The sequence below is a fragment of the Cnephaeus nilssonii genome (assembly GCF_951640355.1).
Source record: "Cnephaeus nilssonii genome assembly, chromosome: 9".
Lineage (NCBI taxonomy): Eukaryota > Metazoa > Chordata > Mammalia > Chiroptera > Vespertilionidae > Cnephaeus > Cnephaeus nilssonii.
This window is the reverse complement of record NC_137080.1, coordinates 58839781-58911869: the sequence shown is the minus strand read 5'-3', so window position 1 is coordinate 58911869 and position 72089 is coordinate 58839781. Positions and strand designations below refer to the sequence as shown.

Here is a 72089-nt window from a genome sequence, read left to right as displayed (position 1 = left end):
CAGCACAGTGGAATACTATGCTGCTGAAAATGAATGAGGACACCTTCTCTGTGGTGGCCTGGGAAGGTCTCCAGGACAGATGGTTCTGTAGAAAAGGAAGTTCAGCCTAGTGAAGACAATGTGATGCCTCTTGTGTCAGGAAGGGGAGGAGGAGAACACCGATTTGCTTTGCTTGTGATTGCGTCAAGCACTGGAAGTGTATACACTGCTAGGGGAGGGGCAGGTGTGGGGACAGGACGTCCATAGTGGAAGCAAATGGTTCTCGTTGTAAACCATTTTTACTTTTAAAACCTCTGACTTACTACTTATTCCAGAAATTAAATTAAAAATTTAAAACTCTGCATCTTGCCCATACTTTTAGAGCCAGATTGCACATCTTTGTGTCTCTGCCTCCCCTCTTGCAACATCAGTGAATTTGGGCAAGTTTCCTAACCTCTCAGAAGAAGAATTTGATGAGTTGATAAATGCAAAGAAGTCAGGCCTGAACCAGAGTAAAGTCTGTGTACGGTTGGGCTGTTATTTACACTGCACTTAATAGTGACGATTTTAAAGAACTCTTGGGCACCCTCCAGTGATGACAGTTTTGGAATCTTTCCAATATTCCTGTGATAGTACACTGTTTGTTTTCGAAGATAGTAAAATGAATGCCAAGAGAAATAGGTAGATTATTCCAAGACAGCACTGAGTCGGGGCCAAGTATAAAGGCAGAAGTCGTCAGTTGGACATTGCCAGATCCTCCCATGTCACACATATGGGAACCATAGGAGACAAGAGCATTGATTTTCATTCCGTTTTAGCAAATAAAAAAAAAAAAGGAATACAATAAATCTGAGGTAGAGGTATTATGAATGCACAGACTGTTTCAAGATGTGCAGGACAGCTACAAGACACAGCCCCTGTAAATAACTGCCACAATTCTTGATGAAATCAATAGATGAAATCTTCCTACTAATTTTCTAGCTGCCCAGAAAATGGGGGTCACCGTCAGGCTGGGAGTTTCTAGGGAGAAACTTTAAATAAATACGGGCAATAGGTTCTACTTTGTGTTTGCATTTATGGTCCTGGACATAGCCACCCTATGATCATTTGTTTTTTAAAATAAAGAATTACTGATGCAGAAATTATATCATTAGCAGGGCACTGTGAGTAAATGCATCAACCCCTTTTGCCTTTAAAAAAATTTTTTAATAAATCTTTATTGTTGAAAGTATTACATATGCCCCCTTTTTTCCCTCATTGACCCCCTCCTGCCCGTCCCCGCCTCCCACCCCAGGCCTTCACCACCCTGTTGTCTGTGCCCATGCTTTTGCCTTTTTCTGTGGAAAATGAATATGTGCATGACATTTTGATATTTGGATTATCGGATAACGCTGATTGAAAACAGCACAAAGAAACAGCTTAGGCAGCTTTCTTTCTAATCTAAAAGTGAAGGCTACCACATTGCGAAGAAATTGTGCCCCCTGCTGATTTAATTTGATATTACCGTCTTCAACAAGCCGAAAAGCTTGGAGCGACAGCTGAGTGGTGGTGAGCACAAGCCCCTGTGATTACTTTAGAATTTTTAGGACACAAAGGACTCTGTTCCTGCTACCCAGAGAAATAAAAATGCTCCTTGAGCTTGATTGAGTTTATTCAGTCTGAGAACATTATTTTCACCAATGAATAGCAATCATGCTCCTGCATTTTAGGTGCTCAGAAGTCACTTTGTTAACTTGATAAGAGCCGCATATTCAGATTCTACATGCACCCTCCACAAGGGTTCCTGCCCTGGACGAGACTGCTAGCTAGAAACACAACGATTCTATCCCCAGTTCCCTCTGCTGGGGTCCTCTTTTTTGTCTTGGCGTCTCATTTCCTCCTTTGCCTATTGCCTGGCACTCTGGGCTTTTAATCTATTTCTTTTTCCCACAAGCTGCCATTTCCTTTCGGGAAATGTTCACTGACAAAGCTTATGTTCTCCTCTGCTGCAGGCTGAATTCCTGAGTCTCCTCAAATCCATGTGTTGAAGCCTAACCCCAATGTAATGTATTTGGAGGTAGAGCTTGGGGGAGGGGAGGAGAATTCGATTTAGATGAGATCATAGAGTGGAGCACCCTTGGTGGGATTGGGGCCTTTGTCAGGAGATGGAGAGAACAGAGCACTTTCCTCCTCCATGTGAGGGCACAGTGCGAGGGTGCCGTCTGCAAACCAGGAAGAGGGTCCTCACCAAGACCCCAAACATGCTGGCATCTGACCTCTGACTTCCAGCCTCCAGAACTGTGAGAAATAAATGGCTGCTGGTTCAGTCCCCAGTCTGGGGTATTTTGGCAGAGCAGCCTGAGCTAAGACATTCTCTTAAAAATATCTTTACATCTTTAGGAGAAATTCCTGAACAGAGGAAGGACTTTAATGGTGTATTTGGCCTTGGAGAAGGTAAAGCAGGAGGGGGGTTAAGGTAGAGGACCACTCCTCATGCCTCTCCCAGCAAGGCCACAGGCTGTATGGCTGCTTTCTACCAAATAACCTCTTCCAGGGTAAAGGACAGAAAACTTGGTCCTCGGTTCAAGTCACGGGTAGGCAGTAAAAACTTTCCCCCACCCCCTACAAGAGCTTCCCAGTCTTTCCAGGGTCCCTCTGGTCTTGGGTCAGAGTTGCTAGATTTAGCGAAGAAAAGTACAAGGCACTCAGTTAAATCTGAATTTCAGATAAATAATGACTGATTTAATATTTGTATTTGTTGTTTATCTGAAATTCAAATTGAACTGGGGTCTTATATTTTACCTGGAAACCCTATCTCTGATTTAACTCTGTTTTCACGTTTTCTAATTCCAGGGCCTTTTAAATCCACTCGAGTGGCCGCTGAGCCAGGCCTGGCAGGGAGCCCTGCGGTCCAGATGGCCACAGGGGCCTCTCACACTCCGCCGCTGTCCCAGGCGCTCGACTCCCTCTAGCGGCCTCCAGGGACATCACACCCGCCTCGTGGGCAGCTGGGAAGGAACTGGCCTGAGTCTGGGGAAGGACACGCAGAAACCACACCCTTAGGGGCGTTTTCTGGGAGCTGGGGAGGGGGCCTGCTGCGTTCAAAATCTTCTAAACCTAATTCTGTTTCCCCCAGGGTCCTTGCACAAGAGTTCCTGTTCCCAGTAGGGAAATGGAGTTGCCCTTGTTTCCGTTAAAAATACAATGGAACAATCTAAGCTGACATTTAAGGTCTAACCTCGGGCTGTACTCCACTACTACTGACTGACTGATACTGGTAGATGTTCTCATTTCATGCTGAAGGGAAATCCAAGCCCTTCTCCCTACTGACCCCAAATGATTTATCAAGGAGTATTCATTTACACGGCAAGCTCAGGAAGGTGGAGACCTTGTCTGTCTTCTGTACTGTGTTTAAGTGAATTGACATTAAAATACACTAGTGACTTTGAATTAAAGAAGAAACCCATTCTTACCTTCAGAGAACGACTGCTTCATCGGGACAGGAGAAGGTGGCTGAAGTGCTTACCTCAGCAGTGACTGTGGAATTAGGTCTTAGAATCTCACTTCCACTCTTAATTGATGGCTCAAATTGAGCCAGCACTGAAGGATTGATGAATATGAGATTGCTTTACAGTACACAGCTCCTAGTATTTCATGAAACAAGAGTGATGTCTAGGATAGTGAATGGAGCCAAGTGCAGGTTCTAGAATCCAGAGGTGACTCCTGGATTACAGCCTTAGTTCCTTGAAGAACAGCTTCTTCAATATAAGTGTTCCATGATTGCTTATGGAAGGAAGGAAGGAAGGAAGGAAGGAAGGAAGGAAGGAAGGAAGGAAGGAAGGAAGAGAGGGAGGGAGGGAGGGAGGGAGGGAGGGAGGGAGGGAGGGAGGGAAGAAAGAAAGAAAGAAAGAAAGAAAGAAAGAAAGAAAGAAAGAAAGAAAGAAAGAAAGAAAGAAAGAAAGGAGGGAGGAAGGAGGGAAGGAAAAGGTATCTATCATGACCATCTCCACACCAAAGATAACCTGTCATGGAACACACTCATTGGCTTACATGGGGTTAAGGCAAGGCAGGCAGAGACTTTAATAACAGAACTCTGATGTCAGGGGCCCCTACCATCAGGGGCAGTACTAATGGCAAGACCTTTACTCTCCATCAGTGTCCTTTAAGTCACCCAAAAAGCACAGAATTAAGCAAAAGCAAGCATCTTGCTTTGCATTTTCAAGACAAATCCCCCAGACATTGCCCCCTTTTAACCAGATTGTCTCTTGAAGCCCTGCCACACACATATGCTGGACCTGCACCCCTGTACTGTTATATTGTAAATCAGAAGACACCTTAATCAATAAGCCAAATTTATTTGGAGTCCTGTTCATTTCGCTAGCGCTAGCGGGCCCAGAGGAAATCTTGCTTCTCAATTTCTGGGGCCCAATATGGTGGAAGTCTGCCTTATTTATGTTTTTCAGCTCTTTGTTTTCCAAATTTGGGATGAGACTTCCAGACATTCTGAGAAAAAGTCCTGTGAGACCATATCTCAAGGCCTGGCCTGGCGCCAGCACTGACAACTCTGTCTGGAGCATAGTTTATGGCTTCTCTGGAATGGGAATAGTCTTATTTTCCCCTATTATTTAAGCAAGCAAATGTTTACAGAAGCCAGAATAGCAGGGTTAAAATTTTAAACAGCAGTTTTTACCCAAGATGGAGGTTACTGTGCTTCAGTACCTGTCTGAGTCCTGATCCGTCATCTTGTAGAGAAGGGTGGTAGGTATTTGCACAGGAAATTGAGACATCAAATACTCACCCTTTTTAGAATAAGTCATAAGGAAAGAAGTAATAATTACTGAGCATCTAATATATGCCAGGTACTATCTCTTGTTACCTCATGTGCTCTTCATGGTATATTAGTCAGCACAGGCTGCTACAGTAAAAATGCCATACACTGGGTGGTTTAAACAACAGATGTTTTATTCTTCACAGTTCTGGAGGCTGGAAGTCAGAGAGCAGGGTCTCAGCATGGTTGGGTTCTTGGTGAGAGTCCTCCTCCTGGCTTGTAGATGACGGCCTTATGGCTGTATTCTCACACGGAGGAGAGAAAGAGCTCTTGGTCTTCATTTCCTTATAAGGGCACTAATCCCATCACCGGGGCTCCTTGCTCCTAAGCTTATCCAAACCTAATTACCTCCCAAAGGCCCCATTTCCAAATACCATCATATTGGAAGTTAGAACTTCAACATGTGTTTTTTGGAGTGACACCGATATTCGGTTCATAGTACACAGTAACACAGGGAGGTTGTCATTATTGTCCAGACTTTTACAGATACAGAAAGGCCAGGTTAAAGAAGTGAAGTAACTTGGCCAAGGACATACAGAGAGTGCCAGAATGCCAACCCACATCTGCCTTATCCATCTCTTCCTGACCTATGGCACTGGGACTTGAGTACCCGAGGAAGCCATTTGTGTGCCTAGAAGCAGGACCAAATAATTAGAGAATGTATGCTAGAAATTAAAAAAAAAAACAAGCATCAAGGGAAAATGTGGATGGGTCGAAGGAGCAGTGGGAAGCAGATGAATGTCCCTCCTTCCTCTGCTGGACCTCCGAGCTCGGAGGCCTGGGTCTCATCAGCTGCTCCCTCTCTGAACCTAAGGTTCTATATATAACAAAGGGCACGAAGGTGGGTTCAAAAATCTTTCTCCGTTTTTAAAATGCATACATTTCCGGGCCCCACCTCCTGAGCATTTAGATCCAATAGATCTGAAGAAGGGCCCTGGAATCTGCATTTTAGCAAGCATGGCAAATTTGAAGCTCAGGGAATTTGATTTTCTCTAACGTTCATTACTCTTTCCAATTCTGACAATTAACCACTTAGGCTACATTCTCAAGATAATTTTCTAGTAAATACTTTTATAATTATGTTAGGAAAGGAAAAGTTAAGGCCCTTTATGATTGAACTGCTGTGTTTTTTAGTTAGCAATATTGATATGTGGAAGTTCTGATGGTGTTTTCTATGCCATTCACTGGCATTTGACAGCTTGCAGCATAGCCCCAATGGAGATGTAAGCTCCATAAATCCAATAATTACACTTGATATTAGATTATAAAAAGTGGAGTAGAACCTGTAAACCTTCCAAGAAATAATTAATCGCCTGAAAGGAGTGATTTTTTTAACCAAAATATAGTAATGGTTCTTTCAACCAGATTTTCTTTTAGTCATTTAGATCCTGTATTCATTCCTCAAACATGCATTTTTTTTAAGTGCTCACCATGCTTAGGGCTGTGTTAGGAGCTGAGACCAGCATGGATAAGTCACTTGGTTTCATTGAGCTTAGTGTGTAATCATATCTTCTCAAATCCTGGTAAGAAAGAGTCTGGGTAAAATAAAGTCAGTAAGTACACATGAAACATTTTACAGATGTTCCCACTATGAAAAGGATCACCACACTGTTTATCTTAATGGACACATGAATGGGAATGGCGTTAGCTGCACACTCTTCGGACATTATCAGTCATGAGAAATCCAAAATGCTTCCAAAGAAAATAAAAGAGGCTGCGCTGCACCTTCAACTATCCCTGGGAACCCCATTTTGTTGAATCCCATGGTCACCTGACTAGGCTTACTATTAAAATCCAAAAAGGATATATCACCTCCAGCTTTTCCTAATTATTTAATCCTTGGGTCACTCCATTCTATCCCTCCTTAGCAATGTGCACCATTCATACTCTTAGGTAATCACTATTTCCTTCTTTAGTCATTACCCACAGTACATATATTTCATTATCTTTATCTTATCTTCCTCTAAGAAACTCATCTAAATACACCTATGCACTTCCCTTTGAAGTTGGTATCATAACATTGGTAATTTGTCACTCTTGTAATTGAATAAGTTACCTAGAAACGTGATTTTTTTTTCCTTCTTCTTTTTATAACTTTACTTATAAAACTTCCGTCTGTATTGCTGACATGTCACCTGCTCAAATATCTAAGATTAAATCTCGTCGCTGGGCAGGCGAGTAGTTGATATATGACTAACAGGCAATTCTCCTTCAGGACACTCAAGGTTGTGTAAGTGTGCCTGACTCATACCTGCTGCAACGGCGCTGTGCAACAATGGAGCTGCAACAGAGAGGCGAGATGATGACAGCCTCGCCGTGGCAACTGGTTCTCTAACTCAGCAGGGAAGGGATGGCCTGGTGAAACAAACAGCTCTCAAAATCATTCCAGAAATTCTGAGGAGTGATGTGATTTTTCTTCACGTGCTTGCAGAGAAGAGACTATGCTGTTTAATTGATGTTTTCCTTGAAATTAGCGCCAGTGTTTCTATTCTTCCCTTATGAGGCTCTCCACTGTCATTCACTTCCATTTCTGTGCAACAAGGATCTCCTAAGCCCTTTTTACATGCTAGAGCAGCTAGACACTGTGCTAAGAGCTGGGTGTGGGGCCATAAATATTAAGTGGACACAGACACTCATGACTTCTGTTCTATTCTTCTAATCATTTCACAGATTCATCTATTTTTAAATATTTTGATAATGAGTCAGAACACAAGAGTATGGGGCTGAAAGTATGGGCTCTGGTCAGACAGACTTGAGTATGAAACTCAAGCTCATTGCTGCAGCCATGGTGTGTTCATGGGATGTGCATGTATGACTGAGCTTTTATTTTCCCATTTGTAAAACAGAGGTGACATTAGTACCTTCTCCCCAGAGTATGTGAAGACTAAAGGAGATAATACTTATAAAAAGTACCTGCCCAACTGTCTTGAATTTAGCAAGTGCTTACAAAGCGGAAGCTCTTATTAATTGATAATATGATTTTCCCAGGCGTATATACACAGATCCAACTGGTTATCTGTCAGAAGGTGAGGGCCTCCGTGAGTCATCAGCTAGACTGAGCTTAAGAGAGGATTTCGACAAGGGTTGAAATGACAGTGACTGAATTCATAACAGCTGTTGCTGAGTAGTCAACCAGGAGAATGTTAAAGATTTTTTTCTAACAGTGAAATTAAGAAAATAAAAACTAGTGCTGTGATCTACAGTTCTTTCTCTAGCACAACTTTTCCTCAGATTTATTCCGGAGAAAGCAAGTCCTAAGAAAGCCTGTGAAGCAATAGTACTCTGGTTAAATGCCTTTAAAAAATGCTACATAAAATATATTGTGCATATTCACAATGCACATTCTCATATTAAAGAGTCAAAGAATACTAGCAGAAAATAAACAATTCAAACTTTCTTTCATTTCCCAAATCCATGTCTATAGAATTTTTAATACCATCAATTACCATCTCAAGGAACATCATTTGGGAAATGCTACTAAGAGATGCTGAAAAGAACTGACCTCAAAATTATCAAGCTTTGAAAAGGATCCACACTTGGGAACTGGGCAAACGATTTTTCTTGCCCTGACCCTTATCTGTAATTTTAGGCAAGTCATTGAATTTTACACATATAAAATAAAATGATAATACATCCTGCTCAGATAGCCATAGAAAGAAGATTCATTAAGAAAATGCATGCAAGGTAGGAACAGAAATTGTTGATAAATAAAAGTTAATAGTTTTGCAATGTACATGCTCACTTTTACCAGAATAAATATCAAGAAGCATTTTTAAGAGTAAAGCCTTTTGATATGGGATGGCTGGGAAGAGGTTTGGGTATGTTTAGGACATAGTATATTTAGACATAGTACCTTAGGTAAGTGTAAGAAAGGGGTCAGAATTAAGGCTGGGAAGGTGGAGAAAAGAAGGAAGATAATTCAGTGCTGGAGTGCTGAAGCCACCAACAGAAATGGTGAGAAAAACATGGGTATGGGGCAAAGCTAGACTGTTTTTTGATGCACTAACTTTGAAAAGTTAATAAACCACCCAGTTGGCAATTTCATCTATCTAGATCTTAAGGAGATCAGAGCTTGAGAAACAAATTGAGAAATGTTTAGCATATTATTGTGAAATTTCTAAAACAAGGATTATGACTTTATTTTCTGTGTTCAACCTATTATCTGGTGCATATTGAAAGATTTAAAAATATTTGGAAAATAAATGAATAAATTAATTGGGAAAATCAACAATTAAAGGTCTATAGAAAAAAAGGAGACCAAGGACTAAATCAAGTGTTATAACTAGAGAAAACAGAGCAGGGCAGAGTGCCTGCGGGCAAAACAAATATATTTCACCATGACAGGAAAGAAAGAAAGTGGGTGGTCAGTGATATCCAATAGTCTGGGAGGTCAAGTAGGATGAGAATTTACTTCTTTCAGCAATGTTTTGGGAAGAGCAGCATGACAAGAATCCAAAGTCCTATGTCTGGGATATGGTTGATATCACCTATGTAGAAGGAAACTCACCCCACATACACAGATTTTTAGAATGTGAATGTAAGATAAACTCAATAATAGAAGGAAAACAGGGGCCTACTTTGCTTCTTGTGTTAACACAGGCTTATTCTTTTTAAACCTTTAATTATGGAAAATTTTAAACATAGCAAAAGTAGAAAGAGAAGTATAAAGAACCCCCATGTATCCAGCACCCATTTATCTTCATACTTGAAGTTTAAAACTTGAGTAAAATAGGGGAAAATAAGTTTTGGTTTTTAAAAATTGGAAGATAATCACCAATAAAGTAAAACTTATAGCACACTTTTCAAAATATTTGCATTTTAATATAATAAAATATTATTTAAAAGAGCAGAAAAAACACAGAAAGTATAAAATACAGAAATTTTAAAAGTGAACAACAAATATTAGTTTTGATATTTTTAATAATTGACAATAAATGTAAATGGATTAAAAATTTTTATTAAAAACGAAGGGCTTTCAGAATGAATAAGAATACCAAATCTAAATGCCATTTCCATAAGAACCACTAAAAATAAAATATACTGCTTAAATATTATAGAATGCATAAAGAAAATTCAAGGAAGGAAAACTACAAGGAGATAAAATAGGATTCAACAATTACAAACACTAAACAAAATCAAGAGGTAATAAATAAGTGGTGATTAAGGACTTTGAAATCTTGAATAATATAATGAAAAGTATGATTGAATATTCAATTTTATACTCTAGAGAAAATACACCAATTTGAAACATCATAGCAATTTTACATAAAGTTTCAATGCATACAAGTTGCTCAGAGCATATTCTTTGATTAGCAAAGAGGAGCCAATATATATTTTTAAAGAGTTAATAAGAGGGACTTGCACTACATGATATTAAACATCATAAAGCCATAATAATTAAATCAGCTTTTCTCTAACTCTCTTACACTGGATAATTGACCAAACTTGACCTGGCCTAGTGACCTTTTCCCTCCTTTTGATTTACATCCTCAGTAGCAACACTCCCTAATGGATACCTGATCTTCTACATCAAAGCTGTTTTCCCCCTAAAAGATTTGAAAGATAACCATGGAATGAAAGCAGGGGAAAATGATAAAGTGAAAATGACTAAATCTGTGTAAGTTACAGTAAAGTCACCTGGTCTTGGAGTAACTCGCTAACCACTTGCTACTTAAAGTGTGATTTACTGAAAGCAACAACATCACCTGGAAACTTGTCAAAAATGCAAATTCCTGGGCCGTATCCAGACCTACACTGAATCACCCTCTGGGAGTAGAGCCCAACATCTGTGCTCAACAGTCTCTGTAGGTCATCCTTACTAGTATATATGCTAAAGCTTGACACCCATTGCTCTGACTTAGTCCCCGCTTTGTAACTCAGCTTGGTTTTCTGTTAACTGGGCCAATATTCCCTTTAGATAAGCAACAGGTGTGTGGGGTTTGAATGTTAGGCTCAAGAAATGGGAAAGGTAGATATGGGAAGGACAGGATGGAGGCCATAGAAGGTATGATTCCATATTCCTCCTAAGCGATAATATTCCTGTCTCGGATGAATGGAGAAGCTAAACAATACATTTAAACCCAGCATTATACTGGGTAACCAGGATTATCTTTCCGTTTCACCTAGTTTGTTTGATCTTCCTTTCTTCCTCATTTGAGCACCTAAAGATTACTACCATCAAACACACTGTATTGTGTCTTTACTTCTTTCACAGAGTGACAATTTTCTTGTATTAGATTCCCAAGCTCTGAGGAAATAAAAAAAGGTTGTCCATTTCATTGGGAAATCCTCTATCCATGCTTTATATGGGACCATAGCCACCATATGAATCCACCTCCTCAGAAAATGTTACTATTAAAATAGTCCTGCAATATGAGCACCTTTAAAAATTCCCATCTTAGGACTGTAAAAGCCGCACACACTTCTTTGTTTAAATTTCAAAAAAGAATATGAGCCATTCATCGCAGGAGTAAGATCCTAACACTTCCCTTCCAATGGGGTGCACCCACCCTTTCCCGGAATGAAGAACAGTGGCTATTAACCTGTGACAAAACAATTCACGTGGGATTACTAATATTTTCATGAGGAGTAGCCAGGCTTTAGGAAATCTGACATTGTTGAGGTGATGTAGCAATGTTGCTGGAGGCTTAGCATAATAACTTCAAACAGGTCACTGGAATTGCATTTGCCTTTTGGGTAGAGTCCAGCCAAAACAAGCGAAATGTTTATGCTAACCAGAAAACAGTTGGAGTGCTTTGGGCATGTTATACTTTCAAGGAACAAGGACATTTTAGAAATGGCTGCGAGAAGATGCAGATAATTTTGTTCCCTTGGAAATCATGACTAATAATTACGATACGATGTCATTTATCTTTGATTTTTAAATCATTTATTTGTGTGTTGTGAGACACAATAATTAAACCAAATTTTGGTTCACATACTCTTACCTTTCACAATTTTTTCTCCCACTTAAGGCTAATGTCAATAAACACTGTCTCGCTGGTTATGCCATTAGAGAGGGCATGTGGTACTTACTGTGTAAAAGCTAATAATTAGGTTGATGAGTCAGGGACAGCAATGAGGAATTGGGTGGGGCTTAGCAAAATTTTTAATTTCATGAGAATGAAGAAATTTAGAGAAGGAATTTTGTTTATTCCCACCAACCTCCACTCCCAACCCCTGCCTCAAGTGGATCCTTTTCCAGGAGATTTTCTTTAGTTTCTAAAATGAGTTATTATTATAAGAGCCTTATCATTTTAGTGTAATTTTCAGAGATGGTTTATTTGTAAACATAAATGACTAATTCTTACATCATGGTTTTCCTGTTTTCGTCTTTGCCTCTTTGTTAAGCTACTGTCTATGTACCACAGGCAAAACCGACCAGGTTGAAAAACCCGGTCAGCCGAAGTCACGGTGGTTTGCCTGTGTGGCCACACCTCACAAGGGGAGCCAGTTTTGCCAGTCCCCGTGGAAATTCTCCACACCTCAGAAACAGATCGTCTCAGTCTCTGTCTCTTTCCTCTCTCCCGGTGTACCCTGTGCTCTCTCTCACTAAGGACAAGGATCTGCCTCTCCTTTTCTAGAAGGACTTGATTCTACCTGGAATCTGATGTCTTTGGGATCATCATTAGAGTAAGAGAAAAGACCAGGACCTGGACTAGGCCCAGAAAGCCTGTGTCCTGCCCCATCTTTGTCACTATGTCTCTGCCCAAGATCCTCACGTCCCCCCACTGTCCAAACGGGAGCGCTGGCCTGGATTATGGCCCACATTCTATGACTCTGCTTCTTAGTTGTTCACTCTTACACTGTCCTCAGTGATCCTCAAGGGTGCTCCACGGCTTACAAGCTCTTTCAGACCTTTACGGTCTAAAAAGCCTTTTCATGCTCTTGATCTCATTAGATCTTTTTTTATTTTTAAATATATTTTTATTGATTTCAGAGAGGAAGGGAAAGGGAGAGAGAGATAGAAACATCAATGATGAGAATCACCGATTGGCTGCCTCCCACACACCTGCTGCTGGGGATCAAGCCTGCACCGGAATCGAACCTGGGACCCTTCAGTCTGCAGGCTGACACTCTATCCACTGAGCCAAACCAGCTAGGGCGATCTCATTAGATCTTTAGCGACTCTGAGGGTAAGCAAGGCAGGTTTTACCACCTTCATTTTAGGGGTGAAGAAACTGAGGCCAGTAGAGAGAGGGTTTTCGATTTACTCACTGACTCAGAAAGAGTGAAGCCAGGGCCAAGAACCATGCGTTTAGTAACTAGTCCCCTGTTCCATGCAGCTACATTTCATGACACACACGTTCATAACAACGTAAAGAGCGTTGGGCCCTTCTACTATCATTTCCAATAATTGAAAACACTAACTCCAATTTGTTTGTTTTTGTTTCTAAAATACCTTCCCTTGTTCTGAAGCTTCAGGAAATTCAGAAGTAATTCAAGGAATAGATTGAAAAAGTGAAAATGAAGTACATGTTTTTTTTTTTTGTTTGTTTGTTTTTTTTTAATATATATTTTTTATTGATTTTAGAGAGGAAGGGAGAGGGAGAGATAGAAACATCGATGATGAGAGAGAATCATTGATTGGCTGCTTCCTGCACACCCCCTACTGGGGATGGAGACTGCAACCCAGGCATGTGCCCTTGGCCGGAATCGAACCTGGGACCTTTCAGTCCGCAGGCTGATGCTCTATCCACTGAGCCAAACCAGCTAGGGCTTACAAGGATTATTATAGAGATTAGAATAGGCAGAAGCAAGACCAGGATAAGGCAAATGAGGCCTTTGCTTCAAGAACAAAATTTAAGATACAAAAAAGTAATAAAGATTAATATTTTAATGCAGTATTTTTTTAAAAATCACAATAATTCAAAAAATAAATGATGAACAAAATGTCAAAATTTTAAATAAAATGGGATTAGTAGAGAAAAAGGATAATTATTTAAAGAATTATGTAAATTCTTCAACCTACTAAAATGGCTACTGTATCAAATCTATACTCTATGCTTCTAGACTTCTGATTATGTAAGAAACAAAAGTTAAGATATTTATTTATGCAACTATTAATTGTGATTTTTTTTTTCTTACTTTCAGCCAAATATGCCTGAGTCAGTATATTTGAGTTTCACGGCTGCACATACCTACTTCCTAGGACAGCATCTTTTCTGAAGGAGATGTACAACAAATATTTAATCTAAAGAAAATTTTATTTAATTGAGGATATTTATAAAATAAGATGCTGATAAATTAGGGGAAATTTTGAAATTGATGGGATAGGCAGAGTAGAAAGGCATTTTTGAGGGGGCCTTTGCAGATATTCAATCAATGGAGGTAATAATAGAAATTAATGTTTACCAACTATTCATGATATATCAAGGAATATTGATTTTATTTCCAAGATCTGAAGCTTTCTGAAAATAGGACACTTATTTTTCTTTTAGTCCATGGATACAGTCCAAGCGATCATTTACTCCTGGGATGAATTGTACATCAATGACTTTAACCACTACTAGACAAATCACAGCAGGCATTTTTAAATGCCTGTAGCTGCCAAACCCTAGTATGTCTTGAAGCATCTATTCCAAGTCAAATAAGATATTGTTTCAGTCCTTAAAGAACTTGCCACTGCCTGGGCATGGCTCAGTGGTTGAGCTTCAACCTATGGACCAGAAGGTCACGGTTCAATTCCCGGTCAAGGCACATGACCTGGTTTCGGGCTCAGTCCCCAATGTGGGGAGTGTAGGAGGCAGCTGATCAATGATTCTTTCTCATCATTGATGTTTCTATCTCTTTCCCTCTCCCTTTCTCTCTAAAATCAGTAATAAAAATATATATTTTTTTAAAAAGAACTTGCCATCTATAAGAGGCTTGGAGGCTCATAACTTGGGAGATATTTATCTCCCATTGGCCTGTTTCCTCTGTGCCTCATTGTCCCCAGCACTCAGCCCTCCACCTGACCTTTGGTGGTCCTGCTCTAAATCATTAGAGCTGCCAGTATTGGCTTGGATCCCAGTGGGTTCCTGCTTCCATTGTAATGGGGATGTCAGCTATGGAACTGGCAGCTCCAGTTAGAACTCTGAAAGCCTTTAGCAAGTATTATTGATTTACTTGATGATTAAATTTCAAGTATGATTTTTTATTCTAGATGAACTATAAGTTCAATAGGCCCTGTGAGTAGGCATGAGGCTTAATACCTATTGTCTCAGCTGGAGGACCAATAAATGAATGATCAACAAATTTTTTAAACAATCCAACAATAACTGGGAGACTATGGATATAGATGTTCAGTGCATTGGGTAATAACACTATGCCTCAGGGAACATTCCCATAGTAGCAACTTACACTAGTAGCAATAAATTCAAACTTGTTTAGCAAGGCAAATTCTGTCATCATTTTTTATGGGTAATAAACACCTAATTAGTTACTATTGCATAAATTAATAATTACAACATGACCTGGCTTACCTCAGTCTCAACTAGCTTTTATTTTTAACAGGTTTAAAAATCCTTTAATGTTCATTACCACTTATAATGAAGTTTCTTCTAAGTGCAGCGATTTTCAACCTTTTTCATCTCATGGCACACATAAACTAATTACTAAAATTCCGCAGCACACCACAAAATGTTATATTTTTGCCGATCTGACAAAAAATAGGTATAATCAAAATTATATCACACCGACTGGCTATGGTGTGTTGGCTGTTGTCCTTTTCTTATTTGACGATCTCAGGGAAAAGAGGACAGTGCCCCTGACTAAAGAGTCAGGAATTGCATGTTTTTAAAATTCATGCAGCGTACCAGTTGAAAATCTCTGCTCTAATGATATGATGGCATTTGGCCATGTTACCATAACTACACTTTAAAGAGATGGATTAAAATTTGGTGTCCTCTCCAGCACCATATCAGCAATCTTATTTCTACATAAATTATTGCCGAAATAAGTTATTAATTTATGCAATATAACCCTAGTGATTTTTAACGAGTGGTAAAAATTCCCTGTACTTGTTTCTAAACGGTTGTGTGTGTGTTTTTTATTGTACTATGTTCTTATATTAAACCATAACCTCATTCCCAGTCAATATAAAACAAGGCAACAAATTACCTACTTCTTTGAGTTTACTATTTTATTTATCTTTTTCACATACACTAATGGCTTCTAATTGCTAAAGATGACAGTGCGGACCAGGAAAGAGGAAATTTGGATTCTTGTTCAGGTTCTGGCTGGCTGTAAGAATCTAGTCAAATATTTCTAGTTTGTATGCTGGTTATTTTTATATACATAGTCAAAAAAGGTGATTTTTAAATTAAATAAATCCTCAGATTCATGTTTCCATAGCACACATTTCAGTCAATGAATTCTATGCTTTGTTTACTTCAAGAGCTTCTAATTAGTGTCACATCTAAGATGGCATTGGCTACTATAAATGTCAAATGCAAATCTATGAATGTCTAGACACAAAATTATTATTCCAAAAAGCTATTTACAAATTAGAAGCAAACTTTTGTGAAGTGGTTCTAACGCTCTCTCTCTCTCTCAACTTTGTCTAGACCTCAATTTTAGCACCTTTTATATTATAATTATTTGTTTCTTTGCCCATGTTTACAAGTCACTGGTGCACCAGCTTGGAATGTATATTATTATCTTCCTGAGGCTAACACAATAATTGGTACCTAGAAAGGATTCATTAAATATTTGTCAAATGAATATATTCAACAGTAATCTGAGAGTATAAAAGTATAATTACCATAAAAATGATAGACAAAGCTCTCTTTATATTATCTAGGTTCTGACATAAGCACACTACTTCTTGACGAGAAAATGTCTTGTTTCCAGAATTACACTATTGTCTTCCAAATGGTTATATAAATTACTAGAGGCCCAGCGTGCAAAATCACACGGCCCCACCCACCTGCGCACGCCCCACCCACCCGCCTGCCGTCCAGCCTTGACACTCTAACCTCTCCACCCAGACCTCGAGCACACCTGGCCTCACCCCTTACCCCTCCAGCCTTCTCTGGCTGCCTCAAGCCCCACCCTCAGTCCTGAGAGTGACCTCGAGCTGGTTCCGCCTCCTCCTCCGGGCACCTCCCCACTTCTGCCCCATCTCCAGAGCAATGCGGCAGCTCTGCCCTGTCATGGCACCGGAGGACAGCGTGGAAACCTCATGCCTGCTGCAGAGTTCCGAGCACAGCTTCCTGGCGGCACGTGCTCTGTGCTCCTTCCCCTGACATGTGGGCGACAGGGCACTCTGAGTGCAAGCAGGGGGTGGCGAAGGACTGGTGAGGGAGGCGCTGTGGGCTCTCACCCCCGCCCTCTCCACCATGGATGGTCCCGCCTCTTCCGGGCACCTCCCCGCTTCCGCCCTGTCTCTGGAGCAACTCGGTGTCTCTGCCCCAACACGCACGCAGTCTCCTGTTGAACGGTCGTTATGGCATGAGGGCATCACCACCATTAGCATATTAGCTCTTTATTATATAGGATAGTTACGATTAAGAAATCTCTGACTCAAAGCCAAATATAAAAGGGTAAAGTTTGCATAAATTGTTGCAATTTTAAAGTTTGTTTTATTTTTTATTAAATTTATTGGGGTGACATCCTATATAATAAAAGCCTAATATGCAAATTGTCCCCTCCACTGGGAGTCCGACCAGGAGTTTGACTGGGAGTTCAACTGGGGGTGGGGCTGGCTGGCCAACCACGTGCAGCCCCTCCCTTCAGCCAGCCCCACCCCTGATCAGCACCCCACCCCAATCGGGGGTGGGGCTGGCCAGCCAACCTTTCATGTCCCCTCCTTCTGGCCAGCCAGACCCCACCCATGCATGAATTTGTGCACTGGGCCTCTAGTTGGTTAATAAGATTATATAGGTTTTAAGTGTAGATTTCTATGATACATGATCTACATATTGCATTGTGTGCCCACCACCCAAAGTCAAATCATTTTCCATCACCATATATTTGGCCCCCTTAACCCTTTACTACCCCCATCTCCTTTCCCTTTTGTCTGTGTCTATGAGTTTCAGTTTTATTTCCTATACTAGTATATGAGTGAAATCATATGGTCCTTAGCTTTTTCTGACTGACTTATTTCGCTTAGCGTAATATTCTCAAGGTCCAACCATGTTGTCACAAATAGCAGTATTTCGTCTTTTTATGGCTGAATAGTATTCCATCCTATATACTAGTATGTACCACATCTTTATCCAATTATCTATCAAAGGACACTTTGGTTGTTTCCATGTCTTGACCACCATGAATAATGCTGCAATGAACAGAGAGGTGCATACTAGTATATCTTTGCGAATACATGATTTTGAGGTTTTGGGGTATATACCAAGGACAGACATTGCTGGGTCATATGGTAGCTCTATTCTTAATTTTTTGAGAAATCGTCACACTGCCTTCCATGGTGTTTGTACCAGTCGACATTCCCACCAGCCATGAATGAGGGTTCCCTTTTCTCCATAACCTCTCCAACACTGGTTATTACTTATCTTGTTTATAACAGCCGTTCTAATAGGTGTGAGGTGGTATCTCATTGTAGTTTTAATTTGCATTTCCCTAATAGCTAGTGAAGTTGAGCATCTTTTCATATTATCTGTTGATTATTTATATGTCTTCGTGGGAAAAGTGTCTGTTCATGTCCTCAAAACCATATTTTATTTTTGTTAATCCTCACCCGAGGATACTGTTTCCATTGATTTTTAGAGAGAGTGGAAGGGAGGGAGGGAGAGATTGAGAGAGAGAGAGAGAGAGAGAGAGATTGGTTGCCTCCCACACGCACCCAACCAGTGCCGGAGATCGAACCTGCAACCCAAGTACATGCTTTTGACGGGAATCAAACTCAAGACCCTTCAGTGCAAGGTCCGGTGCTCTAAACTCTAAGTCACACTGGCTAGGGCTTTTGCCCATTTTTTAAATTGGATTATTTGCTTGCTGTTGAGTTGTATGAGTTCTTTTTATATTTTGGATATCAAACCCTTGAGAGAACTGTTGCTTGCAAATATCATTTCTCATTTGGTTTGTTGCCTTTTTGTTTTGTTGGCAGTGTCTTTGCTGTGCAGAAGCTTTTTAGTTTGATATAGTACCATTTATTTATTTTTGCCTTACTTCCCTTGCCTTTGGGGTGAAATTCATAAAATCTTTTCTAAGACCAAGGTCCATGAGTTTAGTACCTATGTTTTCTTCTATGTAATTTATTGTTTCAGCAATTTAACCTTTATAGCAACTTTAATAAGTTGTTGCAACTTTAATCATCACTGAAGATGTTTAAAATTAAGTCTTTAAAAGATAATCAGCTGGTAGTGCAATTCCATAGCCACATCTAAATATCTTAAGAAGCACTCACAGCATAATTTTGTACACAGTTACCCCTTGAATAACGTGGAGGTTACGGGCACTGACCCCCACTGCACAGTCTGAAATCTGTGCATAACTTTTGACTCCTCAAAAACGTAACTAATAGCCTACTGTTGAAGGGAAATCTTACCAATAGCACAAAAAGTTGATTAACACATATTTTATGTGTATTATATTCTGTATTATTACAATAAAGTGAGAGAAAAGAAAATCATAAGGAAGAGAAAATACATTTACATTATTTATTGAAAAAAATCCTCTTATCAGTGGACCTGCACAGTTCAAACCCATGTTGTTCAAGAGTCAACTGTATGTCAATAAATGAAACTGTCAGATAAGATTTAATTTATTTATAAGTAAAACTTTCAGACCAAAATCAAACCAATGTATTAATTTATACTAAATATTTATAAAATCTATAAGACAAATATGAAATGACCTGCATATCTGCCTTTTTTATTACTCTTCTCCATGTCACTTTTGTCCCTTTACCCTTACTAGAAAATAGTTAATATTGCACACCCACAGTACTAAGAAGTCCTATTAGGTCATGGTGACCCACCCTCTATAATTCCATGAATAGAAAAAAACAGACCTTTCTTCTAGTTGCATATAATATGCTTACTAATTGTCCCTGAGGCTATTCCCTAAAATGGGCTCCTAGTCCAGTGTATGATGAAAGCAAATCTCTTTCCTGAACTGAGCTGGCCATGTGACATTGTGAACTCCATAGCGGGTGAACACTGCTCCCAAGATTGTTGAACACACAACTGTGACAGAGAAGTGGGAAAATTGACATGAATTTTAAATATAGAAATAAAATATGAGTTTTCTCAGTGGTTAGAGCATTGGCCTGCAGATCAAAGGTTGTAGGTTCGATTCCTGATTAAGGCATGTACCTTGGTTGCAAGTTCCCCAGCCCCTGTTGGGGCATGTGCAGGAGGCAACCAATTGATCTGTCTCTCACATCGATGTTTCTCTCCCCCTCCTCCCTCACTTCCACTCTCTCTAGAAATCAATGGAAAAAATATCCTCATGTGAGGATAAAAGAAAGAAAATATGGTATGAACTAAGCTACCTCAGTTGCTCACTAAAAAAAAAAAAAAAAATTCCTCCTTCCCCTTTTCCTGTTCAGTCTATAGCACTCTAATGGCATAAAACAATGATGATTTATTCAACAACATCTAAATGAAACAAATTGTACATATGAGAAATGTATGCAATTAACTTTAAATGTCTGTGACTGATTATTCTGAGAAGCAGGTGATATTGCCTTAATAATAGTCTATGACAATATGTTTATAAAATCACAAGTTATCTCTATCCAGATTGTGTGCCCTAAAGAATGATAAATTAATCCAAAAAATATCATTTATCAAGACAGAAAACAAGCCACAGAGTGAGAAAAATATTAGCAAAAGACATGTTTGCTATCCAAAATATATAAAACTAGAGGCCCGTTGCACATTGCTACGGGCCTTCCTTCCCCAGGCTCCAATCCCAACTGCCCAGGAGCTGGCAAATCCTCACTCCCGGCCAGAGCACCGCTCCTGTAGCTCCCTCCACCGCCTCTCCTCCCCCTCATAGCAGGCATCTCACCCCTCCCATCCGCTCTGCGCCTGCATATGCAAATTAACCCAACATCTTTGTTGGGTTAATTTGCATACTCACTCCTGATTGGCTGTGGGCATAAGGGAGGTATGGTCAATTTACATGTTTGTCTATTATTAGGTAAGATACTCTTAAAACTCAACAATAAGGAAATAAACACCCAATTTTAAAAATGGGTAAAAGACCTGCACAGACACCTTACCAAAGAAGAGATACAGATGGCAAATAAGGATAAGAAAAGATGCTTCACATCATATGTCACTGGAGAACTGCAAATTAAAACAACCATGAAATACCATTACACCTATTAGAATGGCCCAAATCCAAAACACTGGCACACTAAGTGCTGACAAGGATGTGGAGCAACAGGAACTCTCAGTCATTGCTGATAGAATTACACAATGGTACAGCCACTTTTGGGGACAGTTGGGTTGTTTCTTACAAAAGCAAATATACTCCTACCACACAATCCAGCAATATGCTCCTAGGTGTTTACCCAAAGGAGTTGGAAAGTTATGTCCACACAACAATCTGCACATGAATGTTTTATAAAGTAGCTTTATTTATAATTACACGTACATTTAAACTGTATAAGATTTATACATGGTTACACAGGATGGTCATGATATTAGTAATGTTGTTTAATCCAGGGATCCATGGCAGGCACCTCTGGATTTAAAGTCATTAATTTCTATTATTGTCACAATGCTCGATCATGAGCCCTTAATCTGATTATCTCTCCTGCTATTCCAGCCAGAGCATTCTAGCTCTGTCTTATAACAAGTGCAAATTAATTCCCAATATAAAACAATAAAAGCTAATATAGAAAAGTTTTAAAAATTTATTGTGCTATTAAATAAACTTTGAAGTCCTTTAGTACCTAACTAAGAAATCATGCCATTTTCTTTAGTGATTTTCTTTGCTTGAATTTAAATTTTAGTATATTAATCCACAATTAACAATATCGGGACAGCAAAGGTACAATGACTATGCCAATAACTCTTTAAATGGAAAGCTTTCCTCTGCACTGAAGATTTTATTATTTGCATCTCATTATAAATATTTTTTCACAGGCCCCCAAATGCAGAGCATCGCTGCGTCTGGTTTGTGATAAATCATAATATGCTGGCTATGCTATATAAGTAACAGTGCACTGAGTCCTTTACTAAGCAATCAATATACCATTGTATTATGGTGTCTTATTAATGGTTAATACAATCAACTCATAAGAAAGGCTCTATAATTTTTTACCTATAGCAAAACCATTTTAGAAATAGGATTTAAGCTGTGAATAGAAAAACAAGAAGAAAATCATAAGTTGTCTTAAATAAGTAATGAATAGTTTGTTTCTCTGAGGGCAAGTTAATTTTTTTGAAGATGAATATAAAAAGTGATTATTGGTCACTTGTAATTAGAAAAAAAGCTTGGGTGTTAATTATATTTCTTTTTATGACTATGGAAAGAATAACAACCCTGCAAACGACCTAACTCTCCCTATTACTGCCACAAAATAAGAATAAAAAATAAGAGAGCCCTACCTGGTTTGGCTCAGTGGATAGAGCATTGGCCTGCGGACTGAAGGATCCCGGGTTCTATTTCAGTCAAGGGCACATGCCTGGGTTGGGGGCTCAATCCCCAGTAGGGGGCATGCAGAAGGCAGCCAATCAATGGTTCTCATCATTGATGTTTCTATCTCTCTCTCCCTTTCCCTTCCTCTCTGAAATCAATTTTAAAAAATTAAAAAAATAAAATAAGAGAATTTTTATCAGATTTAAGGAATAATGAAATTTTAAGGAGATGCCAAAAAAAAATTCAAATAATTCCTATTAAGGCATATCTATGAGCAAGGCACTGTACTAAATACTTTGCACAGGCATTCCTTAGAGATATTGCAGGGTGGGTTCCAGACCAACGCACTAAAGTGAATTGTAATCTTTTAGCTGGTGGAGGATCTTGGCCTTCAATTTGTAAAAAACACATCTGTGAAGAACAATAAAGCGAAGCACAACAAAACAAGGTATGCCTCTATACATTTTCCTGTTTAATTCTCATATACTATTCGAGTTACATGTTATCTCCATTTTACAGATAAAGAAACAGATCCAGAAAGATTAAGGAACTTGGTTCAAGGTTATACAGTGACAAAGCTTTAAGAATACTTTCAAGAACTTGTTCTTTTTTAGATACAGTGACCTCTGATTCAAAATGGGAGAGCAAGCTCACCTATATATTTTGTATTTTCCTCAGCGCTTTATTTAAAATATAGTAAAAGATTAGTAAAATGTCTAACCCTATAATAACAGGGAAAATATGAAGAGACCAGAGCAGGTGGGAGATTTCAATAATTTCCTGGAAGATGGAAAGCAGGTGGTTAGACATTTTACTAGCAGCAGACAGACTAGAGAAAGCCATCACTGAGCCAGGTGCAGAGGTGGCTACTGTGGAGGAGGGAGCCGCCTCTCCCTCCATAACCCCCAGAAAATGCCACACCGGTGGAGGCTGGACATGAGAAGTTGAGTTGAAAAAAAAAAGGGGGGTTGGAAAGCCTGTCTATGGAACATTACCTTCTACAACTCTCAAGTGCAAAATTCATAGCATTACAGCACTAACCTCCACTTCTTACACCCTCAATGAAACAAGGGAAGTTCTCTTGAAAAAAAAAATTTATGATGAGAACTAAGGCAGATAGTAAGGTGTTGGTGCCTCAAATTACAGTCCTTCTCACCTGCATTCTGGCTTTGAGAGGCCCCCAGTGTGGCAGCCAGCTTCTTGCCTGCTCACAGTGAAGTACAGCTTAGCAGACAACACCCTCTGCCATGAGCACACAGCTCTGAAGCCGCCTTTGTCTGGGTCATGTTCAAGTATGAAAGGCAAGTACGGATCACCCAGCTCTGAGACTGAAAGACCAGAACAGATACACTAAACATTTGACCCAATGCAAAGGTAATTCGGGAACAAAAATAATTTTGAAAAATTCCCTAATTAAGAATGTTAGAAATATTTGAGAATATGTTGTACTTGCAAAACGAAAATAAGATGCTATGGTGGAAAATAAATATTCAGAGAATATAATGTTCTTAGAAATTTACATGAAAAGAAAAAGCTTTTGCACAGCAAAAGAAACCATCAACAAAACAAGAAAGCCCACTGCATGGGAGAACATATTTGCAAATGCCATCACTGATAAAGGTTTAATCTCCAACATCTACAGGGAACTTCTACAACTTAATAAAAAGATAAATGATCCAATAAAAAAAATGGGCAATGAACCTAAATAGAATCTTTTCGAAAGAAGACAGAAGGATGGCCAAGAGACATGAAAACATGCTCAAACTCACTAATTATCCGAGAGATGCAAATCAAAATGACAATTCGGTACCATCTCACACCTGTCAGAATGACAATCATCAACAAATCAACTAACGAAAAGTGCTGGCGAGGATGCGGAGAAAAAGGAACCCTCGTGCACTGCTGGTGGGAATGCAGACTGGTGCAGCCACTGTGGAAAACAGTATGGAGCTTCCTCAAAAAACTAAAAATGGAACTCCCATTTGACCCAGCTTCTGAAGGATCCCACTTCTAGGAATATATCCCAAGAAACTAGAAACACCAATCAGAAAGGATATATGCACCCCTATGTTCATAGCAGCCCAATTCACCATAGCTAAGATTTGGAAACAGCCTAAATGCCCATCAGCAGATGAGTGGATTAGAAAACTATGGTACATCTACACAATGGAATACTACGCTGCTATAAGAAAGAAGAAATTCTTACCATTTGCAGCAGCATGGATGGACCTGGAGAGCATTATGTTAAGTGAAATAAGCCAGTCAGTGAAAGAAAAATACCACATGATCTCACTCATTTATGGAAAATAAATAACATTATAACCTGATGAACAAAAAGATAGATACAGAGGCAGTAAAGCACCGAACAGACTGTCAAATTACAGCCGGAAGGCTGGGGAGTGTTGGGGAAGGGGGTGGGGGAAGAGATCAACCAAAGGACTTGTATGCATGCATATAAGCACAACCAACGGACACAAGACACTGCGGGGGTGGGATGAGGGCATGCGACAGGGGATAGGGGAGGCTGGGGGAAGGTCAATGGGGGAAAAAAAAGAGGAGATATATGTACTACTATATGTAATACTTTAAACAATAAAAAAAAGAAATTTAAAATGTGGTTGACTACTACAGAAGATAAAAGGGGAAGAAATTATAGGAAAAAATAGAAGAAATTTTTCCTTCATTAAAAAAAAGACATATTTTAATTTTATGTTTTTTAAATATATTTTTATTGATTTCAAAGAGGAAGGGAGAGGGAGAGATAAAAACATCAGTGATGAAAGAGAATCATTAAAATGTGCTAAGCGAAATGAGCCCGTCAGAGGAAGATAAATATCACATGATCTCACTCATCTGTGGAATATAATGAACAACATAATCTGATGAACAAGAACAGATCAGAGACAGAGAAGCATCAATCAGACTGTCAAACCTCGGAGGGAAGGTAGGGAAGGGTGGAGGTAAGGGGGAAAGATCAACCAAAGGTCTTGTATGCATGCATATAAGCCTAACCAATGGACACAGACACCAGGGGGGTGAGGGCATGAGTGGGAGGTTGGGGGGGGGCAATGGGGGGATAACTTCACATATATAATACCTTAATCAATAAAGAAAAAGAAATCAGCTGCCTCCTGCATGCCCACTACTGGGGATCAAGCCCAAAATCCAGGCATATGCCCTGACCAAGAATTAAACCATGACCTCCTGATTTATAAATTGATGCTCAACCACTAAGCCATGCTGACCAGGCAAAAGACATATTTTTAAATTTAAAGATATTTTCAAGTTGCAGTCCATAGTAGTAACAAAGCCTTCTCTTACTATGTCCCCATTCAGATGGGCAGCCTTATGGGTTTACTTGATATGTGGATCAAAGAAACACCCTCAAATGTATGTATGTTGTTTTAAAAGTTCAGTGAGACTTACTAATCATTCATCTCTTTAATAGAGATGGTGACAAAGTGTAGCAATTGTCTTCCACCAAAGAGAACAAAAAATCTCAACCTGCTACAGACCACTGGACTGCCAAAAATTTTATTCATGTCACAGCCCTGGACCTTACATCATTTTTTTCCTCTCCCACTCTTTGGCACATATATTCCTTACCAAGGAATCTATGGTACTTGCTACCTCCTACACACCACATCCAATCAGTAGGATGGACCAAACCAATGTTTTATGGCATGATGAAACAAATAAGTTTCCTAGAATATTGCCAAATACTGGAAAATCGGCATTGTCCTGAAGTAAGACTGTGAAGGAATACAGGTGAAAAGAAACTACTTCTGTTATCTCTTTATTGTAAAAGAGGAAAAAAATGTTTAACAGATTGGTAGCTGACAATCAGATGCCAAAATTATGTTATTTGCTTCAGTTAATTGACACCTGGAACAGCCATTAAACTTGAAGTTACATGATTAAGTAAATGATAATCCACTGTCATCTTCCAAGACTCACCTATTTCTGCTCAAGTCAAACAGCAGAGTTAAATGGGTATATGATACAACCTCATCAGCCCTGAATCTTTCATGCCTTTGATACTGGCATGAACATCTGATATTCACCCAGAAATGTAGCATTACTTTTGGTCCACTGTTTCCAGGAGGGAATATTTTAGGAGCTTTGACTTCATACTGCATTAGCCCTCATTCCATGACAAAAGGAACCAATGTGGAGATTCAGCCAGAAGCTGAGTATGTCTAATCCAACTCTATCAACATGCATGAATTGGAGAGGGTAGGCTTGGGGACCCTGGTCCCACTGTGCGATGGACTCAGGCCAAAACTGCATTTATCATCTGGCCTCTATAGCATCCATTTTTTAAGGGGGTCATAGTAGCAATTTGGGTACCTAATGAGCAGCATCAGATCAGTGTCCCAGTAATCCCCCCCGAAGTCTGTTTATTTCCCTCCTCTTTTGGTAAAAGCTAGGAGGAGAATTCATAGTATATCTTAGTGACATCGTCACAGGGGATTTCCTTGTGGGAACCCAACATTCCCTTTATTTAAGAAGCTCTGGTCTATGAACTGACTCAGGGATAGATATTGGTGAGGGACTGTGCCTCCCTATTGTGGTGACTCAAGCCAGGCCTGTGTTCATTAACTTAAGAATCAGATACACAGATCAAGTAGGAGTTCAGTAGGTTGCCTATCTATTTCAGTCCTAGGGACATCGTAATAAATTAACCACCACCATAAATACTCATGGACTAAGCTATTCTAATAACCACTCTGACTGCTGCTCATTACTGGAACCATGTCCACTTGTCTCTGGCATTTCAGCACTGCCATGTGGCCTCTTGCACTCATTAATACCATCACTCCTACTGACATCTGGGAACCCATTTCAGAGACAGCACCCTCCTCCCTCAGCATTCCAAAGAGCATCAGAATATGTCACCCCAAAAGATGCCAATATGCCAATAAGAATTATTTTGAGCTGAAGGCAACTGAGAAAAAGGTGACCCAGAAAAGCCCTCTGCCCGCCCTCTATCTGCCCCACAGCAGGGCACACTTCTCCCGTAGATCAAGCTCTTCCCCTCTCTTGTATCAAGAAAAGGAGACCAACTCCTATCAGTGGAAACAGAGATGACACTGCAATGAGTCTGCATAAACACATGCTGTGAAAAAAACCCTTACCTGCCATTGGTTACCCCCATTTGCTTCCCAGCCACTTTCCCACAATTTATCAGCCCTAGAAGCCCACGGCTTTCCTTGGTCTAGTTATTCCCCCACAATTTATTGCCTTTTGTTAAAATGGTATATAAGCCCCTGAATCTAACCACTTCTTTGCAGGTTTTCAGGATTTTTTCTCCTGAAGCCCCCAAGCATGTGAAATTAAAAATATTAACATCAACCCAATTTGTAAACTTTTTTCTAGTAACCTGTCTTTTGTCAGTTTAATTCGTGGGTCGCAAAGAAGATAGAGGAAAATCCCTCTAGAATACCCAGACTACAAAAAAATATGCACTACAGAGTTTTTCAAGGACAAATTACCAATGTACATTTACCAATGTTGTTTCTCAAACACAGTGAGGGGGTGGTTAAATGAGTTGTACACAATAAATCACCTCCAACATGCTAATTCCCTAAGCCTTTGGATTTCCCCCTCCACATTATTGCAATGAATTTCTAACATATATTTCAATTGAATATAGGCTACCAATGATTCCAGGTTTTCATTAAGCAACTGACAAGTCATCAAAGCTACTCCTCACTGTTGAGATATGTCCTCAAATTAAGAATTTCTGGGAAGTGCACCAATATTAATAATTTTAGTCCAATATAAAGATAGGTTTCTTTCTGCTTTGGTTAGCACTCTTGGACTCTATTCCTACACATTTCTACAAGTGAAAATTAGCCAAATTCTATAATTCTAAACTATCTCCTCTCAGGCATGCTGTGATCTAATTCTCTTTACAGATCTGATGACATTGTAAGAGTAGAAGGCAGGCAAGGAAGATCAGCATCCTGTCGGAAGGTAACTTACATGAGTGAAGTCATTACAGGACCTCAAGCAGCAAAGAACTAATGTCATCTAACAGGGGAGGAGGGCTGCTTTTCCTGGACAGGGATATTCAATGCAATTTAGAGATTCGGATTCTCGGATTCATCCAAATCTACCCAAATGTCCCCATTCCAATTCTGTGGGTCCCACCCTTTTCCAAAGAATAGCACAATTTTCACTTAGGAAACCATTGAGGCTGTGAACTTAAGTTGTAATTTTGCAACATACTTTGGCTCAAACTCTGGATCTTGTTTTAAAACATTTCAGATCTGTAGCTAGAAGATATAAGAGGGCCTCTTAGGGTAGCCAATAATTTCAAACATGAGTTAATATTGTTTCTGTAAGCTCTGCAGGGCAATCAGAAGTACCCATCTCACTCAAGTCTTGATATTACTTATTTCCATCACAACATTACAATGCAGCAGCCACTTGTTCTGTCAAAGGCTTTAGTTAGGTTCAATAGCTACAGTAGTTCCCCTTATCCATAACCTCACTTTCAGCAGTCTCAGTTAACAGTTGTCAACCACGTTCCAAAAATATTAAATGAAAAACTCCAAATAAACAATTCATAAATTTTAAATTACTCACCATTCTGAGTAGCATGATGAAATCTTGCACTGTCTCACTCCTTCTTTCCCTGAACATGAATCATCCCTTTGTCCAATGTCTTCACACTGTACACATTTTATTCACTTAGTAGCATCTCTGTTATGCAATCCATTGCCATAGTATCTGAGTGCTTGTGTTCAGCTAATCCTTTTTTTACTTAATAATGACCCCAAAGTGCAAGAGTAGTGATGCTGGCAATTCAAATATGCCGCAGAGAAGCCATAAAGTATTTCATTTAAGTAAAAGGGTGAAAGTTCTTGACTTCAGGGGAGAACAAATCATGCTGAAGTTGCTGAGATCTAACAAGTCTTCTATCAGTGAAATTATGAAGGAAAAATAAATTCATGCTAGTTTTGTTGTTGCACCTCCAACTGCAGAAGTTATAGCCACAGTGCACGATAAGTGCTTAGTTAAAATGGAAAAGGCATTTATTTGTGAGTGGAGGATGAACAGAAGATGTGTTCCTATTGATGGCAACGTGTTGAGCAAGAATGCATTGAGCTTATAGGAAGACTTCGGCAAGGAAGCCCCTGAAAGTGATACCCAGCTATTTATTGCCATATTGCCAGTAAGGAATGGCAATGGTTACAGATTCAGGAATAGGATTGGACTGTAAAATATAAAAATTATTGGAGAGAACATTCACGTAACTTAAATTTTATTACAGTAAATTGTTATAATGGTTCTATTTTATTATTGTTGTTGTTAATCTCTTATGGTGCCTAATTTATAAATTAAACTTTGTCATAGGCCTGTATGCATAGGAAAAAACAGTATGTATAAGGTTCGGTACTATCTGTGGTTTCATGCATTTCTTGGACCACATCCCCCACCGACTAGGAGGGTCTACTATATTTCATTCTAGGTTACTGTAGGTGAAAATTCTGTGTGGAAAACAGTATCACATTTCCCACATGTGATGAAATTATCACTCAACTAGGTCAGATACCCAATTCATAGTATTATCTTTGCTAGTCTATTTTCTGATCAAATTTTAGTGAATACTTAGTGAGGTATGGTTCACCGCATAAAAAAGGTATCACTCAAGGTATTTCAAGTAGAAAGAGCTTTCATGCAAAGAATTATATGCTTATAAGATTAGGCAACTTGGAAGAATGAAAGTCAGAAGCCACCCCTAGTTTTTGACTTGAAATTCATCTGACCACATCTGCCATGATTGCCATTACCATGACCGCTAACTGCATTCACAAAATTGGTGTCAAGATAGTGGGGCATGTAGTTCAGCTGCTAACACTTATATCAAGAATTTCAAAGATGAGTTAATATTGTGTATATAATTACATTACTATATAATGTAATCACATTATATAGGATGATCGCACCCACCTCCCTATCTTCCAAAAATTTCATAAGTGCCTCAGACTGACAGAACCCAGATTTGTGAGAGAATCTGAGAAATGTCATTTTTAGTCCTCCAGACACTGTAATACCAGGGAGGGAAGGAGAATGTATAAAGGGGAGTAAGATTGGATTTGTAGAGCCAATAAATATCTAGCACACTAACCTACAGAGTTTTCTGAAGTGGTTAATATTTAGGGTAGACTCTAGGATGTGAACTCCAAATCTCATCTCTGAAGATTTTAGAAATTTATTCCCCAAATTCATCTGGCTGCTCTTTTGCCTCACAAGCTCCCATATGCCTTTTCTTTCTGTAAAAAAGACGAGACACTACTGTTGCAAGTATGTAATAATGACAATAATAATTCAAGCATAACGAGAACACTTAAATGTGATGAATAAATATAGCTTTATTGAGCAGTTATTTGTTCTTTTGTGACTATATAACATCTTTACTAAATTTTCAGAGAACTGAACTCAGAAAATATTTGAAATTCAACTGTATGTGTATAGATAATAAACACCAACTATATACCATGCTTATTAAAATGAAAATGCTGAATTTGATTCCAGATTTATTAATCAGAACACAAGCCACATTCAAAGGTGAGGTGTGAATGTCACTAACATAATGTTCCTACCAGGCAAGACTCATAATCTACCCACCCTCTCATTACCAAATAGGTAGGTAATCACTGTTCTTGAAAGACTTGTTCTAGGATAGCTCCTCACAGGGAGGAGAAACTCGGTTAAATGTAATGCATGAGGGATGACAAAAGAATTTCAACTGGATGTTTCCTTTTTCCCCACGGCAAGTTCAAAGACAAAATTTAAAACTGATAGAAAGAGCAAACTAACTGGCTTCTCCAAAATAACAAAAAAGGGTTTCAGAGACACCTGGGGACTGATAGAGTATACGAATTGTGCATATGGACTGACAAAATACTCTTAACTCTCAGTAGTTAAAAATACATATGGAGTGAAAAAAATACTCTTTTAATTCTTGTAGTTAAGTTGGGAAATACCCAATAATTCCAATTCTATCTTTTCAGAAATGGCTGAATTATTTAAACCCTCCAAGGTTTTTCACTTAAGAATGGCTTTTAATTTGGACATCGTTTCTATGTACATGTTCAATTACAATGTGACCTTCTGACAGCTTCATTGGATTATTATAATTAGGTAGATAGGTATCAGGTGATGTGTTTCAGCATGTATTCTCAAAGGAAATACTTTAAGGACACATTCCCTGGGAAAACCTCACCAATCAAAATGGGAAAAATAAAATTCTTGTTGAATTTCTATTTAAGAACAGATGGATCTGAAAGGAATGGAGGTATGAGGGAAAATTTGTTCACATGTGGACATGTAAACATGACTTTGTGTGGTAAAATGAAAAAGACAAAGGGAAAAGAAGACCTAAGATCTGGGCTGTGTTTTTTTTTAACCAGTAGGAAAAAAGTTTAATTTCTCAAAGGATACAGCAAAAGCTAGACCTGAAAGCCTAGAAGAGGTCCAAGGGGTAATGCAGATCATCCCTTGTCTACCTAAAATTCCTGTTAACCATCTAAGGACAGCTTTGACCACCTTCTTCAGTAGGTCACAATGCTCTTTTAGTGATTTATTCTAGAATCCATCTTCATATGGTAGTGGTTCTATATGTCAATTATAATTTTTAATTTAGATCTTTGAATCCTTCAGGAACATAGAGTTATATTCCATCCTACTATTTTAAAAACTTTAAAAAATAATAAAATTAAAATGTTACATCATATGTGCCTTCCCTTCATATTTATATTAGGAAAACCAACTTCTAATACTTGCATGATTTGTAGAGTCTGGAAACAAGAAATCTGTTTCTATTTCTCGTCCTTTTCACAATTCTACTCCTGGTTCAGATATCATCTGCCTAAAATACCTAAGATTAAACATGAATTCCAAAATAAAGGACTTGTTCCCCAAGGTTGCTGCATCAAAATTGCTTACATGCAGAGTGGCAGGTGACCTATCTCAGTACACAGGTTTTATGGCTACTGCTAAGATGCTGAGCTCCTGTGTATGCAGCTCAGCATCATGGCGTCTCTCAACTCTGCAGACCTATTGACCATGAGGCAGGATCCAAAGTCTAAGTCCCCCTTGTCTGTACTGAGCACCCACTTTACATCCCGTACATCTGCAGGCATCTTTTTCTCAATAGGGACAGCTATGAATGCAGCTGGCTGGGATTAAGGCTATGAGGAGGAAAGAGCTCAGCTTGATGTAACATTTTAATGAAGGTTAGATAAAGTTCAGCACCAACAGTCAATACACAATACCTAAATCGTCATATTATGAAATGGATAGGACATCAAAAATCACTTCCACTTCTAGGTTCTTTCTTATTTATAGGGAAACTGAGCTGCATATATGAAACAAAGCTGTAAATTAAAATATTTCCAATAAACTATAAAATATGGCAAGATTCCATGTTCTAAAATGTGAATATAATAATCCATGTTCTAAAATGTGAATTCTATCTAATAAAGAGGGAATATGCTAATTGACCCTCATGCCACCGCAAAATGGCAGCACCCACAGCCAATAAGGAGGTAATATGCTAATTGACTGCCCCACCCTCAAAGAGGGTGGTGCCCACAGCCACAAGATGGCAGCGCCCAGTCCCCTCAGCACCACAACCACCCAGGGCAGGCCCAAGGTACAGGCAAGCCTCGGATGGCAGCTGCCCAGCTGCCCAGGGACGCCCGAGGCTCAGGTAACCAGGGCCAGCCAAGGTTTGCGCTGCCGGCAGTGGCAGCAGCAGAGGTGTGATGGGGCATCACCTTCCCCTGATCACCAGGTCACCTCCCACCCCTGAGGGCTCCCAGACTGTGAGAGGGGGCAGGCCGGGCTGAGTGAATTTTCATGCACCTGGCCTCTAGTATAATAATCCATTTTGAAAGTCCAAAGAGTGTGTGTAAAGAGAGAAAAAGAAAATGACTAAATTAAAAATGCTAATACTGAAATTAGTCATCAGTCAGTGTCCATCAGCAAAACAGAGTCAAGAGTAACATAGAAAAGGGAAAAAAGAAGAGCTACAGTCATCGACTGTATTGGAAAATGCACTGCCACATGCTTCAGGTATTTCTACTCATTAAAAATATTTACTAAAATCCCTGCTTTCTATGTAAGAAAACATTTCTGTAGTTAGGGACAAAGTTTTACCAAAAATAGGATGCAATCCTCCTTCAATGACTTTTAGGTATAAGCATGCACCTTAATGTAATGGTAGAGATATTATGAAAGCAACTAGAAAAGGTTATACTTATAACATCTTAAAATCATCTATGATAAGGTACAGTGAGAGCTAAATGATTTACAAATAAGGACACAAAAGCCCTCCCCCCCCCCCACTTTAATTTTGGCACAAAAAGAAGTGCATAGAATTTAAAAGTGTTAAATCTTACATTTGAAATGACAAATGTAAGACTAATTTAGAAGAAAATATGTTTTGTGTCTGGATCCAAAAGCAACTAATTTTTAAAGTAAAACTATGCTATCATAAAATTTTATCAGAAATTGTAGACATCCAAGTTCTAATTTCATTTATTTTCTGCATTAGAAATTGGCAGAATTTAGAACTGAATTGAATGAACACCAATCTAGTAGATAATTTACCTTATAATAAACTGATTAACAAAATGTCAGTTTTCCCACAGCAGTAGTACATTTATTGTGCTGAAATCAGGTAGCAGGGAATGAATAGCTCTGGGGAACCAGTACAGAATGTTCACAAAGATTTACAAATCTCTAGTCATTACACACTGAGCAGCAAAAACACAGGTGCTGAATCCTCTTAGACCAAACTGCTATATTTGTTGCAAATTTTCTATAATTTTCATGACTGCATACCTTTTGGGGGAAAAGTGTGTAATTTTAATGCACAATAAATATTTTATAGTTTACAAATATTCTTAAATAGTTGGTCTGCACAAACAGCATACATCCTGCACATGCAGTTTTGACATCTTGAGATACTTAGAAAGATTCATTTTCTCTTCCCATAATGATTCCTGTGCAACACCCCTAACAATTTGACCTCTGTAATAAGACACTGTACAACTTCTCTTTCTTAGTGAATTTCCAGTTGTTCATTTATATTACATGAAATACTTCATTTGTAAACAGCAAATTTAATTTTCTAGTTCTGACTACTCTCATTTTTATTCATTTTGTGTCTTAACAATTAACACCTTATAACAATCAAGCACTGAATTTAATGATTTTTAGCACCAAGGAGTCATGAATATTGCACCAAAATGGGTTTACACTTCATATCCTACCTAATAAAAGGGTAATATGCAAATTAACTGTCACTCCATCACAAAGATGGCGGCACCCATAGCCACAAGATGGCAGCGCCCAGTCCTCTCAGCCCCATCAGAGTCCCCCAGTCCCGGGGGGTAAGGGGAGCGGCCGCTGAGAGCGGGCAGCGTGAGCAGCCTGGTGGAATGCTTGCCTCGTCGCCACAGCGACAAGGCAAGCATTCCGCACCTGGCCGCAGATGGGCCTCTGGGCAGGGGGTGTGGAGTGGCCAGGCCTCGCAGAGAGCTACTGGTGCACGGATTCGTGCGCAGGGCTACTAGTCTGGTTAATAAATAAGATCTTGCAACTCTGTCACAAGAAAAATATCACTCCAAAATTAAACACATTGAAAGAGAAGAATAGTTTCACAGAAAAATTTGGTGTATGCCCATTTGTAAAAAAGCAAAAAATATATATATACTAGTGGATTGGATAGTTAATATTAAGATCTACAATAGAGGACTCCTTGATTTTTTAAATTAAAATTTATTTAATTTTAAATGTTCTTTCCAACAGAAGAGGTAGGTATATTTCCACATATGAAAAATCGGTTAACAGCCGCAAATCAAAACATTAGAAGTCTGGTAAAAATCAACATACTGTCTCCTAACAGCACATTAATGTAACTATTTATGATGTCATCAATAAATACATGAGTTGTTTCACATTCCAATCAGACAATAATCTTAACTTCCATAATGTATTTCTGATAGTCATAAAAATATTGAAAGGCTGCCTTTTCACAAAGACTGTTTCCCGCAGTGATTTGTGCCACAAGTCATGGTGACCTCTGGGTCGCCAGACAGGATTTTACTGTAATTCTTTCTTATTTTCACCAACACCATCATCATCAAGCCTCTAAAAGTCTACAGAGATCATCAGATTTTAAAAATTTAATTACAACCAAAAAGGTATATTCAAACCAGAGGTGGAGAGATTCGATCATTCCAGTCAGCAAATTCAAATGTGCAAATTTTAAAGTATCTGCATTTCCAGCTTTGGACCAGCAAATGTAAAGTAACTGATTTAATCAGTAGGTAATTAGTAATTTAGCCAAAAAACAAAAACAAAAAACTCATAAAGACTGTGTTTCTGTGATCATCGGACTGAAGAATAACTGCATATAAGATACATGAGAAATTTCATGCAATAGACAGACGATGTGAACAGAGGGAGAGCCTCCAAAGTCACATAATAATTGCTTTGGTCTGGACAACATGAAAGCTAATAAAAAAAATGTTTAAAATAAAAACATCATAAATAAAACATCTGGGTATCATAGTTAACACTTTACTCAATCTAAAGGTCACTAATACAGAGGAGCACATTTGCCATTTTTCTCCCCACCCCAAACCCTCATTTGCTTGTTTTCCCTAAAATTTTATCTGAAATGGGAGCTTCCTCACTGTCAACAACAGTTAAGACCTAGTTCAATTTACTCTCCTTTTGCTTTTCCATTTTTCTGCTTTTTTCCATTTTCTATCACCAGTTTTTCTGATTTGCTCACACCATTGGCTGAAATACCATTCACAGCTGTTTTTCCAGTGTTTGATTTTTTAGGCTCATTGTATGTCCGGATGTAGAAGTTGAGAAAGAGAAATATGAAGCTGATGGTGTAGGCAATCAGAGCCCAGTGCATCCACTTCGGGAAGGGGCAATCCGTGTAAAGAGACATTGCTGTGTGTCCAATGGTCACAAAGAACTGAACCTGGAAAACAGAAGCAAATGCATAGCAAACAACTTCAGAATCTTCTAGATAGCTAAGACAGGCCCAAATTCTGCCACCTTATCCAAAGTTTAATAGTTCTCTGGCTCCCACTCCTGGCTCTTGCTCATTCAGCTCAAATGCCATCTCCTCAGTAAGGCTTCCTGATGACTAGAACTCCACCCAACTGGCCATTTCAATCCCATTCACCAAAGGGTTTTTGTTTTGTGTGGGGTTTTTTTCCTTTATAAGAATGATTGCTATCTAAAATTGACTTCTGGATCACCCATCTTTCCACTAGTATATAACTCCAAAGGGCAGGACACTGTTTTGCTATGATGATTCCTGAGTCTTTGGCACAGTATCCGGACTCAATGAATATGTGTTGGATAATAATCCTACATAATAAAAGCGTAGTATGCAAATTGTCCCCTCAACAGCGAGTTCTTCTGGGAGTTTGACCAGGAAGGGGGCCGGCTGGGGGATGGGAGGGAGGCCCCAGCAGGCAGCTGGCAGCCACTATGGACCCTACCAGTGCACAAATTTCATGCACTTGGTTGGCCTCTAGTGAATAATATTATCTAATGAGAGAGAATATCAGTGGCCTAAGAGAGTAAAGTAATAGTATTGGAGGCTCTTCAATTTTTGTGTTGCTCCCACATTTTAGATCGTTTTCTTTCCACAAAATTGTGAGCAAGTTGGTATCTATAGTTTTAAAATGAACTTCTTACAAAATAGCAGACAAGTAATAGGAATTTGAATTAACACTGTTCTTTAAAAGCTAAGATCTTTGGTAAAATTCAGTAGGTAGTTGAAAATAGTGCAAAAAGAGAGAATCACTTACAACTTGAAGAGTTTTTAAAAGGAGAAAAGCCAAAATTAAGATGCTTTTAGTTAAGATGAGGCAAATCAGCTTAAATTCTAATATATAATAAATGAAAGGTTCTCAAAATAAAAATTATGAATTTCATGGTGTTAACCAGTGTTATGTTTTTACAAGATTAACCTACATGATTTATCTGTTGTAAGAACTGGAAATACACTACCCTTCATAAATTAACATCCTATTTGGGATGGACTTTCGTGGTTTCTCTTTAAGGATAGCATTATCAGTATTATTATATTAAATATTATTAAAATAATTTATTCCAGGTAAGCCCCAAATTTGTATCATGCTAACTACTTAAAAATTTTTCCATGGCAAGTCCAGATTTTAAGAACTTTTGATTTCACAATGGTTCTTGGAACTGGCATCACCGAAAAAGGGTGTGTCTGTGGGTGTGATTGAGTATGGCATCGCTCAAGGAGAGTCAAGTGCAGGCTCCAACAAAATAGGTATCAATAGTTCATGTGATTTTTGTAATCTCTTCATTTTCTTGGGACCACTTACTAATTACTAAGAGAAATAAATTACACAAACTGTATAAACAGCTTACACAAAAACTGAAGGAAGCTTCCTGTAGCATTTTAATTACCAATGAATCCTTCACACCCAGCATTCCCCAAAAGTTGTGTTTCCTGTTTGGTTAGCCAGCTGTTTGGCAACTTAAAGCAGAGATGGATAATATTTCCAAATGTGATTTCACTGATAAAATTGTGTGCATGCTATGATTAAAGCAAATTATAATAAATTCCAAGGCTTGAAAATACTACCAGGTTGGTCTGGGTTTCCAGTTTCATTACTGAGCTAGTGTCCAGCTCTGAATGTTACAGTGAAGCACCCAAATGCTATATGAAGTCCTACTGGGGTATGTGCTGAAAACTGTCTGCTAGCGATTGAAAATACCTAGCTCTGCTCTCCAAGGACTTGGTGTTGGAGAATGAAGAGGAGTTCTCCAGGCCTTGTTCCCGTCCTTTACCCCAACCCTTTCTTGGCTCTATGCCTTTCTTCAACTTTTATTCTAAATGTATGGGATTTGTTAACAACTACTGAAAACTGGACAGCAAACAGGATGAAGAGAAATAATATTTTAAGTAAATATTTAAAAAATCACCTAAGAAAGAGTTATATTATTTTTCTAGTCATACATGAGTCTATGTACTTTGTGGTGTACTTAGATCTTTACTCATCCACTTCACAGATATTTATTTGTAAAGAATACTCCCTTAGACAAGAGCTAGTCTAGTCTTTTAAAGACATTTAAAAAGCAAGTGGCCGTAACCCATAAGTCTATGAACAGGTAGCTCAGAGCCAAGCTACCTCAACTGCCAAAGCTGGCTCACAGAGTTGAATTTGTAATAGAAAATTGTCAAAAATCACTCAGCACTTTACAATAAACTCAAACATTTTCAGTGTTGCACCAGAAGAAACTTTAGAACATTTAACTTACCATCTGCAACATGGTCAGGTATCGTTTCCACCAAAGATACTTCTGAATCCATGGGCCAAATGCAGTTAGCCCATAGTATGAGTACATAATCACATGAATGAAGGAATTCAGCTGGGCTCCGAAAAATGCTTTAAAAAAAAAGAGGAAATTACAAGGTATAGAAAATTTTATTGGTCACTAAACTATTTGGATATGAAACAAATGAGTCTACTTTATTTCCTAACAATCTTGAGTAAAGATCAGGAATAAAAGTTGTAAAATAGTACTATTGAAAAGCTTTCTCTTCAGATCATGCTAGATATTTTTAATTTTACACTCAGGCTTTTAACATATAAAAAATGGATGTTCTTCAAATGCAAAGGACTTTTAAAATAGTGAGCTTTCAAGTGGGGTACTCTAGTAGTTTAAGTGGGCCCCAATATAGAATTACCTATATTACTTTTCATCCTATTATTCTTGTTGGGGGGGGGGGATGTAATCAACATATAATGGTTTAAGTAAATTTTCAAATGTCTCATTATTGCCTTTAGATGTGCCAATATAAAATATAAATACCTACAAAAATATTTCTTAGGCTTCTAAATAATTTTAAACGGAAAATAGTGAACTGTACTAGAATGACTTGTACCAAGGGTCCTCATCAGAGGAATGTAAATCATCTTCAATCTATAGGCATCTAAAAAGCTAGAGGCAGATCTTAGCTAAACTATGAATTCAGATTATCTTTAACATCAACAAAGCAATATACAGTAGGTCCTAGGGTTACGCTGGAGATCCGTTCCTATGGCGCAATGTAACGCGATTTTCCCCGTAAGTTGGAACGCACCTACATAAGCACCTATGTCATTCACATGGAGCACATACACAGCAGTGATGAAGTGAAACAGTAAAAAAAAAATTAAAAGAAAGATATTCCTGACCTTTACTTGTGGTAAATAAATAATAAAAAACATAATGAACATATGTACATATGTCAAAATGACGGAACGTTTTTATAAATAAACTAGAGGCCCGATGCACGAAGATTCATGCAAGAATGGGCCTTCCTTCCCCTGGCTGCGAGCACCGCCTTCACTCTGGCCAGAGCCGTCTTTCTGCTCTGGCCCAGAGCTGCCTTTCTGCCTTCCCACGCTGCCCAGAGGCCGGGAGCAGCTGGGGTGGTGCAGAACGCCTGTGTCGTCGCCATAGCGATGATGCAAGCATCCTGCCCCGTCCTGGCTGCTCTGTGCCTGCATATGCAAATTAACCCACTATCTTTGCTGGGTTAATTTGCATACTCACTCCTGGTTGGCTGGTGGGCGTCATTAAGGTATGGTCAATTAGCATGTTACTCTTTTTATTAGGTAGATGGGAAATGGTGATGTAACCACGAAATGACGTACATCGAATCCTACGTAACCCGAGGACTGTCTGTATAATTTCCTTTGGGTAAGAATCAACAGGCTGATTTTAAGGCATATTTAGAGCAGGAGTGAGCGCTTGGCTTGAACTGGAATGGAGCCTACAGACTGAGAAGCTATATCTTGATATCCTTTGGATGAAAACTACTAGAACTGCTCCTCATCAAAATATTATTTTCCACATTTATAATTATTTTATGCTCATATCTGGGGCGAATCTTTAGTTTTAAAGTAGTCACAGGCAAAAAGCTAAAGCTTTACTTTCTTCAAATTTCTTTACAATGAAATTAATACAGAAATAATCATGAAAGCAAGTTAAATTATGGACCAACTCAAATTCCCAGGTTCTCACTACTTTCCACCCAACATATTTACATAATTTAATAAATGCAGATATGTTTCTGAAAATGCTCACCTTGTCCCCCTGCGACCCACTTAATTCCAATCCACCACAATGTAAACATTGTACAGTGATGATATACATGAAGAAAAGAGACTTGGTTGTTTTTCTTCCTTAGGATAAAAAACACTGTGTCCAAATACTCAATTCCTTTAGATACAAAGTACCACCACAGAGCAGCAGCTATCTGTATAAAGAAAGAAAAAGCATATTATTGATACCATCATATAGTTTTCTACTCATTGTATATAAGTCCTAAATAATTTTCACTACACAATATGTACAAGGAATGAAATCATTTTTACTTAAGTAGGTGTGAAATCTAGGCATCTATCCATGGGGGAAAATGAGAAAGACAAGAGTCCAAATCTGTTTCCACTCTGTACTAACAACATAGAAAAAATTTCATGTGCTGGATCCACATAGTACCAAACTGCTGTCATACCAAGAGCTGTAAATACATTCACATTGCTACGTTTTTCAATTTGGTAAAGAAACTGAGGTATTTACTTTGTAAAGGTACACTGCACTTCAATTGTTCATGCTTAGTCTATATTATACTTCACATTCCTGTAAGTACGTTTATGGAGAGCAACCAGTCTCTGTTAGTGTCTCTCTCTCTCTCTCTCTCTCTCTCTCTCTCTCTCTCTCTCTCTCTCTCTCCCCCCCCCCCTTTAACACATGCAACAAAGTACCTAACCACAGAAGTTTGCATTAGGCAGTAAAATCTTTAAAATGGTAGATTAAAATAAATAAACAGAAACAACAAACATTTCCTAGGTCATAAATGTAATCCTGCTTACATAGATAAGTCTTTTCTTTGGGGGGCTCTAATTAAGACACCAGATGGTACAGAAAGATTTCTATACTGCTGAGATTAAGGAGCCAGGGATCCAGTAAGAGGTGACCTCTGTATATATGTTTTAAAATATTTTAAAGAATTCTATTATAATAGAAGCCTAAACTCAACTTTTTATGTCAAGTACTTTTTATGATATGTGCCCTAGGGGGTACATAACTGAATAAACCTTTGTGTTCAGGTGTTGTCTAACACCTTCATTCATAGGCTTAGATGTTTTAGAGGTAATAGATCCCTTCCTAATTTTATCCCTGCAGCTGTTGATATATCACAGGATTTTGGTTGTTTGTTTTTTTCTTTTGAAAAACAAAATTACATAAAGTGTGGGCCAAAGAGAAAATAAAACCTTTTATTTACAGGTTGAGAATTATTCACTGAATTTGCTTGAGTAATAATATAGTTAAAATAGGCTTAAAATAGTTAACTACTCACAGCAACACATATATTTAATATTCACTATTATGTTAGTACCTTAAAATAACCATTTTGGCATAGTAAACTTTATCTAGAAGGTAAAATATAATGTCTTATCCTCCCCCCCAGAAAAAACAAAAACAAAAAACTGGGCCTCTAAATTAGCCACAATTTATGAATAGTAATAAATAATTCCTATCTTTCATTTGTAAACTGCATTAGATATCTTTGAATAGCTACATCAAAGTGAAAAGTGATACTTCTTCACTACATAACAACAAATACAAAAACAAGTCACTGAGTAAAATATTTATTCTACTACATCTAATATTAAGAGGAGAAGAGACAGGGAGGAAAATTTCACATGCAACCTGTTGAGAATCTCTGGTTCTTTCTCCTCCTAGATTACAGTCTCACAATAGCTAATTTTTTGAAGTGACTGGTTATGCAGGCCAGGACTGTAGTTTCATAATTACCAGGGCGGTATTTTAAAACTTTATCCTAAAAATATTAGTTTGTTGTTTTACCCAAGGGGTTTTTCTAAGTGCAGTCCTAAAAGAAAGCAAGTTAAACACTTTTTCCTTTTCTTCTCCCTGAAGAGGTTCCCTGACAATATAGTTATCAGAAAAATATTTTTTTCCTAGCCAAGAAATCTAAATAAAGTACTCCCCTCATTCTTTTCAGTCACACCACAGGTCTGATTTCCTTGCTAGCCATTTGTGACATGACTACTGTTTGCCTCTCCCACTCTTCACAAAAATGTCAACTCCATAAAGCAGGGTTCCCCTGTCTTTTCCGTGTCTTCAGTGCCCCTCACACTATCTGCATATGATTGCTATTCAGTACACATATGTTAAATGAATAAAACGAATTATGACAACCAAAGGGGTGATTTTTTTCATCAGCACATAAGTCTTCTAATAAGGAAATGAAGGCATGGACATATCGTGGTAAGTACATTAAAGCAGTTTGATCTTGGATCTTGATGAATATTGCTATTTATATTATCCAATCCCAATTCCAAAATGCTAGTGTTTTCAAGGGAAGCTACTACATATCACACTATTACTACATATATTACATGTAACATAAAACGTATTAACATGTTTACATATGTTTTATGTATACATATCTTTAAATATGAACCACAGAACACAAGAGCAGTTTGATAAATACTTAATAAAGTAACTATTGTTTTTTCCATTTGAGTAAAATGGTAAATTTATTAATGTAGGTAATTGGAAAGTAAAATAAGATAACATTCTATTACTATTGGTTTATTTTTCAGCAAATATAATAAAAACTAGTCTATACCTATACAAATTGTGCTATACCTAATTTACTAAACATTACATAGTTTATAAAACATTTGTTTTTCCTCAGACTTTCTTAACAAAAAATTAGAATCTCTTTATGCATTTCTATTCTTGACCAAGAACAGCAACAATCTAAAATATCTTTACATTAAGCACAGAACTTTTTTTAAAGTACTGCAATCTAGTAATCCAACACATATTCACACTCACACACCAAATGAAAAACACTGTAGGTAAGAAAACAGAGTTTAAATTATGTACTTTAAAAAAATAGCTTTACTGACACAAAACAATCCAGTACACTTCTACCACTATATAAAAGTATGTTTTTCACAGACTGGGGACTATAAAATTAGATCCTCTTTGACTGATTAGAAGTTAATGTACTTACCCTGACTTCATTAACATTATCAGAATAATCCACACTCTGGCAAATATAGCTATATCCTGCTCTATAGGATGCCGTGAATAACTGGAAAGAAAGGGAATAATATTTGGAGAAAAGTTTTAGTAGATACAGCATTTAAGAGCCCTAAATACAATATGCAATCTTTGAAATTATTTTAAAAAGTGATATTATCTAAAATATTTCAAATGCATTAAACATTTAATGTGTCGGAATATTTACAATTTACTGTCTCAATTTATTCTGAAATTTAGAATAAATTAGAAATCACATGTCACTTTTAGACTAAGACATCAATTCTATCTACTTCATAATATTAAGAGAAATTTTGATTGACCATGCCTCAGATCTAAGAGTTGTATTGATTTTTATTTTTGATCTCAAGTGGTTTGTATCTAACAAATTAGGTAAAAAAGTTTTTTACCAAGTTGAGATTCCGTAGCCTAAGTTGTCAATTAAAGAATTTGCTAGTGCCCAGAGAAGTATACAATGATTAGTAGCAATAGTTATATAACAGTGAACTCATTTTACCTTCAATCCAAATTACAAAGACATTATATAATAGGATTTAATTTGAAATTGGTATTTTACATCTGCATAGTTTGATCAGTTATGAACCTGAAACTGCTGAGTAAGAATTATAAATAAATATGTGCAACTATTTACTGAGTAGTTAATATGTACTAAATACTATGCAAAAGTTACTTCACTTTTACCTCTGATACCCTAGAAGGTAGGTATTTTCCCCATTTTATGGGAAAATGAGTCTCAGAAAAGTTAAATAATTTCCAATGTCAGAACAACTCATAAGGTTTATTTTAGAACCCAGTCTGCCTACTTCAAAATTTCCTTTTAAACACCTGTCCCATACCTTATGTATTTTATATTTTTGTTATCCAAAAATGAAAAATGTCAATAATATAAAATTTATTTTTAGAGCAAGCATGTCAAACTCGTGGCCCATGGGCCCCATGCCTCGTTAATTTGGCCCATGTTAGCCTTTGAGTTTGACATGTTTTTGAGTAACTAAGTTACCTTGTGGTACAATGTTACAATGATGGTTTTACATATTCTCTTTTTTTAATTTCCAATAACCCAGGGGAATTATAAAGTGAATTTAGTAAACGTACCTCTCTGAAGATAAAAAGATTAAGCAAAACCATCCCAAAATTATAGACAATGAGCACTAAGCGCATCTGAAAAGGTTCTCTGGCCTTCATCCACTTTGGGCCCAGCCACACGAACAGGAGATAAAGAGTACTTATACAAAGCGTAGGCCATGGAGACTGCATTAGAGGCCAATTTTCCACACGTTTATCTACAGAGAGAACAAAATAACATAAAATTCATCAAACAATATGTTTTATAAAATGAATTTTTTAGGAATTGTGTTTCAACTTGGTTTTCCTAAATTGACCAAATACAGATCGTTGTCCTGTGAGTCCCAACAAAAATACATGACATAAAAACCAAAGAAACAAGACTGAGTCTCGTGAGCAGCTTTTGAAAATGAAGTTTTGTTACATATGGCACACATTATGTTTTACAGAGAACCTAGAGAACAAAGACAAGAAATAAAGCTCACTAAAAATATAGAACAAACTTGGGATGAGATGAGAAGTTAATGAGACACTTCATAGACAGAAAAATACTTTAAGGAGAAACTTGTCTTCCATATTAAACGTGAAATTTGTCAGTGCAGTTTGGAAGCTGCTCCCACCTATGTCTAAGACAGGAAAGAATTAGTACACTGAAGAGGTGTGGAGCAATGAAAGCCATTTCCTGGGATATTTCTGGATACTGAAGACAAAAGTACAGTTATATTTGGGATATTAACTTAGAGATCATTACAGGTCTATAAATTATTAAAATTGTAATCATCATATTCAAGACATTTTTCTAAAATTTTCCTTGAGAACATGAGTCTATTTTTTTACCCATAAACATAACCAATTTATAGCTTTTCTCTAAAGCTATAAATCCTTTACCTTACATCTGTGTAAAAATATACGTATAAAATAAAACACACTATTTCATTTAAAATGAATAAAGTGTCCTTAATATTTAAATATACATCCATGAATTAATTTTACAATAGTTCTGCCAGAAGTAAAATATTTCTAAGACAAGCATGAAAATGAAATATGCTGTTAACAAAAATTAATTTTCTAATACATTTTAAGAAGATATTGAAATTAAATTTTATATTTCTAAAAGTTAAACAGCATTTAAAAGGTTGTGAAACTAATGTCTACTTTCTTCTTGGTAATGCAAAGCATTTCTATGTTCTATTTTCAGGAATATTATATACTTTTAAAATAGTAAAAAAAAAAATTCTACCTTTTAGCCAGTTCCCAAAGCTAACCAAAATAAATTTAATTTACTTGCTCATTACAATGTTCAGTATTTTAAACTGTCCATTTTAATAAAACTATATATTAGATAATTATATTTCAAAATAGTTTACTTAAAACTAAATGAATGTTTTTATATACTGTCAAAAGAAAATAAGATTCAAGACATAAAACACAAGCGGAACAATATTTAATCACAGTCTCCAAAGTCAGGAAGTAATATAATAACTATGGTTTCTACAAAATAAGAGTTGCTATAAAGGTAGAATAATGACTTGGAAGAAAAACAAATATGAGAACAAGAAAAACTGATTTTATTTCATAGCTTTTAGGAAGCCTATTATCTGTCTATTCATGGAAATTATGGTTCTATCACTTAAATCAAAACGTATTCCAGACTAAAAATAAACTAAAATACTTAAAAGGACAGGAGAGAGAGTAAATCTCTCATAGGAGGGAGGAGTGGTTTTTTGTTTGAAGACACTGTGTCACTATGGTCCTATCAGTGATTGTACACTTTTCCTTAATGTTGTCATTTTATCTTTCTTTGCTCATATCTTTCTATGCCAAAGGCCCCCTTAAAACATGGGGGTACTTATCTATTTAGATCTTTATTTTTCTACATTATAGAAAAGTTTATTTTTCTACATTATAGAAAACCTTAAAGCCCTCTCTACTTCAGGTGACTAAAGAAGGAGTTGCTATAGTGTGCTATTCTTATCCATAAACTTGAGGGCAGATACTGTTTTTTCCATGAGACTGAAACAGATAACAAAAGGACTGCTTTAAGGAATAATCTAACATCATAGATCATTGCTCACTCTAATCCATACACAGAATTCCTACTGTCTTCATAGGATGTTCTGAACAATAAGTTAAAAAAAATTTTTAAAAAATTAGAGAAATAGGTCTCAAATTTTCCAGAAATCAATAATAAATAAAAATGTATTCTCTTTGATGTATACTGTGGGTAACCTGTACCATTCTCTCATTCAACAGAAAATTTTAAAGAGAAGACTAATAGAAAGAGAAGTAAGAAGCTGAAGATCTGACAATATAAAGCATTGACAGAGGCCAACAGAAGAGAGAAAAGGTGGAGGGGGCGTAGATAAGAATTAATAGATATGAGAGAAACCATGCAAGACTATCAGTAAACAGAGTTTTCACGGCAGCTCTGCTACTGTGCATAGGGCACAATGTCTTCATGTCCTTCATCTATAAAACCGGATATAGGGGAAAACTAGATTAAAAAAAGAATCACCTGGGGAGGAAGGAGATGCTAAAATGCAGTCTCTGATTCAGTAAGGCTGGGATGAAGCCCATTTTTAGGAAGATTCTGCATTTTCTAGGAAGCTCCAACTGAGGCTATGCTAATAGTCCATGGACCAACTTTAAAGTACCAAGAAACTAGGTGATCCCTTAAGTGTTTTGTGTGTTTTTTTAACTTCTGAAAATTGTTACTTTTTAAAATAATAATTAGGAGGAAGAATGGAATTGAAGGTGAGGAAAAGCAGATCAAGAAAATAGGCAGTTTTCACTGACCAGGGACCCATTTTGCACTGCCGAAGTATCTGCACATGTTTCTGTTCCATTAGAGCACTCATCACCTTGTTCAGTCACCTTCCTTTAAAATGTAATCTCCCTGAAGGCAGGGGCTGGGTCTTTCATTCTTACATTGCAAGGCCTATCAAGGCGCCTAAAAATTTATTTAATGAATAAATGAAGAGTGGATTTTTTTTCATATCAGTCCTTGATTCTCTATCCCTTCAGTGAAATCCAACTGTACATTTACTGATACTCAAGGTTTCTTCGGTGTACAACAACCCCTTTCTACAGCTATTGCCAGATATTCCTCTATGTTGGTACACAATTTTAACCTGAAGTTAACAACACCTCAACCAGGTATTTAGTGTGTACATGTGTGCCCTCTGAGGCTCAATGTCTTTAATGCTTTCTCCAAGAGAAAAAAGGCAATGCCCTTACTTCTTTGCCCAACAACACAAGTCATGCATTCATGCAGCAACCACTTAACAAACCCTGTGTTCTGCCTACAGAAAGGCCACATTTCACACCAGATCCTTCTCAAATTAGCCCTTTCAGCTTTCAAAAATTCCACTTCCAATGATTATTATGAAAGTTGTAGTAATTGTCAGCGACCTGAACAACAGCATAACAATTCCCACCCTACGATATTTCCATGAAATTTCCTGTCTTTGCAGTTATTTGTGTCCTTCTGAATTTACTTGCATTAATATTTCATTTAGTACTCGAACAACATTCAAATGCCCTATGCTTCTTCTATATGTTCCCTTTTCCACTAAAAAGAAGGACTGAGTGCATCACAATAGTGTTATACAATGATATGAAAACTCACTATTACTAGCAGGTCCCCTCAAGTCTTGAACAACAACAAAAAAAATTGTAAGGAAATAGAACAGACAAGGGAAATAATGAGTACTGAAGCTTTATATAATTTGTATTACCTTAACATAATGAATTATCAAGAAGGTAGAGAGACTAGCCAAAGAACATATATACATAGCCCAAGGCCAGGGGAGGAGGTGGGCAAAGAGGGAGAAAAATGGGGAACGTCTGTAATAGTGTCAACAATAAAAATAAAATTTTAAAAATTGAATTATCTAGTTTTTCATTAACTCAAATGTTTAAATAACTTAATTGTAAATTATGTGCCCTATTCATTTAAGTTACACTGAATCCAAATATAGATTATGCATATTAGAGTAAAAGAATATATTTTTCTAGTATGTTGTCAGTATCCTAATCTTACACATTTATGGGTGGGATCCAATACCATGAATTTATTAGTGGCAGGGGGAATTCAATTAAAAAAAACACCCTGTCCCTCCTGCCACCACTATAGTCAAATTCTGTCATCAAGGGATATCAAGATTCAAATGACTTTTATGTAACATTCTTGGGAATTCTCTGTTTGAAAAGTTTTTTTGGAGGAGGTCTATATAGCACACATATAAACTGACTCTAGTCAAATTGTTTATCTCATTTTGATACTTTATAGTATTAATAGGTTTATTAATATGCTTATGCCTTCGTGTCTTAGTGATTTTGCTCTTATTTTGAGCCTATCCTATATAATAAAGAGCTAATATGCTAATTAGACCGGAGAGAAGAAAGACCTTCCAGAATGACCTGGAACGACCAGTGGGGGCAGGGGCGGGGGGGGGGGGGGGACGGGCCACAAGGCAGCTGCTGCTGCTGCAAGGACCTACTCTTGTAAGATTTTCGTGCATCAGGCCTCTAGTTTACTAACAATTTTAAGTCTTTCACATTGCATATTAAACCTTTATCTAAATTAGAGGTATAGAATTTTAGATTTAGAAATGATCCCTTTATCTTAAAAATGAGATTCAGGGAGCTTAAGAGACTTGCCCAAGAAGGCAGAGCAATAGCCTCATGTATCCTGTCAGCTATTCCAGTACCACTCAGTCACCATATCCATTCATTTTGAGATATTGAGCAAAAAGAGAAAAAACTCATAGACATGGACAACATTGTGCCAGAAGGAGAGAAGGGTGGAGGGAAGTGGGGGGATAAATGGTGATGGACACACAATACAGTGTAGATGATGTGCTGTAGAACTGTGCACCTGAAACCTGTATAATTTTGTTAACCAGTGTCACCCCAATAAATTTAATACATAGGAAAAAATTTAAGGGAGAAAATTTCCCAATTTCTTTCTAAATTATAGGTACAAATGATATTTTAAGATAGAATTCAAGTAAAAGAAAATGAGAGACCTACAAAAGTTCCCTTAACAGAAAAAAACAAACAAGAGATACTCAAAGAAACCAAGGGTCACATTTTCTTAGGTGCTGCATCTGGCAGACCTGGCCTAGGACTATGAATGCTTTGGAAACCATGACACCAAGAGTGATGGGAAAGGTGGAAGGATGTCTAGCCTGGAAAAAAAGAGACTTCATCACATACCAAAGGACCTAAAGAAAGACTAGATTTATTCTCTATTTTCAGAGCATAGAATTAGAACCAATGAGAAATTTTAGGGAGCTAAGTTATTCCTAAATTCAGAAAATTCTAACTACTGGATCTTTCTTTCTGTAAGTAGAAAGAATTTTATTTTTTGGTAATGAGTTCCCTATTGTGGTTTTAAAGTGAATTTAAGCAAACCTAAAGCTAAATATTAAATAAAGCAAGTCTAGTTCATGAGCAAGAGTCTTTATTTTAATAATAAGAATTACCAGGACATGCTCTGGCCGGTGTGGCTCAGTGGGTTAGAGTGTCATCCCATACACTAAAAGGTGGCAGGTTTGATTCCCAGTCAGGAACACATACCCAGGTTGAGGGTTCAAGCCCTGGTTTGGTACGTATGGGAGGCAGCCAATCGATGTTTCTCTCACATCTATGTTTCTCACATTGATGTTTCTCTCTCTCTCTCAAATCAATTTTTTAAAATTGGAAAAAAAGAATTACCAAGACACAGTACTTTAACCCTTCCAGACCCTTTAGGGTTAACTCTTTCTTGGGAAATACTTCTTATTTAGAAGTATTTGTGGCTGTTTCATAAAGCTCATGCCAAGTGGGACTGATTTATTTACAAACATTATACAATTTTATCTGTATTAAAGCCATGTAATGTTTATATAACCGTATGTGTGTCAAAACTCACAAATTAATCATTAAAAATTAGAGTTAATTTTATTATGTGTAAATTATACCTTTATAAAAAATGGGAAGAAAAATCATCCATCTAAAGTGGAGCTTCCCTTAAAAAAACCCTCCACCAACAGTTTTTTTAAATTGAATTTATTGGGGTTACATTGGTCAATAAAATTATATAGTTTCAAAGTATACAATTCTACAATACATCATCTGCACATTACATTGTGTGCTCACCATCCAAAGTCTAGTTTACTTCCATCACCATTTATCTCTCATTTACCCTCTTCCACCTGCCTTCATTAGCCCCCTTCCCTCTGGTAATCATCATACTGTTGTCTGTATCCATGACCCACCAATAGGCTTTTATTCCTAACCTGATTTGTATCTTAAAATCCCAGAGATTTTAAGGGTAAATAGAACAGACTTTCAAGTCAGTCTCTCCACCTCTTCTGATCTAAGTGATTTGGGCAGGTTACTTGTTCCTTGACCTCTCAAAACTCATTATCTCTTAGAGGAGAAGACAGCCATGAAAAGTCAATTGCTGTGCAGGATAATGAAAACAATATCAGAGGCTAGTCTAAAGAACAATGTTAGGACAGGAGAGAATAAACAATGTTTATTCTTGAAGAATAAAAGAGAAATTTGTCAACCAAATAGGGAGGGAGAAAAACATATATACAAATAGCCCAAAAGAAAAAAACAAAACAAAACACTTATTTTAGCAACCAAGCAGGCCTGAAGTAGGGGTTATACAAGGAGAAATGGCAGGAAATTGCTGAAGATGTATAGGTTAGATCAGACCTGGGAGAGTCTGATAAGAATCATCTGCTTGTTAAAAAACAGATTCCTAGGCCCCACCCCAGATCTACTGAATCAAAATCTCTGTGGGTGCGACCCAACACTATAATCTCAAAGAACCCCTGGTGATCCTGATGGGCAGCCAGACTAAATTACAAGAAATGATGGAAACCTGGATTCAGGAAGCTGCACTGGTGATAGAAAAGATGGGCAGATAAGAAAGTTACAAGAATAAATCTATAGACTTGGTGACTGATATGGATATAAGAGGTGAGACTGAAAGTTCAGGATTACTCCCAGATTTCTGGAGTGGCTGGTGGCATAGATGGTGAAGTCATGATCCAGGACAGAGCATAAAGGAAAAGGAGTAGATCTGGAAGGAGATGATCAGGTAAACTTTTAAACATCTTGTGTTTGAAGTACTTGTGCGGCACGTAGGAGGAAGTATCCAGAGGGCTCTCAGCGGCAGAGGACTGCCAGGGCTGCAGACACACAGGAGTCTGGCAATGAAAATCACATGAGTGTCTGAAGTCACAAGGAGAAGAGCACATAGAGTAAAATGAGCAAAGAATGAATCCTGAGGAAGACTTATGGGAAGACTCAGAGAAATAAATGGTTATCAAAGTAGCCAGAGAAGAAGGAAGAGAATAACATCATGGAGACCAAGAGAGTAAGATTTTTCCAAAATGATGGGGTAGGCAACAGACACTACAGATGGAGAATTGACTGTCCTTTTCTTTTTATGTCATAGAGTTGATGGGTGCTGATTAAATGTGAAAGTTCCTAGTAAACATGGATATCACCAAGTCATTCCTTCTTCGGCAGCCTTTTCCCTCTCCATTCCAAATCTTCACAAAGGTATCTTATATCGGGAATAATCTAAGCCCCTCTCATTAAAAGTCAAGCCCTTTTATGTCTTCTAGGCCTTTTCTTCCTAACCTAGAGGAATTCTCAAGATTCTGATATGGACTGTACAGTCAGGCCATCAGCATTAAAATACTACCTCCCCCGTTTACCAGCTGAATAAACCTGAGCAAGTTACTTAGTCTCTCTGGCCTTATGGATAATGAAAAGGGGGGTTGTTGGGAGAAATAAAATACTTCATGTACAGTGTCTGACACAGAATAAGAGCTCCATAAATGTTGGCAATAATCATTATTATTGACAATAATCCAACCACTCTTCCAATAGAAGAGTTAAACCAAATTAAAGAAAAATTACCATCACCAATAAATATTAGGGAAAAGTTTAAACTGAGAAAACAGAACATTTTATAATTTATTCAGGAAAACTTTTTAGAACTCAGGATTTCTACCAGTCAGCATTAACTTTCTTCCCCAATTAGTCTAAGCTGGCCATCATATCCCATCCCAAAAAATTAATAAAATGTTTTCTCTATAGGCACAAAAGCTTGTACAGTGGATGCACCAAGCAAATGGCTGAGGACTAGCAGACTGAATGAAGGTCACAAAGTATCCAGAAAATAAATTATTATTATTATAGCTACTGCTACTATGAGAATAGACATTCAGGACATTTCTAAACTGCCCTTTTGATTCAGATAAAATGAGCAACAGCTACTGATCAAAATGGTTCTAAAAGATATACAGTCTCTGTTGGGGTAAAAAAAACACAACTAAATGTTCTATAAAAATTTCATGCCATTGTTTGGTTTTCTTAAGTATATTTTATAATCACTAGCTGAAGAACACTTTTAAATTTGTCTTCTTCCATAGTAATATAAGTAGCAGATTATCAAAGAAATTAGAAATACACACTTTGGTTCAAAGTGTGGTCCATGCACCAGCAGAAAAGCAACTCCTGGAAGCTTGCTAGCAGAATCTCAGGTCTCACTTCAGACCTACTAAGCCAGAATCTGTATTTTAATATGATTCCCAAGTGATTTTACATATTAAAGTCTAAGAAGAACTGCTAGTTTGCCTGGCCAGTGTTACTCAGTGGTGGAGCATTGACCTATGAACCAGGAAGTCAGGGTTCGATTCCCAGTCAGAGCATATGCCGGGTTGCAAGTTCGATCCTCAGTAGGAATCATGCAAGAGGCAGCTAATCAATGATTCTCTCTTATCATTGATGTTTCTCTCTCTCCCTTCCTCTCTCTGAAATAAATATATGTATAAAGAAATACGGGCCTACTTTATATACTATATAACCAAATCACAAAAGTTTGTTTAATTTTTCCTAGAATCTACCTGAAATCAGCCACTTCTTTCTCTTCTAACAAGTCTATTTCACCTACCATAAACAAAAGCAAAACACAAGTCTGACAACCAACTAGAGACATTGGTATTCAAGACATCAAGAAGTATATACAACACATTCTCTGAAACTATTCATTCTCCTTAAGTTAGAACCAACAGTGTCAAATCAACTCCATTTTCTTTACACCTGGCTACTAATCATTGATATGTAAGTGGTATTGTTAAAAATCCATTTCCCCCCGAAACCGGTTTGGCTCAGTGGATAGAGCGTCGGCCTGCGGACTCAAGGGTCCCAGGTTCAATTCTGGTCAAGGGCATGTACCTTGGTTGTGGGCACATCCCCAGTAGGGGGTGTGCAAGAGGCAGCTGATTGATGTTTCTCTCTCATCGATGTTTCTAATTCTCTATCCCTCTCTCTTCCTCTCTGTAAAAAAAATCAATAAAATATTAAAAAATAAAAAATAAAAAAATAAAAATCCATTTTCTTTTACAGACTAGACAAAAATAATAGTTACTCCATGTGACACTGCACTTAAAAGCGCCTAAAAGGCAAACTACAGTCTTTTTCTTAAGGAGGTAGTCATGTCTTTCTCCATTTACTATAATGTCATGAGGGCCCTTATTTCTTAAAGTATCTCTCTAATAATACCTGGTATATATAAGCAGCCTCAGCCCTGTGTTAAAATAAATTTTTAATAAAAAATGTAAATAACTGTTGTCAAGAAGAGGTTGAGAAAGATCTTATCTCTATGACAGGAATAAACTAAATAACACCATAAGGACTCTTCTAGGTTCTAATCTAAAATATGATGCTTAATATATTCTCCAAGCCAAGTAAGAGCTTGGGCATCAGGTGAGGTAAAAAGGGCAGAAATGGAGGAGAAAGGGTCTTCACATAACTTGATACAGTGGGACAGGGTACGACCAGAAATATACTCTGGAAAAAAATACAGATTCTGAAAGTAGTGGGTAAATGAGAGTCAGATCAATTTCCTACCGAGTCAGGGTGATGAGCAGGGAAATTTCTGCTTTAACCTCCTAGGTACACAGGGAAGAGGATGAATTTAAGGAAAGGGCAGCTTTGGCAGAATGTAGAGGTGGTCCAGGCAGAAAGTGGGTTACAAAATGACCAAGCGGTCAGTGTGTGATGGGCAGACAGGAAGGAGACTGTCACCAGCAAGGCAAGGGTGAACTGTGGTACCTGAAGCAGGAGGGGACAAATGGCCTGAGAGGAGTCCAGCACGGGGTTAGAACAAGAGGGCAAAAATGTTTCATCTAACTCAGTTTCTAACAGTCAGCGAAGAGCCTAAAACAATAAGGGAGAAGTTAAAAAGCAGAGTAAAAAAGAATTTGGTTCCAAGTTTGCCTAGACAGAGATCGGAATAAAAGTAGAGAGTGAGAGAAATTATAGGATTTCCCATAGAGAGCAGATAAATAAGGATGCATTCAGAGGCTGTGCAGGAGAAAAGACAGTAACACAGATGGGCTGAGTGACTATGTCATTCAAGCTGAAGACTAATTATTATGAGGTTTAATTTGGGAGAGTAGGTACAAGATGGATAATCCGGGGAAAATTGGTTTACTCACTTGGAAAATGGGGATAATAGTACCTAGGTGAAAGGAAAATGAGAATTAAATGTAATAATATATATAAAAATCACTGGACACAGTGCCTGGAACTCAGTAAGCATCCAATAAATGTTCACTGTTATCAGTGGGCAATACAGCAGTATTTGTTGGATGAATAGGGAGGTTGTACTGCTGCATGAAAAGGTCACTCACATAAAGGAGAAGATTCAATCCAGCTCTGTTACTTTCCAGCTGTGTAGTTTTAAGTCTATTTCTTCATCATAGAATAGTAAAATACTACCTACCTTACAGGGATTCTATGAACATTAAATAAGATAAGGTGTATAGCCGAAACCGGTTTGGCTCAGTGGATGGAGCATCAGCCTGCGGACTGAAGGGTCCCAGGTTCGATTCCGGTCAAGGGCATGTACCTTGGTTGCAGGCATATCCCCAGTAGGGGGTGTGCAGGAGGCAGCTGATCAATGTTTCTCTCACATCGATGTTTCTAACTCTCTATCCCTCTCCCTTCCTCTCTGTAAAAAAATCAATAAAATATATTTTTAAAAAAAGATAAGGTGTATAAAATGCACACTACAGCATTCTATAGTCCATATGGTCCTATAATAGAAGCTCAATAAGTAGCAGTGAGTTTCACCATGTGCAGATTATATTATAGCTAAATTTGTGGCTTAAAAAAAATGACAAGAGGAGAAGGGATTGGGAGGATGAAGATTAGACTTTGGGTGGTGAGCACAGAATGCAATGTACAGATGATACAATATAGAACTGTAGACTTGAAACATGTTATTAACCAATGCTACCCCAATATATTTTTTAATGCATATTCATAAAAGCCAGTTCCTAGGGAAAGAAGAAACAATACCCAGGTGGGAGGAGATGTGGTACAAGAAGAGATCTGGGGGGAAAGATATATACAGTATAATAGATACAGAGGAATACTAGTAATGCCTCATATCCTGGGAGCCAAGATAGAATGCAGATAAATAGTTTCCTTCTCACACAGTTTTCACATTTTGCTGAGATTTTCAGAAATTTAATGAAACTTCCTCCCTGTGCTAATCTGGGAATTCAGAGTCCAAACATCCCCTTTTGTGCTGCCAATGATACTAATTTAAGGCTTTAAGAAGATTGAAATGGTGTTTCCCACTAGCAAAAAAAGACTGAAGATACAATTGGAGTGTGTATATGTGTTTAAATGGGAAGTTTGGCCAAAATCTTCTCTTGCTAACAGTTCTATAAACTGAATATCCACTGTACATCCTGAATTTATTCCTTTTCACTAATTAACAATAGCTTCTAGTTTTTATATTATAAAATTTGGCAAACACTTGCATAATTCACTTTGATATATTTTTTAAGGTTCTAGCTACTCCACCATATGGAAATCAACTTCACCTTCTCAAGCTAAATACCACTTTTTATATTTTATATGTAAATTATACAATATATTCATATATATGATATCTTTAATAATAAAAGCATAATATGCTAATTAGACTGGACGTCCTTCTGGACGAAGCGGGGGCTGCAAGGGAAGCCCGGGTCCCGGGTGCCAGAGGGAAGCTGGTGCCAGCAGCCGGGGGAAGAAAGGCCTACTCTTGCACAAATTTTGTGCATCGGGCCTCTAGTAAACATATAAATTTATATAAATAAATATCACTTCTTTTTTTAAAATATTTTTTATTGATTTTTTACAGAGAGGAAGGGAGAGGGATAGAGAGTTAGAAACATCGATGAGAGAGAAACATCGATCAGCTGCCTCCTGCACACCACCTACTGGGGATATGCCTGCAACCAAGGTACATGCCCTTGACCGGAATCGAACCCGGGACCCTTCAGTCCGCAGGCCAATGCTCTATCCACTGAGCCAAACCGGTTAGGGCTAAATGTCACTTTTTAATTTAATCTTATACAACAGTCTTTACAGTCTCTTTGAGCATTTCAGATGTCTTTCTTTAGATTATCTCTGGTGGTATAATGACTTTGCTCAGATTTAGTATTCTAAATAGTGATACTTTGTAGATGAGATAGCAGTTAAGATAAAGTAAAATAGCCCTGGCTGGGTGGCTTAGTTGGTTGGAGCATCATCTAGCACGCCAAAAGGTTGTGAGTTCAATTCCTGATCAAGGCACATACTTAGGTTGCAGGTTGACACCTAGGTTGGGGCACATACAGGAGGCAAACAATCAATCTTTCTCTCACTCTCTCTCTAAAATCAATAAAAAAACATTTCCTTAAATGAGGATTAAAAAAAAAAAAAAATATATATATATATATATATATATATATATATATATATATATATATATATGTGTGTGTGTGTGTGTGTGTGTATATATATGTAATATAAGAAAACATAAACAGGTCAGAGGGCTGATTATTGCTTTCCTGCTTGGCTAGTGTGATGGGTAACAAAATGATCTGTTTAGACCCATTTCCAATATAGTGTTCATCAGTAAGTTATTTAGCTTCTATGACTCTCAAGGACTTCCACACATATGGAAATAACAATGCTTGCCAGGCCTACCTCCCAGGTTGTTGTGAAGTTCTTGGTAAAATTGGAAAGCAAAATACAAAGGCAAGGTTGTCTTCCTTGTTATCTGCTACTCTCTAGCCCCTAGGGACTTCTGTTAAGGCAACAGCTATGCACACTTTTTATAAAGCCATTTTTACTAAAAGCTGAAAAAAATAAAAGAATCAACTTATTTATCACTGAACACTGAATAAAGATAATTTCGAGAGGTGCTTAATTAATTTACCATATTAATTACATATGGTAAATTTATTTTAATTGTGATAAAAAACATTTACAATTTACCACCTTAGCCATTTTTAAGTGTATAGTTCAACAGTGTTAAGTATATTCACATTGTTGTGCAACCAATCTCCAGAACTTTTTCTTCTTGCAAAACTGAAACTCTGTACCATTAAACAACTCCCCATCTCCTCCTCTCCCCTAGCCCTTTTCTGTTTCTATGAATCTGACTACTGTAAAGATCTCATGTAAGTATTTGTCTTTTTGTGCCTGGCTTTTTTCACTTAGCATAATGAAAAAAAGTTCATTTATGTTGTAGCATATGCCAGAATGTCCTTCCTTGTAAGGCTGGATAATATTCCATTGTATGTATATACCATATCTTGTTCATCCATCCATCACTGGACATTTGGGTTGCTTTCACCTCCTAGCTATCATGAATAATGCTGCTATGAACATGTATATGTAAAAATCTATGAAATTCTTTAATACATATCTTGTGCCTAAGTTTTCAGTTAATCCTACCTAATAATAGACAAATATGCAAATTGACCAAACCTTCGCCACGCCCATCAACCAATCAGGACGAGTATGCAAATTACCCCAACAAAGATGGTGGCTAATTTGCATATCAAGACAGCGTAGAAAGAAGCCAAGAGCTGCAGAAGGGAGCAAAGCTGAGGAGAAGCAAGCAAGCTGGGGGGAGGAGAAGGGAGGAGCGGAGGCGGGGCCGGGGGAGAAGGGAGAAAAGCAGGGAGGCTGGCGGAGAAGGCGGGGCGGGGGAGAAGGGAGGGGCGGAGGTGGTGCCTTGGGAGAAGGGAAAAGCGGGCTGGCTGGCAGAGAAGGCGGGGCGGGGGAGAAGGGAGGAGCAGAGGCGGGGCCGGGGGAGAAGGGAAAAGAGCGGGCGGGCTGGCGGAGAAGGCGGGGCGGGGGACAAGGGAGGAGAGCAGGCAGGGTGGGGTAGAGTGCAGCAGGAAACCCTATTGCAGGATTTTTCCTGCAACGGGAACGCTAGTAAACAAATAAAAATGAAAACAAAGAAGCTTACTTTGACTATTCCAGTTCAAAATCACAAATGCCTATATGTCATCACATGCAAAAGTAACTGATTCCTTCAGTGGATTAATGCATTTGCATTTCAAATTCCAAGACTTATATTCTAGGGAGAAACCAAGATGGAGGCATAGGTAAACACCTGAACTTGCTGCCTCGCACAACCACTTCAAAACTACAACAAAAGACAAAACGGGTATCATCCAGAACCACGGGAAGGCTGGCTGAGTGGAAATTCTACAACTAGAAGGAAAGAGAAAAGCACACTGAGACTCGGAGGAGGAGCGGAGGTGCAGAAGTGAAGTGCAGAGGTACGGAGGCGCGGAAAGGGCTGGCAACTGAGTACGCTGTTGTCTTTTTCAATCGGGAGGGAGACACAAGCTTCCGACTGCTCTGAACTCCAGTTCCAGGCGAGACTCTGGGGACCCGGACTCATATGGGGAGAAACTGGACTGTCTGGCATCAGGCGGAACTTGAGGGCAGCTTTCTCTCAGAGGTGCTTGCAGCGATCATTGTCCCTGCACAGTGCCACGGGACACAGAGACACAGGTCATCTTCCAGGCAGGGCTGACGGTCAGCCATTGCTGTTTGCTTCACCCCAGGGTGATTCCCTGAGACCCCGCCCCAACCAATTTGTGCGCAGAGGCTTTTGCATATGAATGGCCTGGCCCTTTGCAATCTGAAACCTAACGTACTGCAGCTGGGTCAAAGAGCCCCAGAGCCTCCAAAAGAAGACCCAAGGCTCAACAGCAGCTTTCATTGCTTCACAGCTGGGCCTCATCTGGGCACCTCCAAACCCCAAACAAAGAGAAGGAATCTGCAGATCTCTCTATAGCTCCTGCTGGGTGGCCTCTCTCCTTGGAGATCCAAGAGCCAATGTTCCCAGTGGTCAGAGAGAGACCATCCAGACTACAACTCTTCAGATCCATAAGAGACACACTCAGGGGGCAGACTCAGTGAGCACCAAAGCCCCACTGAAGCAAGTCTTGCCCCATAAGGGTGTCTCCAGCACAGAAGTTCTCCCATCACAGACACAACTGATCCTCATAGCCAATTGACCTGGAGGTCAATTCCTCCCAGTGATACCAACAACAATCAAGGCTTAACTACAACAAGACTGTGCACACAGCCCACAAAGGGGTGCACCATGAGTGTCCACCTTAGGAGGCTGAGCCACTGGGCCCTATAGGACACCTAGCACACAAAGCCACTCTATCAACTCAGGGAAGCAGCCAAAATGCGGAGACAAAGAAACAGGTCACAAATGAAAGAAATGGAGGAAAGCAAACTACTGGATATAGAGTTCAAAACCACGGTTATAAGGTTTTTCAAGAATTTTCAAGAAACTGCCGATAAATTAAGTGAGACCCTCGAGGATATGAAAAAGGACCAACTAGAAATTAAGCATACACTGACTGAAATAAAGAATAATATACAGAGATCCAACAGGAGACTAGAGGACCACAAGAATCAAGTCAAAGATTTGAAATACAAAGAAGCAAAAAACACCCAACCAGAAAAGCAAAAAGAATCTAAAAATATGAAGATAGTGTAAGGAGCCTCTGGGACAACTTCAAGCGTACCAACATCCGAATTATGGGGGTGCCAGAAGAAGAGAGAGAGCAATATATTGAAATCCTATTTGAAGGAATAATGACAGAAAACTTCCCCTACCTGCTAAAAGAAATAGACTTACAAGTCCAGGAAGTGCACAGAACCCCAAACAAAAGGAATCCAAAGAGGACCAAACCAAGACACATCATAATTAAAATGCCAAGAGCAAAAGACAAAGAGAGAATATTAAAAGCAGCAAGAGAAAAACAGTTACCTACAAAGGAGTACCCATACGACTGTCAGCTGATTTCTCAACAGAAACTATGCAGGCCAGAAGGGGGTGGCAAGAAATATTCAAAGTGATGAATAGCAAGAACCTACAACCAAGATTACTCTACCCAGCAAAGCTATCATTCAGAATTGAAGGTCAGATAAAGAGCTTCACAGATAAGAAAAAGCTAAAGGAGTTCATCACCACCAAACCAGTATTATATGAAATGCTGAAAGGTATTCTTTAAGAAGAGGAAGAAGAAGAAAAAGGTAAAGATAAAAATTATGAACAACAAATACATATCTATCAACAAGTGAATCTAAAAATCAAATGAATAAAAAATCTGATGAACAGAATAAACTGGTGAATATAATAGGATCATGGGCATAGACAGGGAGTGGACTGACAATTCTCGGGGGGAAAGGGGTGTGGGGGGTGCGGGAAGAGACTGGACAAAAATCGTACACCTATGGATGAGGACAGTGGGGGCGGGTAAGGGCAGAGGGTGGGGTGGGAACCAGGTGGAGGGGAGCTATGGGGGGAAAAAGGAGGAAGAATTGTAATAATCTGAACAATAAAGATTTATTAGAAAAGACTTATATTCTAATTAAAATAGAATAAATGACAATATTCTGTGAAGAAAATATATAACAAATGTAAGATTTTTAAAAAAATTACTCTCTCAGTTAAGAAACACACACGAAAGCCATTTAGTTTATTTTGTTTTCCCCAAGACCTATGTATTTTTAGTAATTTTACAAAAATTTTACATCACACTTCCAAATATAAATTAGAAATTCTCAAAGATAAAGTGTCTATAATTGAAAATCTTTTGGAATGATGTATGATAAAATTTTGCATTTTTATAGAAAAAATATAAACATTAAATTTCAACTATAGAAGCCATTGCTTTAGAGCTATTCTGAAGATTCAATCAAGTGGTCTTAAAAGATCATGTACTGTTACCAGGAATCAAATTGTTACCCCTTGGTTCATAGTAAGTTCAAGCCTCTCATGATTTAGGTAGAAATATGAGACCCAAAGAACCATGAATAACTTGCCCAAGACCATGTAACAAGCATCCTCAGCAATTGCATATTACATAATAAATGTAATGTATGATTGTATACATTATATGTATAATGTATAATGAACCTATTCTTTAATATTATTGCTGCTACTCTTGGCAAAATAGTTAATCTTGGTTAGTATTTAGATAATTAAATAGGTACAGTATTACAGCAGTACTATGTGCTATAACAGTGCTATGTCAATGCAGTTGCTTAAATATCTGTATCCTTTTGTTTTTCTGTTCCTTTACTTATTTCTTAAATACCAGAGAAAGTAAAATAAGACTAAATATGAATGTTACTTCAATTTGGGCGGTACTGATAACTGTTTTGTTGGAAAGATAGTAATTATTGCATAGAATGAGATTTTTGAATTACTGATCAATATGTTTATCTGAAATTGCTTAATGTATTTAAAGAATTTTATTTTATTTTTAAAAATATACCTGTATTGCTTTCAGAGAGGAAGGGAAAGGGAGAGAGAGAAGCATCAATGATGAGAGAGAATCACTGATCGGCTGCCTCCTGCATGGTGCCTACTGGGGATCGAGCCCACAACCCAGGCATGCGCCCTGACCAGGAATCAAACTGTTACCCCCTGGTTTACAGGTTGACATACAATCACTGAGCCACACTGGCTGGGCTATTTAAAGAATTTTTAAAAATTGCGTCTATATCCAGAATTTTAGAGCTGAATGAGCCTTAGAGATTACTTAATTCAACTCTCTCTATTTACACATGAAAAAAGTTGAGGTAGGAAAAGCAAATAGACTTGACCAAACTCTCAAAGCTAATTAGCAGGAGATCTAGGACTAAAGCCTAGGTCAGTGGTCGGCAAACCGCGGCTCGAGAGCCACATGCGGCTCTTTGGCCCCTTGAGTGTGGCTCTTCCACAAAATACCACGTGCGGGCGCGCACGTACAGTGCGATTGAAACTTCGTGGCCCATGCGCAGAAGTCGGTTTTCGGCTCTCAAAAGAAATTTCAATTGTTGTACTGTTGATAGTTGGCTCTGTTGACTAATGAGTTTGCCGACCACTGGCCTAGGTCATCTAAATCCCAGTCCAGTGTTCTTTCCCTTCTCTATTCCATGCTGCCCTCCTCACGTGGTTCCACACACTTCCCAACGCTGCATAGGCAATGAAGAGAGAAGAATTATGTCTGATTTTATATCTCTTGAAAATAACTGTTCAGTACTAATAAATAATTTAATGGTTTGATTCCTTCATTAAATTTAGTCAACATCAACTGACTAACTTATGATCAAAATCATTTAAAAATGTGTTCTATGATTTAGTGTGGTCCAAAACCTTACTAGTGTTTAGTAATCGGAATATCTCACTATTTGAAATTATGCTAGTTTAAGGGGGTCATCTTCTCAATACATATGAAATTAACATGTGTCACTCCCTAGTATTGGGGAGAAAAATACAAAGGGAAAAGGTAAATATAATGGCTTAAACAATTCAAGACAATGAAATCACAGAAAGAATGGTATGAGGAAGTACATGGGTAATTGCTAAAGGAAATGGGATCACATAAAGCAATAAAGGTTCTAGGGTACCATGGCCAAGAATGGCTTTATAAAGGAGGGAAACTGCTGGGTTCAGGTGAAGGGCAGGTGGAAATGCACAAATTTTACTCAAGGATGAACTCGCCCAGTTGGCTAGAGTTGCAGGTCTATGGGCAGAGAAACACTGACTGGCCAGGTTAGAAAGGAAATTTAGAAGCTGATTTTGAAAGGCCAGGTATTTCTTCCCTTCTCTTTAATAAAAGCTCAAACCCATGTGATTAAAAAATATATATTCTAATATTCTCATTCCAATGGAAAATAAAACAATAGCACCTTGACTTGTTAAGGAGAAATGTCCTGATAATGAAAAGAAAAGGGAAAAATAAGAGCCATTCAAAATGAGAAAAGACAAATTCTGTTACACAACTCATTTCTGTGTTTAATTCAACACATATTTAACAAAAATAAGTGACTCAAAATAATAAATGATCTAAATCTAAAATAATACTTATGTTAATAATAAACCATTCACTAATGACAATATCATATGACTTGAGAAAAAACTAAAGCAAATTGAGTTTTTAAAGGATAACCAACTTCTGCCCAGCTAGCATGGCTCAGTGTTTGAGCATCAAGCTATGAACCAAGAGGTCACGGTTCAATTCCAAGTCAGGGCACATGTCCGGGTTGCAGGCTCCATCCCCAGTGTGGGGTGTGCAGAGGCAGCTGATCAATGATTCTCTCTCATCATTGATGTTTCTATCCTCTCTCCCTTGCCCTTCCTCTCTGAAATACATACATACATACATACATACATACATACATACATAAATACCAACTTCTTTGTGGCTCTTAAGATCACAAAAGCATTGTCTGAAGTAATTACCTGTGTAATTCTTAAAACCTTTCTCCCTAAGCCAAAGAAACTAACTATAAAACTATGTCCTGACATAGAATCTGCATTTACCCTCTCGGAATTCCACCTGTGATAGAACTTCTGCTATATGCTGTTGGGGAAAGGAACAAAACCACACTGGAGTGAAGTAAAAAACAACAGGAACCAACCAAACAAACAAAAACCCCAGAAAACCCTTAAATGGCATGGACCTCTTAAAAGCTTCAGGGAGGCTATGAGAGAGAGATAACTCTAGAACAAGCATATCAAACTCGAGGGCCTCGGGCCGCATGCCTAGTTTATTTGGCCCAGGTTAGCCTTTGAGTTTGACATGCTTGCTCTAGAACCTCATGGAAAACACTGACCAAAGGAGATCCCATGTTAGGAACTGGTAATGCTACACTTATTTGTCTCTAATTGGCTGCCTAGAATTTGGAATGCCTTTTCTTGAGAAACATTGAAAATGGTGACTGGCAGGGTTCCAAGACTAATCCAAACAAACAAACAAAACCTATTTTAAGCAATACATAAATAAAAATGTACACATTAACTGTGATAAATAATAATTCTAATGTAAATATACTGTACAATGTTTAAGACACATGCTTCTCTACGACAGACCTGCTTTTAGCCCAGCTTATTAGAGTTGAGTTAAAGATCCCCTCCTACAAGCCCCCAGTTTTGGCAAACCAGATGATTTACTGACCCTAAAGCACACTGCCAGTTCCCAGGAACTCTCCAACAGTATCCAAAACAACTTCCCATGATGAAACATATTCTGAAACAGAGCTTTAATATTCTTGTCGCAACACAAGACTGCAGTACAGGTAGAAGTAGAGAGGAGAAGAGTAGAGAAGGACTTTTCTGACCTTCCCTAGGCCCCAGGTAGGCCTGACTGACAGATCACACTGCCCTCAGACCATGGCCTTGACCCTCTAGACTTCCTAAGCTGCAAGGGGGCAATCATCAAGTGTTCTCATCCTCTCCTCAGAGCCCAGTACTGTGCCTGCACATGTGGGAAGAATGAATGATTATTTAAGCCTAGCTTCCAAACTTCACCATCATTCTTCCTCCTCCTGTACCGTTCATCCTTCTCTCCCTTCTACCCCGTCCAAAGTTAATTTAAGGACCCAGCAAGGCTGGTCTTTTATGCTCTAGCTTCAACTCCCAAGTAGACACAAATATTTCACCAAAATGTTGGGTACTATATCTTTGATCAGAGAGCAGTGTCAATCCCCCCGCCCCCACACACACACACAAATACACACACATATATGTGCATACATACTTCATTAACAATAGCTGTTTGAAAACATGGGATTAAAAAGAAATATGGTGGCTCAGGAGACATTTGGCCTTATTGTGTGGATGCTGACTATTAATTCTTCAGATTTTTTTTTTTTTGCTAAATATCAGTTATACAAGTTTACTAATAAGCATTTATTAAAATAATAAATGAGCACAATGAATGATGTAGATACTTTGGGTATTTACAGATGGGAATGTTTAGATTCATCAGTTTACATCTCTTGATTAGATTTCACTTTGAGTCAAGGATACCAGGCCTAATAATTTTAATATATTCATAAAGTAATAGAAGAGATAATAAACACAATGACTTCCTACTCTCATACCACCAACTGGCAAAAAGTCCCACATCAATCTATACTTTCCTATATAATATAAACCAAGATTAGTTTACTTGTTTAAAATAAAATATATGAAGCTATTAAATAAGGAAGTGGAAAAAGTTCTTGTTTTTCTAAACGTACAACTCTTTCAAAGTTTCAATTCAATATATGAAGTGTCAATGATATAGTATAAGTAACATCTTCTGTATTAATAAACTATGGGCCATATGCTGTATCTGCTAGATATGTGCTGTTAAGAAGCCCAGTTTTATACATTGCTTTGGGCATGTTTTATTACCATTTGATAAAATAGCTCAAAATAGTATTTTTGTAGAAACTGTTTGCCCTAGGACAAAAATATCTTAGATAATCAAATATAGCCTATAAAACTGTAACTATTCCTGTTATAAACAGTCCAAAATAGGTACATGTTGTTTACACTACGATAGAAACATCAGCGGAGAGAAATATTCAATTAAGTAATAAAACAGAAAGATAGAAGCATATAACTACAGTTCTGGGGATGATAGCACACAAAGGCACAGAGTCTCGCTCATTCTTGCTCTCCCTGAGTAATTTGTGTCCTTTCACAACAGTCACCCACTATTTCTCAAGACCATCTTTCTCTCCACCCATTTTTATTTCCCCCCTTTCCAAACATCAGACTCATCAACTTTCTCTTCAGCCTCATCTAAGAGACTAGTTTTCTACTCTGAAACTCCTTCACCCAGATTTTCATAAAATTATAGTGAGAAGAGATCATCTTGGAATTGGATCAGTGTTAATGAGCCAAAGAAAAGGTACCGGGAGAGCATGGAAGAGAGGGGAAGAGGCAGTGGAAGGAAATGGGACACCACTGGCTTCGGGTCTGATCTGCCTGAATCTGAAAAATACTCCTCTTTACACAGCAGCAAGGCAGAACAGGCTATATCCCACTAAGCCTCTAAGTTAAGAAATACCATCTACCCACACTAGGTAGCTGATTACAGAAAGCAAGGAAGCAGTCTCAGGTTTCGTAAGTGGATAGCCAGGGCACCTTTCCTCCATCTGCTAGTGAGAGGTCACCTGTGTCCCAGTGGCTACTCTCATTCCTCCGTCTTAGCTCACAATATTATATTATTTTATGTCTTCCACGAGAGTCGCAAGCTTTCAAATAAGGCAACTGCATAACCCTATCCTATTTCATCTGTGATGTTTTACCAAAAACATCATTAGAAAAGATTTAACGATCACGCAAAGATATATTCTATCCTTGCTCTCAATTCTCTCTGAGACTCAAGAGGTGGGAAGGGAATGACAGACAGGAATGAGAACTCCTGGGTGTGGCTCTGGACTATATGGAGATTGGAGGACCTTGACAATGTCTGAACTCTAAAGTATGCAAAGTGCAATTACCTGTCAAAGAGCTTTGCAAAATTGTGTAATGGGAAACCCTGATGCAATGTTTAAATAACTCAAATCACTCCTGAGATGAAGGGAAGGATACATCTTTCCCAGCTCTTATAGGTAGGGCATAACCTCAGTGTAATAGTACACAGAAGAAAGACTTTAAAAGGAAAAACCTCACTAAAAACTGTCTTTTAACCATTTTCAATTGCAATGGCTAATTAAATAGCTTACTTCTCAGTGTCAAACTTGAGAGCTTTTGAAAAAGAACACACTTTTCTAAAGAAGTTAAAGCTACATCAATGTCAAAGAATTATTTGTCTCAACCAGAAATAATTGCAGCAACACATTTTTCTCTACAGCATATATCCCACGCATTGTATTGTATTCATGCTGTAACCACTATCCCATTTAGTACTCTTAACAACAAACACAAAAACTACAGGAATAAATTTTCATTTCTAGGGAGGCAAAGTCATAATGTGGAATGTTAATTTCCTCCCCTGCTGGGATGCAGTGCAGTACTGCAAAAGGGCTATACAATTTAAATCATAGGATTATTTATAAAATCCTGTTAACCTAATTTTTTATTTCAAAACCTTTAAATGCCTTAAAGCCAAAAGCAACGGAAACAGTCGGATAAAATAAATGGTGACCTGTCAAAATAACGTCACAACTGCTTCTGCTAGAAGACCTGCGTGGATCAACCAATCGACTGTCGTGTCAAATAAATTAAAACACCTAAAGGGAAAAGTTTGCAGATTTAAGAAAACTGTACATATGTGGGCTTCTAGGACAACCTCTGGGTGCTGCTGTGGAGACCCCCTTCCTCAAGGCGTTTCTTTCCCGGTGTTTTAGCACCCCCATCCCCCTGGCTGCACTGCACTGCGCAAAGCCCATAGAGGCAATCACTTCAAACCCATTTGCTATTGAAAAGCCTCAGAGACTGACATTCTTCAAGACTCCAGGAGCCAAACAATGGCTCTTTATCTTTCTTCCCAAATTATCATGGAGATGAGTGAGCGAGACAAAATATTAGCAGGTTAGCAGGCTGTGTCAAAGCAACCAGGAGGCGGAAGAAGCAAAAAAAAAAAAAAGACAGCTACCCTTGGAGTCCCCCGCGCCCCCAGCCATCTCTCCACACGGCGTGTTAGTAAATGTTAAAACCAATCCGGTGCACAATTTAGCAGCGTCAGCTGAGATCTGGAGACGGGGGCTTAGAGAGTAGGGCGGCTCCTGCGACGAGCTCTCGGCAGGCAGCACAGGCTCCGTCTGAAATGCCAGCTCCTGCATCCGAGAAGCTGGAGAGAGATGGTGGCAGCTCAGAGGGAAACCGTGAGAGCGTCGCGGGGAGGGGGAGGCCTTAACGTTCGGGTCGGAGGATCCAGCGCCCCTCCGCGGCCCCCGCGCCGCCCGGCGCCTCCTCTCCTCCGCAGCATCCCAACAGCCGCCGGGGCTGGCGCCTCCCGCGGGGCCGGCCGAGGATGGGGGGCCCGCGGCTTTACCTGTGATGGACCAGGTCCAGCGGTAGAACTCCACCGTGTCGTTGAGCGCCGTGGACACCGCGCTCAGGACACTGCCGGGCTCGGAGTCCAGGAGCCCCATCGCGGCGGTCAGCGGGAGCCGGCAGCGGGAGGAGAGAGCGGAGACCCCGAGGCAGGGCAGACCTCGACGGCGACGGCCGAGGGGGCGAGCGGCGGCCGGGGTCCCCCCTAACGGCGGCGGCCCAGCGGCGTCTTCTCCTCCTGCTCGGGGCGCCGAGGCAGCGGGGATGCGGCGGCGGCGGCGGCGGCGGCGACCAGCCCGGCGGAGGAGAAGGTGCCGTCAGGGCTCCGCGCAGGAGGAGGCGGAGGAGGAGCGCCAGCCGTAAGCGCCGAGCGCTGCACCGGTCTGCCGCCGCCCGCCGCCGCCGCTCCAGTCTCCTCGGCTGGCGTCACGTGGGGGGCGGGGGGCCGGCGCGCCCCTCCTCCCGCCCGCGCCCGGCCTCGGGCGGAGGGGTGCTGCGGTCGGGGGGCGGCGGGAGCCAGGTACGCGCAGGCGCGTCCCGCCCCCTCGCCCCCTCCCCCCCCCCCTTCCGGGGTCGCGCGGGAGCAGGACACCTGCGCCTCCGGGTGCCACCCTTCCCGCGCCCTCCCGGCATCGGGCCCCGCGGAGGAGGACGCCGCCCTCCCACGGCTGACCTTGCATCCGCCCAGGTTGCATCTTAGGAAACAGGACGAGGAAGAATGGGCGTTTTGTGGCGAAGGATGAGCTGGACGAGGTGCTTTGGTCCTCAGCCTGTCATTGACTTTGACTTCTGTTTCCTTCACCCCTGTCAGCACGTGCTGGCCACCAGGACCAGGGAAATGCACACGTTATCCCTCTAAATTCGGGAAGCTATAGTGATGGAGAATGGATTTGGGGGTCTGGCTACCCATTGACATGGTGGGAAATCCGTATATGTGGAGGGACGACTTGAGTTAATAAATAGGTGGATTTTCCGCTGCAGTCGGTGCCCCTAGCCCCCATGTTGTTCAAGGGTCAACTGTAATTTGAATGAAGGCTTGCACGTGTTCTGTAGAGCCTTTTAATATATATATGGAATAAGCAAAGAGACGTAATTGTGCTAAATTAGGCCATTAGGAGTTCAGAGAAGAGTGAGGACCAAAAGGGGGGGCCTGCCTTAAAGTTAGAGAAGTCAGCGTGGACCTGAAAGAAATGAGGTGAATCTGAAAGGATAACTGGTCAGCAGACAAAGGGCAATCTAGGCAAAAGGAGATAAAGTAATTTTTTATTTTAAAAAATTGTTTAGCTAAGAAGAAGGTGGGAGGCAATGTGATAATCTGCCCCTGGAAAGTAGCAAAAGTACACTACATACAGTTAATAATTTGATAATTTCTGGCATCAACCAAGGTCTTTGAAAATAGTCCAATAATCTTTTCACCTACTTGTTATTTAAACATGTCACCTACTTTTTGTTTACCTTTTCTCTAATTGTTGGTTTAGACACCACGGAGTCAAGTGTGTGATTGCTTCTGTTCTTTCGACACTGTTAAAATAATGTGAATATTTTCTCTTATATTTATTTGATTTATTTTCCAATTGACCCGGTTACATATTATTTGACTTTATTTTATATTAGAAGCAACTTAGAGGATAAGAATTTTGGGTTCCTCATTGAGGACCTAACTCAGTGTTATAAATAATAATAAGAATGATGATGTCAAAATTATAACCCCCTTTTATAAGAACATAGTATGGACTGTTACAAGTGGCAAGAGCTTTAGGGAGTGAAGAAGTAAATACAAGTAATGATGTAGCCCTAGCCGGTTTGGCTCAGTGGATAGAGCGTCCGCCTGTGGACTCAAGAGTCCCAGGTTCGATTCCAGTCAAGGGCATGTACCTTGGTTGCAGGCACATCCCCAGTAGGAGGTGTGCAGGGGGCAGCTGATCGATGTTTCTCTCTCATCGATGTTTCTAACTCTCTATCCCTCTCCCTTCCTCTCTGTAAAAAATCAGTAAAGTATATTAAAAAGTAACGATGTAGCCCTAACCAGTTTGTCTCAGTGGATAGAGCGTCGGCCAGCGGACTGAAGGGTCCCAGGTTCCATGTCAGTCAAGGGCATATACCTTGGTTGCAGGCACATCCCCAGTACGGGGTGTGCAGGAGGCAGCTGACTGATGTTTCTAACTCTCTATTCATCTCCCTTCCTTTCTGTAAAAAATCAATAAAATAGATGTATTTTTAAAGTAACGATGTATCATTTAAACAATCAGTTTTCATTAAATGTTCTAATATTGAAATTAACAAATAGAATATAATTTATCAAATATACTTACCAGATTAAAGTATTTTGGATTAAAATTATGGTTTCTCAAGTCTCAACCCCAAGTTAATCAGATTCTAGTAACTACATAAAAAGAATTCAGCCAAGTCTCTACATTTGAAGAGTTGATATAAGATCAATGATCTAGCCAAGTTCATATTAATTTGAACTTTGTGTAGAGTTGATTACTACATCTATTTTGTGAAACACATGTTTTTTACAAAGAACAGATTCCCAACATCACCCTTAGTCACACACAACATCTTGTTTAATAAATAGGAATTTGTTAAAACAGGTTCAGATATTTCCCCAGCCTCTTTTATAGTGGAGGCCAATCTAAGTCCCACTGTTCACTAGGGGGCGCCTGTCACATATAAGAAAATCCTAGACAAGTGATGACAAATATGTCAAGAGTGGAGTGCACATCTCACACTCTACCAGGAAGAGTAGTATGTTTATTGACATTTATAGATATCTACATATAACCTAAGAACTAGAGCCCTAGAAATTACCCACTCTGGAGCCCTATCACCCAGCCTGGAGACTATCAGTCCAATACTCATTTCACAAGTGGTTTACAAATACCAAAACCTACCTTCCTAGTCTGTCTGTACAAAGGGAAGGAGACCTACATGTTCACTCCCTGGAGAGACAGCCATCTACCCAAGACATCGTGACAAAACAAAATAAAAAACAAGTATCCTATTTTTTACATTCATTCAATATTCATTTACAGTCTTCATTTCCCCAGTTGTGCAACCTAAACTGCCATTGTCATTTAATCAACTCTAAGATGTATATTTTTTCCCACATGTAAATACCCATTATATTGGGATACTATTGACTCAATCAATATCCACTGTTATGTAATGGTATGAAAACCTTCTGTAGACACCTTCTCTAAGATAAGGAAGTATCAGCGTCATAGCTTCAGCCAACAAAAGCTAGAGTTCTGAACCGGGGAGGGCGAACTACACTGATGACAGCAGGTGTGCAGAGCTTATGCTGAAATCAGGAGCTATGGACCTCACAATTTTATCCAAAGAACTGACAATGCTAGTACTGCTTCTGTT

General features: G+C 38.7%; 1 protein-coding gene across 1 annotated transcript; it reads right to left on the bottom strand.

Moving 5' to 3' along the window:
* Positions 1-34044: 34044 nt before the first annotated feature.
* On the bottom strand, positions 34045-69087 carry ELOVL4 (ELOVL fatty acid elongase 4). Its single transcript, XM_079781198.1, has 6 exons — positions 68716-69087; positions 44597-44784; positions 43452-43532; positions 40487-40658; positions 38672-38799; positions 34045-36344 (listed from the first exon to the last, which is right to left on the bottom strand). Exons 1-6 carry the CDS (start codon positions 68813-68815, stop codon positions 36072-36074), a joined length of 942 nt encoding a protein of 313 aa, XP_079637324.1. The 5' UTR covers positions 68816-69087; the 3' UTR covers positions 34045-36071.
* Between the last annotated feature and the right edge of the window lie 3002 nt (positions 69088-72089).

What these genes read in the sequence shown, in the direction of transcription:
- ELOVL4 (XM_079781198.1), bottom strand. Translation starts at nt 68,815, where the DNA reads ATGGGGCTCCTGGACTCCGAGCCCGGCAGTGTCCTGAGCGCGGTGTCC. An exon ending in CTGGACCTGGTCCATCACAG is followed by an intron (nt 44,785 to 68,715) that starts GTAAAGCCGCGG and finishes TTCTCTCTGTAG; the next exon opens with ATAAACGTGTGGAAAATTGG. An exon ending in ATCTTTTTATCTTCAGAGAG is followed by an intron (nt 43,533 to 44,596) that starts GTACGTTTACTA and finishes CTTTCTTTCCAG; the next exon opens with TTATTCACGGCATCCTATAG.